At 42.5% G+C, this 51930-nt stretch overlaps 1 protein-coding gene across 2 annotated transcripts; it reads left to right on the top strand.

Moving 5' to 3' along the window:
* Nucleotides 1-244: 244 nt before the first annotated feature.
* ITK (IL2 inducible T cell kinase) lies at nt 245-51249 on the top strand. 2 transcript variants are annotated; one of them, XM_054567896.1, is made up of 17 exons: nt 245-382; nt 18704-18808; nt 20336-20417; nt 22151-22279; nt 25805-25845; nt 28562-28713; nt 30845-30910; nt 33309-33363; nt 40436-40518; nt 42310-42443; nt 42786-42860; nt 44530-44701; nt 45082-45298; nt 46239-46303; nt 46392-46510; nt 48709-48866; nt 51178-51249. In XM_054567896.1, exons 1-17 carry the CDS (start codon nt 245-247, stop codon nt 51247-51249), a joined length of 1863 nt encoding a protein of 620 aa, XP_054423871.1. The 2 variants fall into 2 exon arrangements, with proteins under 2 accessions (XP_054423871.1, XP_054423872.1); XM_054567897.1 differs by having other exon boundaries at nt 25805-25852; nt 28560-28713.
* Nucleotides 51250-51930: the final 681 nt, after the last annotated feature.

Genomic DNA, 51930 nt, shown 5'->3' with positions numbered 1-51930 from the left:
TTTTTTACATATGCCTCTTAGTGTTGTGAATTTCGAAAGGATGTGGTTATGGCCTTTGACATCAGAGAAGCAGCTCAGCGATGTTGACTGAACACTGATAGAAAGATAACGTTGGAGGCAAGGTGTCTTTGAACAACTCTCTCAGGATCAACTGCCTCCCCATCACATTCCTGCTCTGAAGCTGTTTCCTCAGCTTGTGCTGAGAGCTGATGCTCAAGGCACAGCACTTTTCAAGAGCTGGATCATGAACAACTTTATCCTCCTAGAAGAACAGCTCATCAAGAAATCCCAACAAAAGAGAAGAACTTCTCCCTCGAACTTTAAAGTCCGCTTCTTTGTTTTAACCAAAACCAGCCTGGCATACTTTGAGGACCGTCATGGGGTATGTGAGAACTTTGCTTTTTTTGCATTTTTTTAAGACAGTATTTTCTATTTAGATGGGGCTGAATCATGAGGGATATACATGGAATAAAGTAAGGGCAGCGGGACACACACATACTTGTTGTAACGACCTAAAAAGTACAATGAGAGTAATCTGAAGAGAACGTGGAGACAAGTCAAGAGGTGGGGTGTTTGTAGTAGGTGCTTTCAGTTCTAAAAACTATACAAGAGTAAACTTAATATTTACTACCTATTTTGCCCTTCAAGTTTGAGTTTAATGCTTGCATTATAATATTTCACATGGCAAATGTTATGACTGGATAGAATTTAAACTTCATTTGAAATATGTTACATTTTATGGGACATGGATTAATAAAATATCAATCATTGAAACTTGAGTGATGATCTTTCCCAGTTTCCTTAATGTTATACTGGATGAAACCAGTACTTGGGATGGTTACATGATGGGTTCGGTGTCAACAGTCTTGTAAATTTAATTCTATTTGTCTCAATGGTCATCCCTCACCTGATAGCTTGGGATGGTATTCCCTGGGCATTTAATTGCCTAAAATTTGCAAGGCACATTGGTAAACCTTTTTATCCCTTAAAAACTTCTCAGGAGACTAGGGTTATCCTGTACAAAGTGTTATGCCATATCGACCAGCTGTTCTTATCCAGATGATTACAGCTGCCTAGCTAAGTCAGTCTTTTTTTATATCTAAAGACATCCTTATATTCCATAACATCAATAATAACAAGAGCAAGATGAAGGATCAAAACTATGTAGTTTGGTACAAAAAGCACTGGACAGGGGACCAGGAGACCAAGCTCGACTTGCCTCCAGGCGAGTGAGTGTGGCCCGATGACTCCGCCTTCTGTGTCAGGCTCTTTCTGTATTAAATGAAAGGACTGGAAACACCACCTACAAACACTGCAGTCTTTTTAAAAAATCCTTATTTCTGTGAAGTTGCACTTGGTTAGCATTTCTCAGCAATTTTATAAAGCATGTTAGATTACTTACTTTATCATTGTATTATTTTTCTGTCATTAGCAAAGTGGGACATGGGTTTTCATCTATATTTTAATGAAGGGAAATAACATTAGGGGATCAGTTAGAGACAAAGATGCTCCAGGTCCTTGCTGGGAGCAGACTTAGTAGGTGTAGGCATGATTCTGGGTTGTTCTGAAGTGTTCAATGAAATGAAATCCTGTGTTACGGAGTTCCAGGTGAAATAATACTGCCTTTTTTCAAAGGTGAAAACACATGCTTCTTGTCAGCAGATGCATACTAATAACAATCAGCCATCAATCAGAAAGCATATGGAGTTACTTATGTGCAAGTTCCCTTGGGTAGATACTCAGTAAATATTTGTTGATTAAATTAATAGAGAGCCAGTAGGTAAGTTTTTTATTTGGAGGATTCATCATATAGAGCCAATAAAGCATATGCCATTCATCAGTTTCTTCCTGTGCACAGCATATTAGCAATTCTTGTTTCGTATTGAAAGAGTAGTCATTTGCCTTTAAATGTTTTCTTTTAAGCCCATTTTACAGTTTTCACCAATTTGTTTTTCTGACTCAATAGAGCATCATCACACTGAGTTAGCACTAATTATTTCTGAGCAGCGTTGCTGTTTGTGAACTGTTTAGTTGTGAGTTCAAGAAAATATTATTTGCAAATAATCACACCATAAGATGGTCTCTATTCAAAATTGTCTTGGTTGTAATTTGCATGACAACAATGCTGTAAAATCACTCTGCCTTTTCTTTTGAGCATAAAAGTTCCAGGGCAATTAATTCATTCTGGGGAGCCCTGAGCTCAAGTTTCTAACATTTCTATGTGAAATATAGCAGACATATGAGGCACGGTCATCCCAGTTCTTGTTTTCTAGGGTCTATGGCTTATATTCATGCGCTACATGTGTGCCATTGTTTAGGGCCATTAATCTGTACACACGACTACATTGTGCATCACCCATAAATAAGAATAGCACTTACCCTTGTGAGAAGAAACTTTTTGTTTTTGATGATTTTATTTTTTAAATGTTTATTTATTGATTTTGAGAGAGAGAGAAACAGCACTTTGTTGTTCTGCTTCTCTATGCATTCATTGGTTGATTCTTGTATGTGCCCTGACCAGGGATCAAACCCGCAACCTTGGCATATCAGGACAATACTCTAACTAACTAAGCTACCCAGCCAAGCCAAAACTTTTTGTTTTTAAATTAAAGCTTTGTTATTCCCATCTATAAACTTGGTGCGATAATAGTATTCACGTCATGGAATGATGGTAAAGATTAATAAAGAAAATATATTTAGATTAAACTATTTGAAATCACCATTTAGTAGATCAAAAAAGGTCTGATATTAACAATTTCATGTAGTTCAACTTAACATATAAAGTGCTTAGATAAGTCCTGTCACCTGTAAGTGCATAATTAAAAATTAGCTATTTGTGCTATCATCATCTCTCTGAAGAAGCCAACAGGTTGGAATAATACACTTATTTTCAAATGAAGGGAAATGATAAAGGACTCTTTAAAGTCAAGCTTAATATCAGGATTCTGAATTCCTTTGATTCTGTGGCTAAATACAAGTCTGTGGGGGAGAAATATACATGCATCATGAGATGTGTGATGCTGGGCTAATCATCGTCCCTCTCTCTTTTCTCATTTGTAAAATTGTGTTCCTTGAAGCTCTAAAATTCTATATTTATGACATCCTATGAAAAACAGTCCTACCTATTCAGGGACAAATTCTGTAGTTCTGCAAACTAAATATGTTTTTTTCTAACTTTAAATATCCATGCCTATTGTCACTATAATACTGGTTGAGTGTTTCCTTTTAACATGGATTTCGTTCTGGTGTCTGTTTCCTATATTAAGATGTGCGAGTGTTTTAAGCAGGGCCAGAAGGCTCCTTGGTCCTGCTCGAGCAGTGGGCCAGAAAGAAGCATAAGAGTGGGCAGGTGGTGGCTTGCTGGTAGGCATGATTTCAGACGCTTCCCTCTGCTTGCCAATTTCTTTGCTAAGTGGTCCCCGATGCCTGACTTTTTTTTTTTTTAACAGAAGACAATGAAAAATTAGGGCCTAGTGGTGTGTTGGTAAACATTTAACAACCATCGGAGTGGTAGAGACAGTAGAGTATGGCGGAGCCCAATTCAAAGTGTTTGCCGCTTTCTCTCATATAAATACTCCCATCATGGCCAATTTCAAACTGCTGATGTGATATCTACTGGCTCACAAAATTCCTGAAGATTTAACAGTCAGCTCTCATGAGCCAGTACAAGCCATTTCCAGCACACCATCAGCAGCTAAATACAAATAATCTCTGGAGAGGTAACACATCAAGTGAGCAACACGCATAGTTGCACACGACTAACACCAGGTCCTTTTCAGGAGTAAAAGAGAGGGACTCAGGTACTTTGAGTAAGGATGGGCTGGACAGGACAGCATGGATAGAAACAAGCATCACAGCTTGGTGAGGCCAGTGCAGACAACCAGAGCTGTATTCAAATGCTGCCTCTATCACTTTCTCGATATGGGCAAAATATTTAACATTTTAAAGCCTCTGTTTCCTATTTGTAAAGGAAGAGCCCCAATACCCCTTACCTCAAGTGATGTTGAGTATTTCGTGACAAAGTATGTTATAAGCTTGGCACTGTAATAGTACCATCTCAATCTTCTGAAAGGCCCTTGGGAGAACTGGAAAGGCTTCCTGATTTTCACGGCTCTGTACCTTAGGAATCGAGCTTACTGTGCTTACTATGGCATTGAAGCCATTACCATTGATGTGGGACAGGGTGATCACCTTCTAGTCACTGTCTGGATAAGGGTCACCACTCCTCATGGACTTTTCCCTTTAGCTTAGCATGGGTAGCCAACCTTTTGGCGTGTCTGGGCCACACTGGACGAAGAAGAGTTGTTTGGGACCACACATTAAATACATTGTGACATGTAATCACAAAAAAATCTCATAATGTTTTAAGTAGATTTATAGTTTTGTGTTGGGCCGCATTCATAGCCATCCTGGGCCACATACAGCCTGCAGGCCACAGGTTGGACACCCCTGGTACAGTCTGATCTAGCAGCCGAACCAGCTCTTGTAACATGCATCTATCCTAAATTAAAAATGATAGGTAGAGATGACTGCATAGTGGTCAAAACCACTGCTTTTGGTGTTAGACAAATCTGTGTCAACACCAAAGGCCAGTTCCATCACTGAAGAGCTTGTATGTCTTCATGTAAGTTGCTTAAAGCTCTATGGCACTCCAGAAAGCTATTTACATGTTTTAAAATGATTAAACAATCCTACTTGATCTTTACTCTTAATGAGATGGAAGTCACCCATTATTTTAATAATAATAGGAACTAATATTTACCGAGCACTTACCATGTGTCAGACACTGTGCTAAATGTGGGTTATTTCACCTAGTTCTTACAATCACCCTACAAATTAGGTACTATCATTAGTCCAGTTTACAGATCAAGAAACTGAAGCCAAGCAAGTTTAAATAACTTGCGTGAGGTTCTATATGTCTCCAGAGCCTACACAGCCTCCCTGGTTAATGAAGCTTATTAGTATTAGCAGTTGTTACTCGTAGGTCATTGGAGACTCCACTAGGCTATTACAAAGTGGGAAATGCCTTCTTGCTCTGAAGTCCACAAAGTAAGAACACTCCTGGAAGTCAGCAACCCACGCCATGTGGTTCTTCTGCAATGAAGTGTGTCATGAGCGCTATCATTTCCACACAGACTCCAGACCAAATGCTTGTTTTTATTCACTTCAGGGAGCCCTACTATGTGCCCACAAAGAAAGGAGAGCCTTCTAAGTTCCTCTAGAATCCGTCTACTTCTCTCCATTTCCTACAGTCACCTTTCTCATGAAGGCTGCCAGCAACTCTTACCTGGGACAGCGGCCACCTCCTGTCTCCTTGCACACACTTTATACCGCCCCCCACTCCATTCTCCACACAGTAACCAGTGTGAGCATTTAACATAGTGACAGTGATCATGTCCTGATGCCCCTCATCAGCAGCTGACTTGTTCCTGCTGTGGTTCTCTCTTTTGCCCTGAAAGTAAACACCAGCATCTACAACATGGTTTCTTTTAATTCAGCTCATGTCCCTCTTTCTCCTATCTTTCTGGGATCTAACCACACAAGATTTTCTTCAACTTTAAAGCCCCCACTTTAAATGTTGCTTGCCTGGGGACACCTTCCTTGATTTCCCTGGACTAGGTCATCTCCTTTTTTTAGGCTCTGCCACAGTAATGCACACATACTCTTTCTTCAGAGCACATGCCAAAGTTGTAGTTACCCTCTCATTAGTACGATTATTGTATTGTTACCCCACCCCACCCTCTGTTAGATAATAAGCTTTTCGAGGGTTGGCACCCAATTTGCTAAAGATGGCACCACCAATGTCTAGTACAGTGCCTGGCACATATTATTTATTCACTAATTATTTGTGGAAGGAAGAAAAGGAGGGAGGAGGGAAGAAAGGAAGGAAGAAGGGCATTAGGCATAGATACAGTTGAAGAGGTTAGAGCTACACAAACGAACCTTCACAAAACCAAGCTCAAAGACAAAAGAACGGAGAACAAAGCAAGTGATATAGGATTTTACCCAGGAAATCCTTGAGTGTAGGAGTAATAAATAAGACTCCGCCGAGATAGCAGTTCATGGTCTGGCTTTGGACTGAGGAAGAGGAGGATCAGGAGGCTGGAATTTTAAGAGCTGGGTCAGAGACATACATGCAGGGACCAAGAAGTAGGCCAGCCACACCACCCCAACTCTTTCTAACAGAACCAAGCGACTTTGTTCTCTTCTTTCCTCCACTTTGTCTTCCCCTTCCTTCCTTGCCTTTTACAGCTAAACCCTTTGCAGAGAATATTCTTAAAGCTACCTGAGCACTTTTGCTTGCGACTTTCAGCAGTCATGATCTCTCTCCACCTCATTCCTCCATGACGGAGTTGTCTCCTGGCTGGGCTCTCAGTGACACTTGACACTCTGTACGATCCATTATCCATGCAAAACCTGGAATAAACTTTTAGCATGATAAAGCAGATATTTTCCCCTACGTTAAAGCCCTCCATAGCTGTTTAGAGTATTCAAACAAATTTTATCACCTACAAGACTCTTCATCTTGTGGTCCCTAACCGCCTTTCTGATTTTATTTGACATCACATTTCCCTGTATCCATCATGCTCCTATCCCATCCGCCTTCTTTCTGAATCTTGGACACCCCAAGCTAGTGCTCCTCCTAGGGACTTTATACAGGGTCAGGGCTCGGGTGAGCAAGGGAGAAGCACACTTGAGGAGGGTGCTCATTCTCAGGGTCCTGCAAGTGCAGCGTCTTTGCATTAGCCGTTCTCACTGTCAGGAACACCTCAGAGTTTTGCAGGGCTGATTCTTTATTGTTTCCCATATCTTTAAATATTTCCCCCAAAGTCTCTTTCTTTTATTCTTCTAAAGCAATAGATGCTTCAGTGCATCTATTGATGTGCTCCCTTGTTTGTTTTCTGTCTGCACATCCACTGGAAGGTGTGCCCTGAGACCAGGGATCTTGCATGCTCATCACCGCATCATCAACCTGAGATGCAGGGGTAGTCAGTAAATACTCAGTGAGTGAATCGTATAACTCAAATTGAATCCAGAAGAGCATCTGGGAGCTAAGACCATGGGCCTTGTCTAGCCGGGCAAAGAAAAGTAAGAATACAAAGCTGAGTTCTTTGCAATGCAAGCCACTCAAGGCAAAACATGTGCAGTTGCCATGTCTGCCTTAATGGAGTTTCTTTGTGAATAGATACTTGCCTGTGTGATGTGATGTTAATGCTTTATGGAGACAGCCCCAGGCTAGAGAATTTTTGTTTTGGAAGGAAATACTCCTGCATTAAAATTAGGTTTGATTCTTACTGCTCAGGGACTGACTCATCCATTAATGAGTTTCTGCAGGAAAAATAGGCCACAGAACAATACTAAAAATGTGAGGGCTTAGTTCCTGACTCAGTCTGGGAGAAAGGTTTAAATAGAAAGCACAAGTCTCCTGAAGCATGAGGTCCATGGACATCATCATTTCAAACTTAGTAATGGACCCCATGGGAAACCATTTTATAGTTCTTCTTAAATTTTCATCAGCCAAATAGAAAATTCTCATTCTCCCATTTCCTTAACTAACCAGTGATAAATTCTTCCACTCACCCATGAGTTATTAGGCCTGTGGAAGGAAGCTCTTCCAAGACAAAATTAGCATCCAGACATCAGTCTGGGGTTGCCTTCATGACGCTGGGAACCTCACTTAGAGCGACCCAGGGGAGGGAACAGAAGCTCTGAAATGGTTTCCCATGCATGTAAAACTCCTGTTCTAGATCAGATGGCTGCTTGGTTTCTGGAAATTCAGTAAAAATTATCAGTATGTCAATAGAATAAGAACCTGATCCCAAGTCTTATGTTGCCATTGAATCCCCATTAACTTAAAGTTATTTATAAGCAGGTTTCTCACTGTATTTTAATATTTGTCAATTTATAAATATAAATTTATTTGTATTTTTATATGTAAAAAGTCACAGAAATTATATCTACCAGTTAATAAAAATTCAAATAGTACAGTACATTTTTTCCCCCAAAATTACCTATACAGGGTGGGGCAGAAGTAGGTTTACAGTTATTCATATGGAAAATAATATATTAACTAATAAATAGTAATACAAGAATAAACTCTGTGTCCTATACGCACAACTGTAGTCCTACTTTTGCCCTACCCTGTATGGTGCCAAAGCTTTCTTATTTTTATGTATGTACTTATTTTTACTTAACACTGTATCAAAGAAATGTTTCTGTTTTGGTATATTTAGATTTATTCATTTGTTCAGCAAACATTTCATGGGCACCTACTAAGTGCCAGACTCTGTGTTACATGCTAGGATTACAGTGGTTATAATCAAGATAAGGTGTCTGCCCTCACAATCTCACACGCTAGTAGAGGAGACAGACAACACATAGGTATCTAAATACATGGGGCAGATACAGACTGTGGTAGGTTCTGTGGAAAAACTAAGTAGTATGCTGGGGCTGACTGGGAAGAAGGGTGGTCAGAGAAGCAATTTATATCTGACGTCTGTGAGGATGACAGATTATATGAGAAGCATGAGTAGAAGCCAAGAAGCCAGTTGAGGCTACTCTGGTCGTCTGGATCAGCGATTTTCAACCTTTTTTATCTCATGGCACACATGAATTACTGTAATTACTAAAATTCTGTGGCACACCAACAAATATATTTTTTGCCAATTGACAAAGAAAAGGTATAATTTTGATTTATTCACACCGGATGGCTATTGTTGTGTTGGCTGTTGTCATTGTTTTTTTTATTTGAAAAGCTAAGGAAAAAGAGGTCAGTACCCCTGACTAAATAGTCGGGTATTGTGTGTTTTGAAATTCTTGCAGCACGCCGGCTGAAAATCACTGGCTAGGTTGATGAATTCTTCTGATCTATTGTGTCGTATACTATGGGCATCTCTGAGTTGTCCGTCAGTTGCTTTGTGTTTTAATTTTATTACTATATCCCTCTTCCTGGGGGCATGTGGTCCAGAATCATTCTACTCCATGTTTCAGTGGAAGAACACCTGGTATCTAACTTGCCTCAAGACCAACACTGAGCTCAGGCAGTCTATAGCAGCAAGGACCAATATCAAGTAAGAATCAGGTTAAACCCACTTTGATTAATCTGAAAAGACAGAGCAGCGAGCCTTCATATATTGTTTTAAAAAATGAACAAAACTACACACACAAAAAAAATGTTCTCCATAACTCTTATCTGAAAACATCAATTTTAATAATTGAGTTGGTTCATTTCAGAGACAGTTATCAATTTTATGTGTCTGAACAAATTGATGAATTTATTACCTATCGTTTGGCATTTCTGGTTGTTTCCAGGTATAGTGAAAATACTGAAATATAATAGTATACCTAAAACAGGACTGTCTCCTTTTGAAAATCAGCCTCTTACGATAGAGTACCACACATGAGATAACAGTGTCATAGGATAAGAATTTTTACGGCCTCTCCCATTTGTTGCTACATCCTCTTCCAAAGAGACTGAAGCAATACGAGGGCCACCAAAAGTTACCAGAACCATCAGACCATTATGTTTCTAAGAAGGAAATGTGTAATTTTAAAAAAAAAAAAAGAATCCATTGTTGTGGTAAGTTTTTAAGTATACTGTTTTTATAGGTTTTTATTGTTATGGTAAGAGAGAGGGGAAATATATAATTTATACATAGACAAGATGATTTAAGTCAGTCATGTATGCGTAGATGAGCCCACCACCTATACAGTAGGATTTAAGTGGTGTGTAAAAGCCTCCTACTCTGCAAAACGTCAGTCTCCCTGCTTGGTTATCTTAGGGGATCTGAAAGGTTAGATCATCAAGCGTCTTTATTAAGAATCAAATTAAGTACAGAAAGCTATCACATAAGCCATTTTTGACTGCTCCATAGGGGTCAGCTCTAATTTTATTTTTATTTTTTAAGATTTTGTATATTCATATTTAGAGAGAGGGGAAGTGAGGGAAGAAAGAGAGGGAAACAAACCTCAATGTGTGAGAACATTGATCAGTTGCCTCTCGTTCACACACCAACTTGGGACCGAACCCACAACCCAGGCATGTGCTGTGACCAGGAATTGAACCAGTGACCATTCACTTTGCTGGATGATGCCCAACCAACTGAGCCACACCAACTAAGTCACACCAGTCAGGGCTCAGCTCTAAATTTAGATAGGGCCTAAAGAACTGAAAGTCTCAGACACACCATAATTCTGTAATTTTAGAAAAGTGTGATGAAGTGAGGAAGCAACAACATGGCAGTTTAATAGGAAGAAGACCTGGCACTAACTAACCTGGGTGACCTTGGTCAATTCCTTATTCAATCTGGGATTTAGTTTTCTTGTCCATAATTGAATAGATCAGTGGTTTTCGAACTTCCTAAAGCAAGGAACCCTTCCTCAGTACAAAACTACATGGCATTTCCATCCCCACATATGAAACAGACAGAAGTGGAAAGGCTGTGCTTGAAGTGGGCCTGAAGGGGGGCAGGACCCTGCCCTCTATGTCTGCCCCTTGACCTGCAGAAATCCCCAAGGTGCCTTCCAATTCTGACCTCAGTCTCCTCAGAGTGTAAATTGATTAGTAGAAATGAAAAAGATAAGAGCCAAGTTAGAAAGTCGTTTCACCTTGAGGTGAAATATTTAACATAAAAAGTTAGATGTTGATGGAATGATTTCGAAAGATACTTTGAGCTCAAAAAAATGGAAACTATGTGCTTTTATCTCTCTTCAGTGATATCATATATTTACAGATAGACATGGAGATTGGCTAAATATGGATGCCTCTCCATTTCTAGTAAGAGCCTTGTCTCAGTCCCATGAATAAATTTTCTGCTGCACATTTAGTCTTACCTGCCGTTCCCTCAGTCAACCAATTAACAAATATTAATTGAACATCACCTCTGTGCAAGGAGTTATTTCCTAAAATGCAATGAAATTGTTATTATTTACATTCTTTGGCTACCAACTCTCCAGTGCTTCAAAAGTATGTGTAAAAATATGCTCTTTCAAACTCATGAAAAATCTCATATCCTGATATTCTGGAAAGAAAGAGAGCTTTGAAAGAGCATTCAGAGACCAGAGATGCTGAGATACAAAATGTACAGGACATAGTGATGACCTACGTTGTACTGGCATATAGCACTTAGTTCTTGCTCTTAGTTTCTGTCGAAGTCCTTTTCTCCCTGCCCATGATTGTAAGCAGAATTAAACAAGCATGCTTTTTAATGGCTAGGATCACTAATATCTTTATCAAATATGAGGGAGGCTTGGAACTTATTCCTGAATTGTTGCTTCACTTCTAAGATAAATATACCCACATAAAAGCATACAGGGCTGTTTCATTAGAATCTGTGGTGAAAACGGCTATCTCTTAAGAAGAACGTAAGATGGCCTGTCATGAACTTGAACCTCCATGCATACAGAGGAGCAGGTGACAGGTGCTGCCTGGCTGCCGCTTACTGATAATGAGATCTGAGGTTGCGAGGGCAGAGCTGATCACTTTGCATGCCCGGTGTTTGATATGCTCCCCTGACAATTCTCCCCTAGTCACCTGCCACGTTTGTACTACACTGTGGTGTTTTAAAATTTTTCTGACTCCTTTAAAATATTGTTTTAATTTTTCTGCTTAGTAAACTGATAGGCTCACTGTAAAAACTTCAGATATTATAGAAATATGTCACTTACATTGCAAAAGTCTGCCATTCTGCCACCCAGAAGGGAGAGCTGGTGTTAGCAGTATTCCTTCTTGTATTATCTCTTTGAGTTTTGCATAAACTAATATATTTAATTATTTTTTCCAAAAGTGAAATGATGCTTCATCTATTGCTCTAAATCTACTTTTTACTATATATATATATATCCATATACACTAATGTTATATATATACACACACTATATATATAAATATGTATGTGTGTGTGTGTATAGAGATATGTGTGTGTGTGTGTGTATAGAGTATGTGTGTATGTGTGTGTGTGTATCTCCGTATACACTAATGTTATGGCTACAGAGCGCAGAATGGATGGATCCTAATTTAACCACTTGTCTTTGATGGATATTTAAGTTTCTCTCAGTTTTTTTTAGTATAACAAATAATGCCACTATGAACATCCTTTTCTCTACATCTTTATATGTTTTAAACAAATGTTTCCACAGAATGACTCCTCTAAGAGATGCACATTTATATATTTTTATTCACTGTTTTTAAATACAATAAAAGAAATACATATTCATGGTAAAATAGTGAAACAGTACAGAAGGATATGAGAGAAAAAGAAGTCTCTTTCTCCTTTCTACTCCCAAACCTCGGGACAGCTCACATGAGTATCTGACCTTACTGGTTTCTTGTGAAAAAATACATTCATCATTTTATCAGAAGATCTCAAACTGCCCTCTAGACACTATATGAGAGGACAGAACTTCTTTTCTTTTTCTTGTTTCCTTTCTTTTTCATTTTTTCCCTTCCTTTTTTTCTCTTTTTTTTTCTAAAATCCCCCTTTTTTCTTTTGGGTAGTCAGGGTGCTACTACTGACAAGCTGGCCGACTTGAAGAGAAGCCAGGGTGTTTCCCACAGCACAACCACAGTGTGAAAAGCTGACGGAAGGAAAACCAGTTGACCCAGGTTCCTCTGTGACTAAAAGGTCTTGTGGAAGAGAGGAAAGAAAAGAAAGCAGGTGGGATATGGGTCAGAGTCCCCTGGCTTTTGAGCAGCCCAGGAGCCTCCGAATCAGCAGCTTCCTTAGTTCCAGATCTTCTCAGAACTTCGGTTTAGTGGAGGTAGGTTCAGGTGAAGACGGATAAGGAGGGAAGGAGCCAGCAACAGCTAATTACAAATTGAGCTTGTGGTTTAGAAGGTGCTACTTTTTCTATAAAGACCATAATATATATGTAGATGAGCCTACCACCTACATAGTAGGATTTAACATAAATTGGGTATCAAGCAACCTGTTAGGCGACTTCCTATAGCGCCGGTCATAACCCTGAGCTGCAGCCGTCCTACTCCTGAAAAACTAAAAGAACTAAAAAGAGTGCAGAGAACTAAGCTCAGAGAACTGAGACAGCTATGTTACCTGTCATACGAATTCAAACCATGGCTTTTCCTTCTTCTGAATCTCTGCTTTTCTCCCCTGCAGTACAAGGGTTCCCTTTGTCATAAAAGACAGAGGGCTGAGAGAGGAGACTGGGAGGGAATTTGTGGATTGCCTCCAGCATGCATTGCAGAAGGCTTGAAACTAGAATCCGGAAAGACCCCTAAAACTAATTTTAGAACTGATATGCTGCATTCTACTGGAAGCGCGACAAACAACCTCCAAGTCAGCTACTTATGTTTTATCTCACATGACATCAGTTTTAATTTCAATTGTGTCATTGTGGGATTTCAGATTGGTATGATGGCTATGTTACACCCCAGAAGAGGCAATGAGCAAAATATTTGAAATGCCTTGTTAAAATCATCATCGCGAAGATTTCCTGATCTTTAAGAAACTCTGATAAAGGCAACACGTGGCTACATTTACAGTGTGATCCAGGAAAATCTTAAATGCATCATTCCCCTTTGAAAAATCCTCAGCTGTTGCCTGAAATTCCATTATCAAAGTTTCCTCTTGACTTAAGTCCTCTAATACCTGTCCTAATCCAATCTCTTGTAAAACAAGCTAAGCGTTAAGCTCTTAGTTAAGCCTTTGGTGAATGACTATTTGAGAAAGATCTGCATAGGAGAGTGGGAGAGGAAATACAAAGCTCAAGTCCTCACATTGCCACAAAGTTGGGAAGACCAGGAAACAGGCCCCTTTCATTGCTTTGCTCTGTTTTTACAAATAATTGGCAAAGTAAACAAATGACTCTGGAATGTCAAAATCACCAGTACTACCAGTTAAAAATTATTTCCATCTTCTCAAATGGTGGTTCCTGGTTACATATTTGCCCCTCCAAAAAAAATTCCCAAAGAAAATGTGGGCACATAAAGACAAAAGAACAAAGTCTTGTTTTATGGGTAGCATTTGGAGAAGGAAAGCAACACTTGAATAATTGGCTTATCATTTGAATGATTTTATTTAGCTGGTAGGTTTATGCCACTCCTTTATTCCTTTATTTATTTATTTTGGGGAGAGAGAGAGAGAGAGAGAAAGAGTGAGAGAGAGAGAAAGAAAGAAAAATTGATTCATTGTTCCACTTGTTTATGCATTCATTAGTTGCTTCTTGCATGTGCCCTGAACAGGGATAGAACCCACAACCTTGGTATATTGGGACGATGGACTAACCAACAGAGCCACTCAGCCAAGGCCTATGTCATTCTTTTAAGTTCAGTAAATTAAGCCATGACTGAAGGATTGTTATTATTCCTACTTAAAACACAGACACACACACACACACACACACACACACACAGCAACTGAGAAGTTAAGGCACTTGTCTCAGGTTACACAACTTCCTGACCTAAAAGTTCTGTGTCTGTCCCACTCTGCCCCACCAAAGCAGAAAGCTCACATTCTGCTGTTTTTTAAGAAGCGTAGAAATACCCTCTTTCTTGGATATCGGACATGTAACTTCTCACTAATGTATCTGCTGGACTAGCTGAACAGCCAAGAAGCCAATAATATGGAGAAATGAGAACCTACATTATTCTGAGGAACCAGGGGAAAACACTTCTCGTTTGAAATCCAGCATAAGCATGGCACGACCAAATGGGGCAAAAACATATCTCTATTGGCTTGGAGAAACTGGTCACACAATTGATTGTTCAGTGGTGGTTGGAGAAGGAAAGTCTCCTGTGAAGAGTCAGGGCAAGCGCAAAGCCATGAAGCATAGTCGATAAGACTCTGGAGTCATCGAGTTAACTCTTCCACTTACGAAGAGACTCAGCCCCTCTGAACTTCAACTTCCTCACCTTAAACATGAGAATTGGCGATGAAATAAAATGACATATTGAATGCCTGAAGTATAAGTGCTCAAAACATTATCTTTTATTTTGTTTTATTTCCTGCCACTCTCTTTGAAAGTCACAATCCACAATTCTATTTCACACAAATATTATAAGGAGAAAGAAAATATAAAAGACACTTTCACAAGCTTGCCTTTGAACAAATATACGGGCATCAGCTTCCTGTCGGATTATGTTGGACGCGTGTCAGAGGTCCGGGGTGAGGCTTTGGAATATGAGGACAGCTTTGAACATGGCCAAGAAAGGAGACAAGGCCAAGTGAAATTCTGTGACTTTCACCTCGAATGATGCAGACAGAATAACAAAGAAGAATGAAGGCATGTTTTACTTGGTATGTCTCTTTCTCTGGTGGCTTTTGTGTGGCTTCCTTGGAAGGTTTTACCCTGGCATTTTTCAGAAATAGCACAGTTGTTTGGGATGATTACAGGCAATCACTGTCTGCCAGAGAAGGAGCTATGTTTAGCTCGGTGACTGGCTGCTCCCCAGTGCTGGCGGGGGAAAGGTACCACTGGCCTGTTGTTTATCACCTGTCAGATCTTGTGGGATCCAAGAAGAATGGCCTGAGGGCCTTGGGAGAGACTGACCCAGAAGGATGGATTGTGAGGGGTGAGCATTTGGGAATAAGAGAGTTTTGACAGTGGAACATAAAATTCACCCAACAGAAAAGCAAACCTGACAGTAGGCTCACCTGACAGGCAGTTAAGGCACAAATGTCTCTTAAAATCCATGTTTGAAATCAGTGAATATTAGAAAATCAAAGGAGATCATCTGAGTTTAGAGAAGAGTCTCTGGGAAATCCTGGAGCCACACTGTCCGATAAAGTAGCTACCAGACATGTGTGGCTGCTGAGCACTTGGAATGTGGCATGTCCAAGTTGTGAGTGTTGTAAAATACACGATTTCAAAGCTTACTATAAAAATGTAATATATCTTATTAATTTTTTATGGTGATTACATGTGGAAGTGATAATATTTTAGGTATATGTATTAAACAAAATATATTTTTAAAATTAATTTTCCTTGATTCCTTTTGCTTTTTTTGGTGTGGTTAGTAGAAAATTTTCAATACATATTTGGCTCACATTATGTTCCTATTGAACAGTGCTGCTTTAGAATTTCATATAGAATTTTTATCCCTGTTCATGACTCCATTTACTATTTACCTCCACTTTATACCCTGGTTATGATCTCAGGCTGTTGACAACCAGCACTTACCCAAAACTTTTCTACCTCAGAGCTTTTGCTCTTGCTGTTCACTCTACCTAAGATGCTCACTCCCCAGACCTTCTCATGTCTACTCCTTTTTCAACTTTCTGGTCTTTTCTCGAATGCCCTTCCTCTAGCAGGGGTGTCCAACTTGCGGCCCACAGGCTGGGTGTGTCCCAGGGTGGCTGTGAATGCGGCCCAACACAAAGTCATAAACTTACTTAAAACATTATGAGATTTCTTTTGTGGTTATGCATTTCAATGTATTTAATGTGTGGCCCAAGTCAACTCGTCTTCCAGTGTGGCCCAGAGATACCAAACGGTTGGACACCCGTGCACCTGCTCTGACCACAAGTGGATGGCATCAACCTGTTCTTTTGTCTTTATAGTGCTGCTGATGTTGCCTGTCTTCCCAACTAGACTGTGAGCTCCAGGGGAAAGTCTCCTGTGTTTGTCTCTCTGTTTCCTGCTCTCAGAACGTTGCCCCGCTCATAGCTGGCCTGCCATGAGTGCTTTCCAAATGGCTAACTGCATTAACCTTAAGTCTGATTGAGGCTGATCTTTATTCTCAGGGAGCATAGGACTTAGTGGGTTCCGAGGATAAAAATGTCAGCAAATGGAGTCATCCTGTTACTGCTGTGAACCTTTTGTTGCATTTCACTGTGTGTACAACTAAGGAAATAACCCAACAGAGGTCAAAAAACAAGAAAACCTCAAAGCTTAGACTCCCTGTTTACACATAGCAGCAGATGGTTGTTGAAAAGACTGTTCCCTTGTACTCTTCTGTTTTTGAAAACCAGATTAAACATTCCACAGACCGCGATTACGGGCAGAATCAGGACATATATTTCTAGCTGTGGAAGACTGTACATGAAAAGATAGTTTGATTCCAAAATGCACATGTTTTCAGAGGCTTTTAAGGGGAGACTAACCTCTTCATACAATACTAGATTACAAAGTGGTTTTAGACTACTGTGTGGGACAGAGGCTCGTTTTTATTTGTCTATATCCTATAAATGTGTGTGGGAAGGACAACACATTCCAAATGGTTAGCCTCGACTGCTTTGGGGTTGTGGAGAAGGGGAGGGTGAGACAGTATAAATATTTTCTTCATATACGTCCATATTTTTTTTTTGCAATGACCATGGATAGATTTTGTACTTTTAAAAATGAATAAAGTAGATTTTTAGAAAGAAAATTTAAAGAGAAATGTTGGGAAGCTTCCCTGTATTTGATCAGAGGTACTGCTCACATCTTGGCTTTTTTTCATCTCAGTTCTATGCCTCAGTTACTAACACAAAGGCCAACAACCGGTCTTGGTACCAAAAACTGGAAGGTAAAGATTGATCTTACTTCTTAAGAATTTGATAATGCCATGGCTCCTGAATACCAACCAAGTGCACTCATACATCACAACTCTCTTGCCATATGACTTCCTTAACCTCTTTAGTTGAGAGGGTATACTTTATTGAGGGTACCTGTTATAAACAACATAATTACATTTCCCATTTTTTTTCCTAATCAACCCTTAAAAGGTAAACATTACTATTGTCACTTAGCAGATGTGGAAATTGAAGTTCAGGGAGGTCAGATGAATTGTCCAAGGTCACAGAGCTACTTAGAGGCAGAGCACAACTTTGAACCTAGCCTTTTCCAACCTTTTGCCCAATTCACCATGACTTGCTATCTTCTAAGGGGAAAAATGTAATGAAGTGTTTTGCAACTGGTTCCAAGATGAATTAAACTCTATTCTCAATGGAGGCCTAATTCTAGGTGCCTGTGAAAGGCTTCTGATCTCCAAATGCTTTTCCCTAACTAGCCTTCCATGGAGCCTGATAGTCCACTCATAGAATCAGTCCTATTGGGTAACATCCCCTGGGATCCACTCTCCAAGGACAAGGACGCTTAAAAAATGTGTAACATGTAACATCATTATAAATCATGAAGACCATTGTATGAATTAGTTATCAAAGAAACAACATCTAACAAGCTTCCCAATGAAGGAGACATGGAGCCCGGTAAGATTTGATGGAGGTGTGGAGAAGGGATAGTGATAGAGCAGAGTAAGGAATGTGCTACAGGACTGTCATTGTGGGACTATGGATAACTAAGGGACACAGAGAAGCCAGATACAGAAAAGAAAGGGGCCACAAAAGGTATATGTCACCATCCAGGTCAGGCCTGAGCTCAATTACTGAGTTAATAAGGCTGTGGATAGGAACGAAGCAGAGAAAACTGGCATGTGTGTGGCTGTTTCCTGTAGACTGCACTACCCATCCCAGGTCCAAGCTCTGCAAATGCTGCTGTTTGTCGCAAGGTCACTGGGATATAAGATACTATGGTTCAATGAGTAGAAATCAGCCACTCCATCAAGAAAACTTAAAAAGCATGTTCTCATAGGAGTCTGCTCAGAGTGCCCTCCTCAGCCACGGAGGGCAAAGAAATAGCTTCTGGATATTTGGGGGGTTGGTTTATAAAACTAATGGATCTTGTCTAGCGATGGATTTCTGGAAATAACCTGGAAAAAATATTGTCTTCTCTCTTTTTAAATGGGATGCGCATTTTCTTCCCACAGAAAAAGCGCACATTGAAGGGCTCCATTGAACTCTCCAGAATCAAATGTGTTGAGATTGTGAAAAGTGACATAAGCATCCCTTGCCACTATAAATATCCTTTTCAGGTAAGTCCATCGTGCCTGAGGGGACTAGTTCCTCATACCTTCCATGGTGGCTGAAACCCTCAGTCATTGTAAGAGGCGAGACAGGGATGACTCTGGTCCAGGTTTGGAAGTCAGACCAAGACCAAAAGACAGCTGCGGTGTTCTTTCAACTAGTCATTCATTCACTCATTCATTCACTCATTTACTCATTCATTCATTTAACACAGATTAAGCACAAAATCCTGAAAATGTTGTAATTCTTCGTTCCCCTTTCCCTATGTCTTCCCCAGCTCAAGGAAATTCCTAAGACCTCTGTTCCAGGCTGGGGTTGAGAGGAGAAATAAACTACCAAAGGCCCAAAGCCTTTAGGTCTTTAAGTGCAGCTTACTCATGATTTGGGGTGACTGGTTGCAATTCTTGGTTAGAACTTGTTTGGAGGTACTGGGGTTCAAAGGAACCAGATTTTACTATCTGAGAACTATCTGTAATTATGCTGTTCAATACAGTAGCCACCACCCACGTGTGGATGTTTAAATTTAAATGTGAATTCATTTAAATCAAACAGTATTAGAACTTTAGCTTCAAGTCATATTAAGACACATTGAATGAATGAACATTTCACATGTTCAGTAGCCACACATGGCCAGTAGTTACTGTATTGGACAGCACAGATGATAGAATATCACCATCACTGTGGAAAGTTCTATTGGACAGAGCGGGTGAAGGGCATCTTTAGTCTTTAAACTGTGACATTGTCTAAATCTTATTACTACTCTTGGCATTTGTGGCTGTCAAGAAGTGGAAAACTCCTCGCATATCCTGTGGTATCATTCTTGTTTAACGATCTGAGTGTTAAAGAAAAGGTCTTTTTTCCTACTAGGAAGGTAACCTCCATTGGAATGTTTAAGGCTGAAAGTAAAAGGAGTAACATTCATTTTCCTGTCATTAAAATTCCAACTACAAACGAGTGTGTGAAAAAAAACCCTGAAATTTGAAAAACATCTGTAGCCTAGTTAATAGTATTGGACCAGTGCCAATTTCCTCATTTTGAAAATGTGCCGTGGTTATGTAAAAGTTATCACTGGGGAAAGGTGGGTGAAAAGTATCCAGGAACTCGGTGCTATTTTTGGAACTTCTTGGGAGACTTCCATTGTTTCAAAAGTAGAAGATTTTAAAATTCCAATTTTATATTTGTCATCTAATATCTCACTCTTTCATATGCCAGAAAGATTTTATTTTTAAAACAATTAATGTGAGAAATAAAGGTGCTGTCAGGAGAACTGTTTCTTTAGCTGTTTTAACTTAGCGATAGCTCACAGATAACATTGAACCTCAGACAAGCAGCCTAAGCTGTGGTGATTCAAAGTATATCTGCACAGCACCCAAACATCTGGATGAAAAGGACACTGGTCCCCTGATCATCCAGAGTTTGCCTTTCTGACAACAAACACTGAGGTCCCACTCTTGGCCCAGTAAGCCAGATGTGCTTGTTATCAGGCCTCTATCTCTGGGCTCAGTGCTCACCTTGAACTCTGTGTGTACCTCCAGGTTGTGCATGACAACTACCTCCTGTATGTGTTTGCTCCAGACCGCGAGAGCCGGCAGCGCTGGGTGTTGGCCCTTAAAGAAGGTAATCAGCCTCCTGTGTGGCTGAGTCCCCGAGACCCCTGGATCCTCTGGTAGGCTTGGCTTCCACAGTAGAATAAAGGGCAACTGATGGTCAAACATTCCTCCCTTTTGGTGTTGGTAGAAGATACCAACCTTTTATTCTGGGCCCAGGAGGCAACAACCAGTACAGTGCAGGGTCAGCCAAGCCCAGCCCATCACCTGTTTTTGCAAGGCTCTAAGCTAAGGATGGTTTTTATATTTTTAAATGGTTCCATTTTAAAGGGTTATACAAGTACCTATATAATATATCGATTTTGCCTGCTAGGGAGCAACCTAGAATATTTACTCTCAGGCCCTTTAAGAAAAAGTTTGTTGACTTCTGGTATGTGATAAAGAACATAAGCGTGGTCCCTTCGGTTAGATGACCTGAGTTTGAATCCTGCCTCTGCCACTTACTAGGCATGTGTGCTTGGGCAACTTCCTCAATTGTTCTGTGCTTCAGTTTCCCATCTATTTTTAAAAGGGGGTGTAGGAGGGAATAATGATAGTGCCTGGCTCCAAACCTGCTGTGAGTAAAGCCCTTGGAACTAGCCTGGCCCATCATCAGCACCTAGTAAATGTTAACTAGCTTTAAGGGTTTTTTGAGCATCAGTGAGGGTATTTCTTAAGGCTTGCCCTTCTGAGAGTATAATTAGAACCAGCACAGTGTTTAAGTCCCTGGAACGCGGAGCCAGGCTGCTAAGGTGACTATCCCGGCTCTGCCAATGATTAATGTGAATAACTTTGAGCAAGTTCCTTGACCTTTCAGTATCTCCATATCCTGAGCTGTGAATTCTGACTAGTCACACTCATGGGGTGGTTGTGAGGGTTAAATGGGTCAGGATACATCAGACACAGGACAATACCAAAAGGAAGCACTCAATCAGTATTACTATTAATATTATTTAACCTGAAGCTCTGGATTTGCAGGAGAACTGGGTTCAAATACTGATCTGTCTCTAAGTAGCTATGGGGACTCGGGGTAAACAAGCCATTTGAAATCTCAGGAGCCACAATGCCCCTATCTGAAAAATAAGAATAAAAATGCAAGTCTTATCATCTTTCAAATGGCACATGAGCAGGCAAGTGCTGGGTAAACTGGAAAGTGCTCTCAAGTATAACAGTCACGGGGCACAGAACAAACACTGGAGTAAAAGCAATCAAAAGGGCTCCAACTACGATCGTTGGCCATTCTCCCTCTGCGGGGGTGGTGGGGGGGGGGTTCTAACTCGTAGATGTTAAAACTAGAAGCAGCATTGAAGATAATCTGTCCAGTTCTCTGGCTTTTATACTTTTTTCCAGCAAGAGTCGTGTGTGTGTGTGTGTGTGTGTTTCCTACCATAGCCTTACTTTAAAACCACAAACGTAGAAGGGGTAAAAGCAAAGTTGCCATGGCTGGAGGTGGGAGAGAGGGAAAGTGGGATTCCCACCTACTCAGTCTTCCCATTACCCTTAGGCACTGTTGTGGGGCCCACTGATCCAGTCTAACAACCTCATTGCACAGTGGGAAAACTGAGGCGCAGATGAGGGTTTTGCCCAATCCAAGGACAGGCCACTAACCCAAGGCAGAGCCAGACGGGAAACCAGATCCGCTGATGACTAAATCCAACAAGCACTCCTGTGCATATATATGTATAGGCCTGGGGAAGGGGACATACTTCTGACTCAAAAGACTGATCTGGATATAACTCTTCTCCTGGTGCTAACCCCTTTCAGAAACAAGGAATAATAACAGTTTGGTACCCAAGTATCACCCTAATTTCTGGATGGACGGGAGGTGGAGGTGCTGTGCCCAGCTGGAGAAGCTTGCAGTGGGCTGTGCCCAGTACGATCCAACCAAGAATGGTAAGACACTGAAAACTCCCTTTCTTCTTTACAAAAGAAATGACCTCTTTACTAATAAGAAGTAAAAGCTCTCAGCTTCCCATCACCACAGATGTCAGAGATTAAATGCAAAATTCTACATTTTCAGAATTTTCAGAGGGAAATCATCTGCCTCTACCCCCAATCTATTGATTCTTTTTCCATCTCTATACCTCCTTGCTACTCAAAATGTGGTCCTTAGACCAGCGGCATCAACATCACCTGAGAGCTAGTTAGAAATGCAAATTCCCTGGCTCCATCCCAGGTCTTCTGGATCAGAATTTGTATTTTAACAAGATCCCCAGGAGATTGGTACGCATAGCTATGTTTGAGAAGCACTGCTTTAACCTTCAAGTTAGGAAATTCCAATGACATGGCCTACTTAAATCTTAAATTAGAGACAGCCTTACGAGGTACAGAACATTTATTTTTTATGTTGTCATCACATCAGACAAATGTTTAATTACACCAGTTCAACTCTATACACTTGGAGGGGGAAGAAATTAAAAACAAAATAACATATTTTGCTCGGTGGCTTCTCCCCACCTCCCTTTCAAATTTGCCCACAATTTCAGAGAAAAGGAGGCCACAGCTTACCTGCAAAGTGAAAACAAAAGTAATCATTTCTTGGCCTTTGAGGGCAAAGGCCCAGGTCCTGGGGATTGGAATGCAACTCAATTTTATCTTATGCGATAACTTTGGGACCTGAACTCACGATGAAGTGCAGCTCCATTCTAGTGTACTTTTATATGCAGTATTCTCCCATTTCTCTCAACCACCTCAGGCATTTGACATGATGTTAAAGAAAGACAAGAGTTGAGCAGTTTGGTATGTTCAAGCTCACATAACTAGGATGTGCTCTCTGCAAAGCCATTGTTGAACAGGGATAATGGATCCATCATGTAGATTGTTTTGCTCCCATTCTCCTCTCCTCTCAACTTCTCTTACCTTAGTTACCTTTTCTCATCTGTCAGTCTCCATTTTGCACTAAAGCCTAATACCTCTCAGATTGACAACCCGAGGCGGATGTGCTAAATGTAACTCATGGCTGGGTTTTCCGTGGCATCTTGAGTCATAGCCCCTTGTGGTACCACTTTAAAAACCACTACTTCTCACCCTCCACCTTGGAAGAGAAAGTTCAAGATCACCAGTCCCTTGGCCCAGAAGAGTACTATTTATCTAATTTTAGAAGTCAATGGTCCTCTGCATTAGCCATGTTGACCATCCTCACGAAGATGAGTATTGAATGGAAAGGAAATGGAAGGTTTTATATGGGTGGAATCCACCACAATGACAGGGTGGCCTGTGCTGGCCTCAGAGAGTGAAAACCCTTTTTCCAAAGCCAGAAATCTGGTCTCCAAATTCCTGCCAACACCTTGCTCTGGGCCCTCGGATGAGTCTCTTGACCATTAAGGACCCTAACGTCCTTATCTCTGAAATGGTAAGGGAAGTTTTAGTGGGCCTAAGATGAAATATTGACTAACTACCTTTCCAATTTTGAAATTCTTGGAATCTGTGTTTCCATGTGCTGTTTCCACTATGCATGTCATAGCTGTTCCCCTTCATGGTGCGCAGTGTCTCCCTCCACTGAGTGGTGGGCACATGACTGGGTGTGAGGACCACCTGAACAGCTCACCAGGATAACACCTGGGGAAGCTGGGCATGCTGAGCTTCTGCCCACATGAACCCTGGGCCTAACCACTGGACAGCCACTTTGCCCAGTGGTGCTGCTTTTGCATTGTCACCTACGATCATGTCCCCATCTTAGCACGTACTCATTGCAGTCTTTCTGACCCGCTTTAAATAACCTCATGCACCATAGCACTCACGGAATTGACGGCAAAGTATCCAAGAAGCACATTGCACCGTGCACACAGCACATGGTCATTGGCTCTGGGCAAAAGCTTGTAGAATTCTGGTGTTGGGCACACTTACAGAGTAGGGTCCAAGATCACAGATTGTTGGGGTGAAAAACACTTGGGCGTGAGTCCCAGCCCCATGATTTCCTTGCTATGAGACTTCATGCATGTCACTTAACCAAGTCTGAGCCTCCGAGCCCATTTCCCGACCTGTAAAATGGGGACAATGATAATAAGCAGCTCCTTTGTTGGGCTGTGGCAAGCCTTGGGTTCTGCAAAGCTCTTGACACAGCTGCTGGTGCTTACTGAGCCCTCAATAAATGGCAGTTGTATCTATTAGTCTTTCTCGTTTGTGGACAAAAGAATGGGAAGCTGAGATATTGTGGTATGTGTGTGTATGGCTGGGAGGCAGATAAGGTGATTGAGTACAAAAGGACCCTGCTATACCCAACCCACAGCAGCACTTATTTCTGCAACCCAAACTGACCCTGATCTCACCACGTAACAAAGAGGGTGAGGAAGGAAGGGCAGAACAAGGCCAGAGGAAGAAAGGGACCAATCACGGAATGTTCAGGGCCAGAAGGGGCCCAAGGCCTCACAGCTGGTATGTGGTGGAGCTGGGGTTACAAGGCCAGTCTCCTGGCTCCAAGTTCAGTGTTGAATAGGAATCATGCTTCCTATTATGTTGGTTTTCCTTCTATGAATTGCATTCCCAATACCCCACCCTGCCCTTGCTCAAGGAGTTAGCGCAAGGGCTGGGCTCCAGTGTCTGTGTGAACCTTCTCTTACCACATCCCTGACATGGGCCGTCCAACGTCAAGTCAACCTCATGAGAAGATAAGGAACTCACCACTTACTTCTACAGTGCAGTCCTTTCTTATCTCTGATCGTTAAAGAAATCTTTGAGTTGAGCAGAAGCCTGCGCAGCCGTTCCCATACAACACCCAGGCACCCATGCTTGGTCCATTGATCCCAGGCCTAACCTTTCAGTGTCTCAAAGGTAAAGAGGTGATAGGAAGGAGAGACGGAAAAGGAGAGAGGAGAAAAGAGGAAAAAAAGAGCAGAGAGAGGAGAGGTAAAGAGAGGGAGACATGGCAACATGGAAACATAAAGAGGTAAACAGAGAAGGGGTGTTGGGGTGTGGTGTTTGGGGGCGGCAACGGGAACACATGTTCAGAGGTGTTAATGTAACTAAAAGTAGATTTCAGCCTCTCAAAAAGCAGCATGGTGACCTCCCCCTCACCCACCCCCTCTTCAAGCCACAACAGCATCAGGAAGCCAGTGAGTCACGGTCCCCCTGAGTCACCCATTCCCACTCCTGGGCTTAGCAGGTGGCAGGTGCCATCATGGAAGGCTCCAGGCCCTAACCCCCCTGCCACAACCGTGGAGGAAGTCTTTGCCCAGGAATACAGCCGAAGAGGCCCAGAATACTGGCTTCTGGAAGTTCCCAGTGTCGCCTAGAAAGTGGAACTGGAAACCACAGGCTGAGACAGACACAGCAGAGGTTCTGCCAGGGCCGCTCGTTGTTTCTCTGTGTCCCACCGTCTCCTCGGGGCCCCTTGTCTCTGAAAAGCCCCCTTCCTGCTCACCTCCGGTTGGGGCTGTTCAGTTTCAGGCTCATTTTCTTTTTCTGTTTTTCTCGTTTCAGCTTCAAAGAAGCCTCTTCCTCCTACTCCTGAAGACAACAGGGTGAGTGGGAGCGGGGCGCGGGGGCCCGCCGTGCTGCAGGCTGCGTGACGGGCCTGTTCCCGCCTGCATTTGTCCTGCCAGCCCGGATTTCTCAAATCCTTGGCAAATGCAATGAACTGTTGTGATTCAGCTGAACTCAATACATGGGGCCTGAGCGGTCCCATGGCTCTGTCCACATAAAAAGACCCCTCAGCTGCTACATCTTCACCACACTTTATTCACCCAACAACCACTTACTGGTATCAAATTGTGTGTCCAGCCCCCTGACCACTTGGGAGCATATTAGCAGCTCGCATCTATGTACGATTGCATATTTACTCTACATAGAGGCACTGTGGAAGTGTGCATTTGATACTGTATATTTCTCAAAGCACTTGCATACTTTTGCCATCTGTTTCAAAACTCCCTATCAGTTCTAGTTGCTTAAGAGAGTTAGAGTTTTACTCTCTTTTGAAAGCTTGAGAAATCAAGTCCCAAGAGCAGTTTTGGGAACCCCCCGCTGGGCCATTCAGCCACTTAAGTGTCAAACTGGCAGGCTGCTGAGTTTCTGGGGGTGGGGGGTGGTCTCTAATTTGAGGGGTGTTTCTCAAAGTCTGGACCATGGACCAGCAGTGCCAGCATCTCCTGGGAGCTTGTTAGAAATTCAATGCAGATTCTCGGGCCCCACCGTAGAGCTACTGCATCCAAAACTGTGGGGAAGGGGCCCAGCGATCTGCACTTTAACAAGCCTCCAGGTGATTCTGAGGCTCCCTGGAGTTTGAGAAACACAGGCCTAACACACTGTCTTACAAGACAGGTGACATCAAACCAACTCTGGGCAAGCGACTTAGTCAAGAAGACAAAAAATAAATAAATAAATAAATAAGAGAAAAGCTCAGCCCTCCCATTATGGTCATGGCAACACCAAACCGCTTTTTAGTAACTGCCCTCTAATTCCAGAACCTACTGGTTCTGCTTCCTCGGGCTTCATCCTGAAGCATGAGCTCTGCTCTTTTCCCTCCAGCCAATATGCTGACATTTCAAAAACTGGCAGCTTCCCCATGAGAGAAGACCTCAGTATCTCCAAATCTCAGGCTGGGCTTTAAGTTGTCATCAGCCTAATCCCTCACAGCGGAAGAGAAGTAGACTTACCTTGTAGCAGAAAATGAGCTCTTTCCCCTCTCCTTTTGTTGATCTTCTAAAGAACGTTTCACTCTGTTTCTTGAAGACATGGTTCCGAACCTCCCCACCCTCGCATGCAGATGGTTTCCCCTCTCCCCACAGTCTTATCTAAACCCACACCTCTATATGCCTTAAGCCAGGCTGTCCTTGTCTTATTTTACCATCAGTGAAGGTGAAGGCCCAGTACACTGTCCGTCCATCTCTCTTTGGATTCTGCCATTGGGTTCTTGGAGACTCTTAGGGGGGCAGCCTGCCATTTCAGCCCGCTGACCACAGGGCCTTTGCAATCATTGTTCTGGTTTCAACCGCACGTCTCAATCCATTGCAACATTTCTCACCTTGAGCCACTTGAATTTATTTCTCCTTTTCCCTTTGTGCTCTGGCCCCTAATGGGTGACGGCATCTTGAAAGGGGGTCTAGAGATGCTATATTTTTAATCCAGTCTGAGCTAATAGGCCTGATGCTCTGTGTGAGAGAGACGGTGGAATAGTCATATCTCTTCTTTATCTTCAAGTGCCCTTGAACACAACTCCTTCTTCCATTAGCTCTTAGGGTAAAAGCCTCAAGGCCCATCAATTCCTGTTCATTGAAATCAATACACCACTTCACAAGCTCCACAAATACCTAAGCTTCAAATTCCAATCTGGGCTCAGGTAGGATGACGTACTACATCACTATGGAAACTTTTTTACTTTAGCGTTAGTATTTTTATGTTATCAAATAGTTCAAGTACTCAGAGAGCTTTTCACTTTTATAACAACAAACCTCATTCTGCCAGTAATTGCAATCTCTTCCCTTATTTGCTCTCTCACAAAAATCTGCCATCCCATAGCAGGTATGCCCACCCGGAACTTGTTTGCCTTACAGACTCCTATTCTCGTCCTTAATCGCTCATCCTAAGGAAGGTTCTGAGAAGTAGAGATGTAAGCAACAGAACCCACAAGAGGAAGAAGGGAACCCATGTGCTATAGTAGAAAGAGCAATAAGACTAATTCAAGTGCTAAACTGGGCCACGTCCATTTCTCCATCTGGGCCTCAGTTCCCCATTATAAACAAAAGAGTGAATTACATGAGCTCTCAGAGGAGTTCTGGCCTATGATGCTATGGATCCGGACAAACCCACAAATCAAATCAGAAAGGCATGGACTAAATGATTTAGTGTTGATTATATCACCTTCGCCAAGAGTGTGATGCCTCTCGCAGAGAGGGTGCAACCTACGACATGGTACAAATAGAGCAATCAGCAGACTTTTGTGACACGCAGGTGGATGCTGGGAATTCACTTTGTCAGAGTTTACCTCGTAGAATGGGCGGGGTGATGAATTCTAGGTACTGCATGTCACTGTGTTACAGTCAGCACCAAAGCCCTAACACGTGAAGAAAGCCAACTAGAAGAAGGCAGCTGTCTAAGAGAACACCCCTAAGGGTTTCAGGAAAAGGTATTTGACCCAGCACCCATCCGGGAGCAACTTACCGCTCGGGGACTTGCTGACCTCGCCATGGAGACTACCTCCTGTCTGCGCCTTTGCTTGACTTTGTTTTCTCCTCCTTCCAGCGGTCACTTCACGAACATGAAGAAACCCTGGTCATTGCCTTGTATGACTACCAAGCAAACGATCCTCAGGAACTGACGCTACAGCGCAACGAGGAGTACTACCTGCTAGACAGCTCTGAGATTCACTGGTGGAGGGTTCAAGACAAGAACGGGTAAGGCATCTTCGTGGCTGCTGTCCAGGTTTGAGATGAGGTGGGAACAAAGAAAACGCTGGGCTGATTTGTCCTGCTTCGCTCTGCATGACCACTGCACTGAGTTAGGGGCGGGGGGCAGAGGCAGAAGGAAGAAGAAGGCAGAGTTTGTTGCCGGGCGCCTTGCCCCTCCTCAGATGTGGCTGGGAGGCCGTCACTTGCTATGCTTGCTCCTTGCCCCCCATCAAGCATTCTTGGCCCCTAAACTCATCTAAAAATCACCTGGGTTTTTCGACTGCCGTCCACCGTTTGGGAGATTGGCGGTTTGTTCCACAAAGAAGCACTATTGTGCCCGTATAGGGAGGCCATATCAGAAACAGGTTAAGACCGCCTGGCTCCGCAAACACCAGAGGACCTTACTCAGAACCCATCCTTTGAACCAACTGGCATTTACTCGGCACACCTGAGGGGCGAAATTTCTTCCCCTAGGTCTCACTTTCCCAAATGACAGTTTACCCTTTGTTCAGTGGCCTGTGGAAAAGCTCAACTCTGCACTTGAAAGGACTTTGAAGAGGACACCCCAGAGGCCAATTGGCATATGGGAATGCCCCCCCACCCTTTGCTGTGTAATAGTGCCATGTGGTGGAAAGCACACGAGAGGGCAAGATGGAGGAGCTGGACTTCAGTGCCAGCTCCTCTTGCTGCTCCGAGAAGTCCCTTCACCTCTGTGAATGCTTTTCCTTATTTGTAAAATGCAGAAGATTATATCACTTTTGACTGGCCCAGAACGTGGAAAAAAGCAGTGAAATGATGAAAGTGAAAGGGCTTCGTAAATGCTACATCCACACGCGCGTGAAGAGAATGGCCATCATGTGTGCAGCTAACCCAGCTTTGGTTGGCATGTTAAAGCACAGTTACTCTATTTGAAAGCAAAAATAGTATTTGACCTATTAACACAATTGTAAACATATGGTGTGACAAAAATAGATATAATTAAGGGGAATTCTCAAAGAGAGGTATAGAAGAACTAGCAAGTTGCAGAACGAGTTGACTCCCAGCAGCTGGCACTGTGTTAAGGAGGATTCTGAGGCAGGATGTCCAATTGAAAAAAAAAAAGCATGCCATTATTGACTAGCAACGTCAGCCATGGGCACAGGAAATGAGATAGTCATCCCATATTTGACATCCCCATTCTTGCTTTCTTCAAACTTTGAGACAATTCTGTGAAAAAGATTACATGTTCCCCATACACATAATCACTAGATTGAAAAATGGCAAAACACTTTATGGAGTAAACAGCAAGAAACTGTCAGGCATCTTTCGATAGACTGGCAGGGTGTGGAGGGATTTTGTGTGGGATCTCATTTAGGTCCCTCGTTTTACAGGTACAGAGTCAGAGACCAAGAAGAGGGTGAAGGAAACTTCTCACCTTGTGATATTAAATGTGATAGCGAATGTGAAAGTGCTTTGAAAAGTACAAACCTACACACAAACGTGAAGTATTTTGATGTGCTTATTAGTCTCTTAATCTTTGGTTATGCACAATTATTTATTCCTGCTCAAAAGAGACTCCCATTCCCAAATCCAACATGACTTTAACCTTTTTTCTCGTGTTTTACAATTTATGTCTGAAGGAGCTCAATTAACAAAAAATATTAGGGAAGCCATGAATTAGAACTTACAATGCTGACTGGCAGTATCTTTTGGCAGCTGTGGTTGGAAAGTAATTTTTTAAATATCTTAATTATTTGGGTTTCCTGACTATAAAATAGTAACATTAAAGTGGAAAAAAATACTGATTATCACACTCAGAAAAATGTTTCCTTATAGAAAATAGAGACTGCGCACTGATCTTTTTTTTCCGGTAGGGAACTTTCACAGCGAGGACAACAGCAAGCAATGCTTTTTAAGCAAAATAGCCAGGTCTTATTTATTACGGTTCATATTTTAGTAGTGAAGCTATTGTCTCTAGCAGACAGCAAGTTGTTATTTTTAGCAATGCTTTTATTCTGAAACTTTGAAATGTCTTATCAGGAACGGCAAATGATGCAAGGCTCTCTCTTCTATAAGTGACTTCAGTGATTTAAACTTAAGAATGGAGATGTGAAAATGAGTCCTATGTTAGTCTAAACACTGATTTCCCTTTTAACAGGCATGAAGGATATGTACCAAGCAGTTATCTGGTGGAGAAATCTGCAAATAACCTGGAAACCTATGAGTAAGATATTGTATTTATTTTACAAAAATATGGTACCAAGGAGACCTCCTTAGATTAGAAATAAATTACTGGTTGATTATAACATTACCAAGCATATTCCCTTCTCCTCCTACTCTGATCCCTAAATAGCAGTAAAGGACCAGTCCAAATGGGGGAGGGGGTATGTGTACTAACCTGCCCTTTTATGAAGAGGATGCTTCTCAGATACCTATGCAGATTGTAGTAAAGAAAAAGTTTCTCCTGGGAATCCCAGGAACATTGGTCTTAATTGAGAAGGAAAAAAAATACCATGGACACTGGATCACATACAGACTGACTTAAAACATGGTTTAATATGTCTAATACCAAAACAGCAGACAAATAGGTATTAAATATCTGCTTAGTTATTGTTGTTTATTTCAAGCTATTGTTTAGAAGCGTTCACGTGGCTATAATTTTAATGGAACTACTTGAAGTGTAATAACATCGGATTGTAGTGTACAGTGTACTCACCATGTAGAGAGATTGCCTAGTTCGGCTGCTGTAGCACCCAGGAGCAGTAACACCCCAGTAGCAATGTGCACACTCAGATCTTGGTTTCGAAATGACACTTCCCACTATAAAGATCAGGAGTTCTCAGAGAAATGGCATGGGGATTCAGAGGCAGGGCAGGGAAAGAACAAGATGAACTTGGGACATCTTATTGCACCAAAAAGTAAAGAAGTACCCACCAATTTTTTAAAATGATGTGGACATGTCAAACAAGTGCAGAAGTCAGCTTTAAAATGCTCCTTCTGACCAAAACTGGGACAATTCGAGTATTAAAACAAATAATGATCTAATTATTCAATGGACTACAATCCATTGAATAAAATAAGAATCCACAAGAAATAGATAGCTTGATAAGAAAATAATAAGAAGAAAAATAAGTAAACAAGAAGAGAAAGTTCTTTCTTACCATAGGATTTCAACTAAAAAATTGAAGAAATGTCACAATGAACAAATGTAGAAGAAATGATAAAGTTTAAAAAATCAATACTTTGCAACTCAAAGTATCAACTGATTCAGGCAAGAATCATCAATGAATGTCACAAATAGGGGGTGAAAGTTTGATATTTACATTGTCTCAAAGTATCTTCTGACGAATCACTTATTAATATGAAAATGAAAATACCTGGTAGACTGCATCCTAACCCAGTGATCAGTAATGGGACAAACAGACATTGTGTGTCTCCTGGTGTGATACATGGAGAACACAACATCACTTTCATGATATTCCTGCCCAGATTCCTGCATAATCTCAATTTAGTTACGAGGAAATAAGAGACAAATCCAAAGTGAGGGATATTTCATAAAATAATTGGCCTGTGCTCTCAAATATGCAAATATCATGACATATAAGAAAAGCTGAGAAACTGGTCCACATTAAAGGAGACTAAAGAGACATGATAACTAAATGCATGAGTAATCCTGGATTGGATCTTGAATCATTAAAAAAAAAAGTTACAACACACATTATTGGGATAATCGATGAAAATTAAACAAAGTGTTAAAAAAATAATAGTATTGTATCGATGTTAACTTTTCCAATTTGGATAATTGTATTATGGTTATAGAAATGTCTATTTCTTCAAAATACATATTAAAGTACTTAGAAATAAAAGTCTATCTTCAAATGGTTCAGAAAAGAAATATGTTTATCTGTCCAGAGAGACTGGTAAAGCAAATGTAAGCAATTGGTTTATTTGAGTGAAATGTATATGGGGATTCTTTCATAGTATCTTGTAACTTTTCTCTACATTTGAAATTATTTAAAAATAATTTTTTAAGTCCTCACCAAATATGTGATTCCAGGGTTGAAGAATATTAGCTATGAGGACTTCTGTGAACTCATTTGAGCCCTTATTAGTCCAAATATGGTCAAGTTATTTGTTGCTGAAACTTGAATACATTCCACAGTGAAAAGCTATCATTTATTTTCTGAACTGTCTCTCAACTTGAGATTCATTTTGACACAGTGCATGTGAGTAGCCCCACCCTCAGCTAAGAGAGTCAACAGTTCCAAGAATCCTTGAGCTTCAATGAAACGCATGTAAAACATGCTTAAATGGAATTCTTTTTCTTTCTTTTTTTTTTTTTATAGCCAATGCCTTTAGAAAACAATAAGCATTTATTTCAAATGCTCATCAGGCTGGGAAGTTTTGCTTGTTTTTATGTTTCATTAGAATCTTTTCATTTATGAGAGAGGAGACAAACCCAGATTTCTAACCGACTACACACAGTAGGGAGTGGTGGAGCCTGGGACAAATAAAAAATGTATTCCCCTTCCTGAAGGTATTTCTGGCATTATCTTTCATAAGTAAATCATAAAAAAATGTTTAAATGTCATTGACATATGACTTTTTTTTCCTGCTTTCAGGTGGTACAATAAGAGTATCAGCCGAGACAAAGCTGAGAAACTTCTTTTGGACACAGTAAGTCTCTAAATTGCGCTGCTGCTTTTCAGCCACCCCGTGGTTTATGCTAATGCATGAATCAATATATGGGATTAACAGTGAGTTTTGGGTCTGGTAAAAATATTCTGGAGATATACAGGTCAAGCACACAACAGGGTAAGAAATCTGGGGAGGGCCGAAGGCCTTGGCCTTGACAGGAAACCACCACCGCAGGTGTGGCGGTCTCCCAACTGCGATGCTGACACCAGGGATCCAGGTGGCTGTCTTCCCCGCCTGCTTCTCTGGCTCGGTGAGGACAGGCTGTGACTCAGCTTCTGCCTGCTGGAGCTGTGGGCGCAGAGGAAACGCACCACAGTTTGAATTCGTTTTTCATGCGACAGTTCTCGAGAGGCGTGCAGTGTGAGTGGTGGCCCTGATCTTACCAGGGACGTCAAGATGAAGGGACAGAGGGATGAGAAGAGAGAAAGCATGGCGCGGTGGGAAAAGCACAGGGCCTTGGTCGCTGCTCTGTCACTAACTCAGTGCGTGACCTTGGCGACCTCTCATCTTTCTTCTGGGCCTCAGTTTCTCAATGAGAAGGAGATGAACATTGGACTAAGTCAGGGATGACAATTACCTGGCACTCACACTGCTAATCTTTGCTCCTGTCCCATGACGGACACTGTTGATCACAGTCCAGGGCTTTGAGATCCTTTTCAACACAGTGTTCCAGCAGCTGCCTCTGACGAATTGGCACCCAAGGAGAACACTCTCTTCCTAGACCAGAAGAGTATGTGTTATTCTAGGGTACTGCCTCTCCAAATGTCTCTGATGGGTCCCTTTTCGTGGTGGTTTGTTTTTAATTTCCAATTCATTACAAATTTATAGTTTATAAAGTACAATAAAAATGAATTATTAGAGAGCAATTTAAAAGAAGCAAAGACAAAAATGCCAGTCCGGTTTTTAAGTTACTATTAGATTTATTTGACATAAAAATAATCTCTCCGATTGCTATAAAAAGTTTCTAAATACCTACTCTCAGTTCCTCTTTTCATCTGGCAGTGGCCCAGCACCCATTTGCCAATGGCGCCCACCCCCAGACCACACATTGGGAGGCGCTGAGAACTGCGCCTTTATGGCTTTTGCAGAGAAACCAAAGCCATGGAGGCATCAAGAGAAAGCCTCCACAGAGCAATCAATTAATTTGTCAGCATGCATAAAGGAGGAGTGGTTCTCAGGCCAGTCTGCACAATAGCATCACCTGTGACACATTTTAAAAACCGGTGCGCAGGCCAAACCCCAGATTCATTAAGTCGGCCTCTCTAGGACTGGAAGGGTCCAGGCGTTAGTGATTTAGAGAAAAATATCTGCGGCCAAGTCTAATATTCAGACCATGGTGATGACCAGTGCCCAACTTTCATGTCAAGAACATGAAAAGCTGTGATGGGAAGAGGTGACGAATATTGTCAAAGAATAATTTAAAGGGGTAGAGTTCATTATTAATGTCTATTTACTTTTGCACAAGAAAAACTAATAAGAGATTGGTTCATTCTATCAGAAAGAAAAGCATATAATATCTGTAAGAGGAAAATGGGAGGGAGAAGGAAAATCCACAGTCGTATTCAGGAGCAGTAAACTTTATTTTTCTTCTTTGGGGAAGTTGCTATTAGCAGGCAGCTAAGAGGAAAAGGTGAGATGTTCTGCCCTTAGGTACCTTGTCTTCATCAAAGAGGGCAAGCTCAGTCATTTGCGGGTTCTCCAAAAGACCTTGTGCGTTTGTTTACCAGTGACAATGAGATACAGGCAGTCTATTATGTCCCTAATCTCAATTACTGCCCGTCTCAGTTATGGTACATTCGCGCCATTTCCTTTATTAGGGCTTCTCAGTATAAACTCAGGGCACTTACCATTCTGCTGAGCACAGGACTGAAGTACTTAGGGGTGTTTGAGATAGGATCTTTGACCTCAGTAGGCTTTAGACTCGATTGGAAAACAAAACAAACTCTGAAGAAAGACTTAGAGGGTAAGCTAAGGTAAGCTAGGAGCACACGAGGCAGGCTTTCGGGGGTCTGTGAGTTCAGGGAAGATGCTGGCAGAGTTAGACAGGTTTCGTGGAAGAAGAGGAATTGAGCGGAGTCATTCCTGGACGCTGGGTTCCTACTTGGGTCCACATTGACTTAGCATTTCCTCTTTTCCTGTGGTTCCCAATAGAACCACTAGGAAACTTTTAAAAATTCAGATTCCCAGGGCCCACCCAAGACCTACAGATCAGAATCTCCCGCTGAGTTTCTGGGAATCTGCATTATTTCAAGTCAAACTTGTCCTGCATGTGTAGCCAGCTCAGCACCTAGTTCCCTCAGTTTATATGATTGGGTAATATAGTAAAATTTGACCAGTTGAGAAGATTGCAAAATGAATTTAAAAACCTGGATTATACTGAGTTTAAACAAGTGTAGTTTTGTTATTTTCCATTACACCCTGGTTCATGAAGTGCTGCTCATGTGCGCTTATAATGATTAACCAATAATGGATTTATTTCATTTTTATTAACTAACTCTCCTGAGGCACTAACCCATACATATTTTTTCCACTAGCACAGAAACCCTTTATCACATACCTGCTGTACGTAGGAACCCAAAACTGTACCTACGACAAAGTGGTCGCTCAATAATTATTGTTGAATGAATGAATACATCAAATGCTTTATAAGTGGTTTTATTTTTTTAAGATTTTATTTATTTATTTTTAGAGAGAGAGGAAGGGAGGGAGAGAGGGAGAGAAACATTGACATGCAAGAGATACATCAATCGGTCGCCTCTCTCACGCCCCCAACTGGAGACCTGGCCTGCAATCCTGGCATGTGCCCTGACTGAGAATCGAACCAGCAACCTTTCAGTTTGCAGGCCAGCGCTCAATCCACTTAGCCACACCAGCCAGGGCTAATAAGTGGTTTTAAACTAACAGCTGTGCTTAAGGAGAAGCTGGCTGATGATCATGAGCATTATTGGGGGAGCTTTTTAAAAAATACAACTTCCAATACTCCAGCCCTCACCGATCAGAACTCTGGAGGTGGCACTCAGGTGATTCTGGGACCTGCCTAAGCGTGGGAACCACAGAAAAGCATTTCCTATGGTGTCCTATCAAGTCTTCAGATAACACCTCCTCCACGGAGTTGCGCATGCTCTCCCTCGCCCTTTGAACCCTCCCAGGTTTTCCTGACCTTTGAACCCTTATAGTGCAATGCCATTAACTCTCCAGTGGCACTGTTCTCACTCTGCCTTGGACCTCAGCAGGTTCTCTTCTGTCTAAACCCATTTTGCTAGAGGGCAAATTCCTTGCAAGCAGGCCCTCCATACCTTCCAGCATTGCACACTCTGGGTGGCCTGGATTTCGGGCAGGAGCCTTATCTTACACATTGATTTATCTTACTTCCATGCTTCTAAGTTGTCATTAAAGATCCAATATTGACTTATGAATGGGTTTGTTTCAAGAAAAGAAAAGAACCATCCCCAGAATAAGGAGTGCCTATGTGTCAGACCCTCTTAGAGTACAATGTGGCGTGACAGGGCAATGAAGCCTCTGTCTGTTGTTTTTGGCATAACCTGACCTATGTGTCAAGACTGTCTTCTGTAAGATCAGCTTCAAATCATATGGACAGAAAGAGAGAGAGATAATCCTAACCCAGTCAACCTGTCTCATATGAAAGCAGACAGTGGAATGAACACGTCCAACAGAGGGTACCCCACAGCACGTGGTGAGAATGGTAATGGCAGTGCCAATAATTCTTGTTCTGGTATCACATTCCAGGAACCGTTCTAGGCGCCTTTCATTAATCCTCTCCGCAATCCTACAAACATCATTTTACAGCCGGGAAAACTGAAGCTCATACATTTAATCAGGAAACATCTAGAATTCACAGAATTATAGACCATTAGAATAAGAATTCCCTTTAAAAACATCTGTGTTATTCCTTTTGTTTTATAGGCACATACACTGAAGCCAAGTTCAGAGCGTGAATCAGTGGCATAGTCCGGGCTAGGGCAGGGGTGATTCTTATACACACACACGGGTGCACACTTGCACAACACACACATGGTTAATAAGAGGATATAGGAGTTAAGTTCTATTCTCCTATCCCTGTCCCTGTATTTCTTATCCATGTATTTTACCTCCTTGGAATGATTTTCTTTCTCATGTTGCTTGTTGACTAATTTTTTCCAGATAAAGTATAAAAGGTAAATTAAGACTTTGAAAATGTCCCATGGGAGTGAGTTCCACCCCTGCCCCCGCCTGCCCCAGGCTGCATTGCCCGGGTCGGTGCCACCTTATGTGATGGTGGTACAAGCAAAGACCCTTCAGGCCCCCGTGTTGTTGGTGGCTGTGACTTCCTCTGAGCCCTTTTCAGGAAGTAGGTGGTACAGCATGTGCTCAATGCCTCATTTCCTTCAGAACTCAAGGCCACCTCAGCCCCAAACCAGTTTCCTGTCGCGATCACTGACTGTCACCTAGGACAGCTACACGGCAGGGACAGCTCGGAACCTCCTGTGCTCGGAGGAGCCGACTGCGGACCTCACCTATCCTTCGTCTCATGTCTGTGGATCACTCTTGTTAACAATGGAGCCCTGCTCTGATTCCAAATTTTTGTCCAGAGAGTAAATGGCTTCTTAGAGAGAATACCAACAAAAAATGTTCTTAATTAAATACAAGAGGTGTTCACACTCCCCTCTTCACAAGACAGTTGGTAAATCTCTGATCCTTTTATTTTTTGTGTGTGCATGTCTCTTCCCCTTTAGAATAAGTTACATATGCAGATAGTCACCTTTATTGAATTTTTCTTTCTTCCTGCCTTGAGTTTAACCCGTCACATTTCAATGAGGTGAAAGCAAAAGCTTCAGCTTTTGGCAAAAGGAGAGAAATTTTGAAGACAATCTATGCTACATGTGATGCATGGATGAATATCACAAAGATAATGAGAGAAAAAACTGATGTCTAACAATGTATAAGTTTAAGGTGTACGACAGAATGATTTGATAGATGTGTAGATTGTAAACTGATCGCCACTATTAGTTAACACCCATCACCACACAAAATTACAAGGTTTTCTTCTTATAACTTTCAAGATCTACTCTCAACAACTTTCTAATACACCATAGAAACTTTCAAATATACAATTCAGTATCATGAACTGTAGTCACCACACTGTACGTGACATCCTCGTGACTATTTTTCTTATAGTCACGAGTTAGTTCATACCTTTTGACCACCTTCCTCAAATTCCCCCACTCTCCAGCTCCCCCTCCCAAACTTCAAAAGAGACTCTTGAGACCCTCAGCAGAGATAAGAAGAGCTTGGGGAGTTTCACAAAGTTCACGTGGTCAACAATATTTTTGGCAAGAATGAACAATATTGTAAGGGCCAAATTGCCCCAAACCTCCCCCCACTTCCCACTGACACACACTCACATACACATCCTGCAGGTTCAGGGCCACATTAGAGGAAGCAGGTCATGTTCCTGTGCAGGGTAAGCTTTCTACCTATTAGTGCTATCCTGTGAGACAGAGACTCTTCATCAAGACTGTTTTAAAGAAGGGCTGCATGTTTGGCTGAGTCAGTGGTGATCACACTTGAATGGCTGTAAGAATCTCATGGCAAGCGTTTGAAAAGGTCAGGCACCAAGGGCCCTGGCCTTGGAGTCTCTAGTATGTGGTTATGGGGTGGAGCGTGGTCAGCTGTTTGCTGTTGCTGTTTTGTTTTGTCTTGGGTAATTGTGACCACCAACAATGTTCAGGACACCGGGGCTTTAGGTAGGTAGGCCAGGTCAGTCGTTCTCAACCAGAGGTGATTTTGTCCACCAAGGAACACTTGCTAATGCCTGTCATCCAATTGTTAGAGACCAGGGATGGTGCTAAACATCCCGTAAAACAGGAAACCCTCCTACCACACAGAATTACAGACCCAAAATATCAATGGTGCTGAGGTTGGCATAAGCCTGGACTAGATAACCTTTATATGGATCTTTCTAACCCTGAGATTCTAGGATTCAATCAGCATGGCCATCTGTGGATATTATTTTTATGTGTAGACGACCCGCCTTTGGGGTTGGGGGCGGAGGGGCCAGTGTTGTTCTGAATTGTATGTACTTTGCTCCACTTGTCACAAGTGTAGGCCCACCACACAAGGCTCCTGTCTCCGCTGGTCTTCAGGGAACGACTGCACTATGACTAAGTTAAATAAATCAGCTAATAGGTTTTGTAAATATTACCAGCAGAGATTTATAGAGGGGTGGGAAGAGAGCATTACACATGAAGTACTCAAAACAGAGTTAAAATTTTAAAGTTCCCACCAGGAATGAATAAACTTCTATATCCATTTGCTTATACTGATTCTATCAGCACTAGCAAAATTGTCAGGAGGAGTAAAGGGTACATGTTTGGGCCTTAGCCTTTCCTCTACTTCCCTCATGCAACCATGAGCTTCATGTTTTTTCTCCTTTTGCCCTACAGCAAAATAAGCACTTTGAAAAAGACCTAAAAAGTATTTTTTCATTAAGGAACTGATGAAACTTCCAGGACAGAAAGCTTATGCCCTTGTAGGGGAATGGAGAAGTGGCTTCTACCATTTGTGGAATGGAGACATCATGGAGTAGTAGAAAGAGTATGAGCTTTGCTCACAGGCCAAGTTCAAGGTTCAAATTCCAGGTCGGCCACTTAACGGTTATGGGTCATGAGAAAGTCACTTCAGCTCTTTGGCACTCAGTATCCTCATCAGGAAACTGAAGATAGTAACATCTAGATTGCAGTGTCGTGGTGAGAGATGGACAGTATCTGCAACGAATCTGGTACATGGTGAGATCCAAGAGGTCAGAGCTTGGGTCTGTTTGTCTTTGTTACTACTTATATCATCACTAGACTATTCTCTGACCCATGGTAAGAGCTCAAGAGATATCTATTGAATGGATATATAAAATGGTGGCTATGATTGCTGAAAGTCTGCTCTATGCAAGGCTGGCCTACAGAATTCCCCCTGTTCAGGAGCAAGAAAGTTCACAAGCTGATCACATGAGCCTGGTTTTCTAGGATCGCTAAGCTTCCATTCTTTCTAACCATTCCAGGGCAAAGAAGGAGCCTTCATGGTACGAGATTCCAGGACTCCAGGAACGTACACCTTGTCTGTCTTCACCAAAGCCATCGTAAGGTATGGTGCTCACTCACCCATCCGCATGGGGAGAAACAGTCCTGAAGGGGGCAGGGAAGGGACACACACAGCAACGTCAGCAGAGCAAGAGGTCAAGGGGTCACTGGGAACGGTGTGTTTTCTCTGATCCCCCTGAGAGTGTCAAGGCCAGAGAGATTAAGGACATAACTGGCCACTTAGCTGGCAAGTAGACAGAGCAGGGACTGGAGGCCAGGTTCTTTTCCCAATTAGCACCCCTGAGTGCAGAGCTATGAAGAACTAAAATACCTGGCTCTGTATTTGGTGAGTTCATAATTAGTTACATAGAAAAATAAAAAAGATTGTTTTGGCTGGAAGCAAGAAGATATGAATTCTAGTTCTTGCTCTGCTAATACAGCTACCTATCTACCATCTACTGAGTCCTTACTATGTGCCAGAACTTTAGAAACCATTCCAATCCTAATAAGCCCTCAAGGTAGGTGTTTCTGTGCTCCTTTTGCAAAGAAGAAACTGAGGCTCAAAGAGCTGCTGGCACCTCCCGGAGGCAATGGAGATGGAGTGGTCCAGCCCCATCATGCTTCCTCCAGCTGCCAGTGAGACGCTCACTGCATGGACGTCACTGTCAGGACCTCAGCGTCCATCTTCGTAAAATGATGTCAAATCCTCTTCTAATTAGAAAATTAGGAAGAATAAGAAGTTTGGGAATGACCAAAGTGAAGGATGAATTAAGAGAGAGAAAAATAATTATTAAGGGTCTTGGGGAGGATGGAGGATGTGAGCAAGACTCAGCGCGAGATCCAGGGTTCAGACACGAGACAAAGAGGAAGGGTGCTGTCCAGGGATGGAAAAGAATGCTGTGCACCTCACAGTGACGAGAGCGACTTGCCACTCCATGAGACGGGATGGAGAGGAAGTGAGAACTAAAGCTGTACGGGGTCCCCCAGATCGCCCCCAGGTTTGGCGATTCACTGGGAAGACTCACAGGATTCAGCATGCAGTCGTACTCAAGGGTGAGATTTATGACAGCAAAAGGAATCAAGCAAAATCAGCAAAGTGAAAAGGCACAGGGGGCAAAATCCAGCGAAAAGCAAACACGAGCTTCCAAGGGTCCTTTCCCAGCAGAGTCACACAGGACAGGCTGAATTCTTCAGGGCAGAGTGACGTTTACCAGAGAAGTTCATGAGAGACTCAGCGCCCAAGGTTTTCACAGGGGGCTGGCCACCTAGGCAGGCTCTGCTGGACACGGAGCAAAATTCCAGGCTCCCAGAAGAAAAGCAGGCAGTGGGCAGAGCCACCTTGTTTAGACAAACAATGTAGGCACCAGGAACCACCCGCAATCGTTAGAGAATGGTGAGAATCCTCCCCGAATCCAAGCGCCCAGACACCAGCCAAGGGCCAGCCTTGGAAGCAGGCCTTTCTGAGGACAGCAGCCACGGCTGCTCTGTTCACTCTGCTGCACACATCAAATTGGTGCGAAGGAGCCTGAGATGCTTCCTGAGCACATGCTGATAATGAGTTAAATCCACAGAGCAGGAGCAGGGAAGGCAAACATGCAGCCCATAAGAGACCGCTCCCCACTTAGTGGCTGTGGAAGAAACATCACAGCACTGACTCTAACTGGGTCCCCAAGCAGCCTCCGAGTCCTTAGTGCAGTGTCCAGGGCCAATCTGTCAACACCGACACAGGCTGAAATACATCAGTCGTCCTCGTGAGAGGGTGAAAAGCAAAGCTACCAGGAGTCTGACACCAGTCGGTGTTTCTGTGCCTAAACATTTCTTCTTAATCACTGCATTTGTGTTTTATTTGTTTAAGTGAGAACAACCCCTGTATAAAGCACTATCACATCAAAGAAACAAATGACAACCCCAAGCGATACTATGTGGCTGAGAAGTATGTGTTTGATTCCATCCCTCTCCTCATCAACTATCACCAGCACAACGGAGGCGGTGAGTCCTCAAGGACGGGGGGCCCCTCTCACAGGAACTTGGAGAAAAGTGACAGGTGCCCAGCCTGGTTTCTTCATGTCAAACAAGATGACCTTATGTAATAATTAAATATACAAACAGAAAGGGATGCCAAATATTGGTTTATAGTATGTATTTTCCATTAGCAAATTCTGCAGTAGGAAGCGTGGAATTTCACCACCTGCCCACCTGTTCCTGGCTCTTCTCAGAGAGGGTGTGATATCAGTGACTGGGCTTTGGGTTTGATTTCCTCCTGGTGGTTTAACTAGGATGGTGGGTACTGTCAGGCTCTAACCACAGCCTTTTGCTTTTTAATCAACCCAGGCCTGGTCACTCGGCTTCGCTACCCGGTTTGTTCCTGGAGACAGAAGGCCCCCGTCACAGCAGGGCTGAGATACGGTGAGCAGCACCTTCAGGGATGTTAGACGTTTGCACTAAAACTCACATCTCTAAAGGTCTGGGACAAATCCGAATGGACTTTCTGTGAACCTAATTCTTTCCCAGACTTACAATGACCACTAGAACAGGTACACTGTATATGTGTAGAGGGTGTGTACAAATAAACACTTACGTGAGAAAAAGAGTTATCTATAGGAGAACATTTATCTTGGCCAAATCAATGTCTATTGGTTTTAGTTAAGTATTCATCAATGAAGTGATTACTGAATACCTACTTTGTACAGAGCACTCTACTAAATGCTATTAGAAAAATACCAGGTGACAATGCCTTAGTACTGTGTCCCTGCCCTTTTTTCTAGAAATTTGTATTATCTAGTCGGGTTCAGGTCCATTGCAAGGGCTGTAAGCTGACAGCATCCAGAAGGGTTTGTTTGCATTGTGTGAAATATTTTTTTGAAGGCCATTAGCAGGGGCGTGAATCTCCAGTGTCACAGGCCCTACTACCCATTCTTGTCCTGTGGGACTGCTTCACCCACTTGTGATATCTGCCTGGAGCCCAAAGGCAATGACTTTGCATCCCCTTGTCCAAACCGTGCTGGCTGAGAAGGCTGTGTAATTTTCATTCGGTATCTCCCACATCAGTGGTTCTCAAACCTCAGCATGCATTCAAGTCACATGGGGTGCCTATTCAAAATGTTGACTCCTGGACGCCCCCCAACACTTACCAAACAATCCCTGATGGAGGGGTTCTGGAGTCTGCATTTTAAACAAGTGCCCGAGACGATTTTGACCCAGGTGGTTAGATGGTACTGCTTTCCTTACTATGAGCTCCCATTCCTAACAAGCATCATGTCTGATACACAGTAGGTACTCAGGGATGTTTCCTGTCGAGTCTCTGCCTCAGAGGTAGACATCGAGCTGTCTGTGGCACTAGACCAAGTGTCAGGAAAGGAAAGCGCCTTTTAGTCTCCTGAAAATAAAGTTATTCTAATAACTGTAGAATCCCAATGTATCCATGCTGGGTAGGATGTCAGAGATTAATTTATGAACCCAATCATCTTTGCCAGTGTGAAAATTGTGACTCAGATCCCTTTTATTTGTTTATCGAACACTTATTGAGAGCCTACCGGGTGCCAGACACTGTACTGGCTGGCCCCTCTGTCCTGGTCTTTTCAAATCCAATTCCTTAGCTCCCACCCCTGCTGAGGCCTAGCAGAGTGCTGTGTACAGAATGGGTGCTCTTGATGGTTAAATCGAGAGTGAATGAACGATCACCTTAAATGAAATTTGATTAAATGAAATTTCCTCTGTGTGAAAAAAATGACAATAATGATTTTTCAACCACGTATAGAAAATGGTTGGGACCTTACAAGAACCCTTTCATTTGCTTTCTTTAATATCTTGTTTAATGCCATTCTCCTTCCTCTTTCCATGTAATCTCCCCCACATACATTTTTCATGGTTTTAAATGCATATCCTATGTTGTTATTTGGAAAAAAGATCATTTTATCTATCTGTGATAGCTCTAGATCTAGGACTTATAAGATTTGCCATTTTGGGGTTGTATTAATGATAGGCTAACATTCTAGGGAGGGCTATACAATCTTCTGGTAGCCACTACCTCCTATCTATTGCTTACCAACCCTGGGAAACCCCCTGTCTCCTCCAGGGAAATGGGTGATCCATCCCTCGGAGCTCACTTTTGTGCAGGAGATTGGCAGCGGGCAGTTCGGATTGGTGCATCTTGGCTACTGGCTCAACAAGGACAAGGTGGCCATCAAAACCATTCAGGAAGGAGCTATGTCAGAAGAGGACTTCATAGAGGAGGCTGAAGTCATGATGTGAGTGGTCCACACGCGGGCATGCGCGGATGCCTGGGGGGAACGCTCTGCACTGTGTTCTCTAAGTAGCACTCTGATGCCATGCTGTGCCTGCGCTCTGCTCAAACCCAGCAATGGCTCCCTGTGGCCCGGGGAATAAAATCACACTCTCACTGTGGACTGGAAGGTGTGTCATGGCCTGGCCCTTGCCCACTTAGGAGTCTCATCTCCTACCCATCTCTCCTCTGGTTCACAACACGCCATTCATCCTCACGCAAAGCGGCTGACTCCCTGCCATCCTTCCGGTTTAGGCTCAGAGGACATGTCTTTGTTTTTGTTGGGGTGGGGTACATTTTGCAGAGACTGAGTTCGGACCGTCTCACTGTCACCTTTTCCTCCAGGAAACTCTCGCACCCCAAACTGGTCCAGCTGTATGGGGTGTGCCTGGAGCAGGCCCCCATCTGTCTCGTGTTTGAGTTCATGGAGCACGGCTGCCTGTCCGATTACCTGCGCAGCCAGCGGGGGCTCTTCGCTGCGGAGACCCTGCTGGGCATGTGCCTGGACGTGTGCGAGGGCATGGCCTACCTGGAGGAGGCGTGTGTCATCCACAGAGACCTGGTAAGAGGTTGCAGGGCAGCCACCTGCGGGCTCAGGAGGAAGGGCCCTGAACAGTAGAGCTCCCACGACTGGGGATGCGTTAATCTATAGCAAGTCAAGGCTGCCTGCCTTTCCCTCCCAACTTCCTTCTTCCTCTGCCCCCTTTGGGGTGTCCGAGAGGGCAAGTGTTTCATGAGGATTTAGATCTGGGCTCCCGTCCCAGCCCCACCTCTAACTTTAACTCTAGGAGTCTGTCTACATTCCTTGAAAATGAAACCAACAGCCTCTCTTCACCTCCCTGGGGCCTCCTGGCAAAATGAGGGAAGTTTTCAAACAAGCAGTTTTTCTTGAAGTGTTATCCCTGGAGCTGCTAGAATCACATTGGGGCGACCCTAAAGCTATCCGCAGCAGCTCTGGGGGCCGGGGCTCGGGAATGTTTATTTTAACATGTCCTGCCATGGGACTGTAGGCACGTGAAAATTTGAGACTCTGGAGTCTTTTATCACTAAGGGCTCTTCCAATGCAACGTTCTGTGATAGTAACTGGGGACGAGGTACTCTCCCGATTGAGAAAGAGTTGTAAGAGGATTAGCAACCTCAGAATATTCCTATTTTAGTCAAATGGGCGACAGCCTCTTCCCATCAGCCCTAACGTGAACATTTCTTATCGCATCAGGTTGCATTAGATTAGAGCATATCACCCATTAAACAACACTGCGGATTTCTCTTCTAATTAGGATTCCAGAAATGAAGATAAAAGACCAAATTTACTCATCCTGATAAAGGATCTTACACTCCACTTTCTAGCTGACTTCCAGCAGGTGCTTATGAAGCCTAATTAACATTTGTAAAGCACCTCAGCGCCCCTGTACCACAGCACAGAGGAAAATAAAGGACCACAGTTGTGGGCGACTCCTTAATTACTGATTATCTGCCCTTTTGTCGTTCTATCTCTTCTCCAGGCTGCCCGAAATTGTTTAGTGGGAGAAAACCAAGTCATCAAGGTGTCGGACTTCGGGATGACAAGGTAAAATGGGGATGGGGTGTCCCCCAACCAAGCCTCAAGGATGGGGCTCAGGCCCTCTGATCATTCGACATTCTCCACTCTCTCCCAGGTTTGTCCTTGATGATCAATACACCAGCTCCACAGGCACCAAGTTCCCGGTGAAGTGGGCATCCCCGGAAGTCTTCTCCTTCAGTCGCTATAGTAGCAAGTCGGATGTGTGGTCCTTTGGTGAGTGTCATCCTGGCCCCATACCCACATGATCTCGGTCTACCGGCCCTTGAACTCCGGGTGGTGAGGGAGTGCCACTGGTAGTCTGCATGAAGGGGTCCTCATTATTGTATTTGTTCTTAAAGATCTTTGAAATGGGGGAGGGTAAAAACGAGAGTGGAGACGGGATTCTGGTGACAGCTGCTGTGAGATCAAAAGCTGGAGGAGTCAGGAGATCAGAATATGAGTTCCTTGAGGGCCAGGACCAATTTTGTCCATTATTATATTCCCACACTTAATCCTCAATACCTATTTACTTATTCATTCAACAACACTCTATAGACCATTTGCTATATGCCAGGGCCTAATCTTGGTGCTCACAATACAGTGGTGGATAGGATAGGAAAGATTCCTCTCCTAGCTAAATTTTAGGAGGATACAGATTATGTAAACAAGCTAATCAACATGTCTATAAGATAAAGTCAGATAGTGATAAGCAAGTGCTATGAATAAAACAAAGTAATGGGAGAGGGGGTGATTGGGACGGAGAGGGAGTCTGTTTTAAATTACGTGATCTGGGATGGCCTCTCTGAGGAAGTGACTCTTGGGCAGAAATCTGAATGATGAGAGGGAGCTGTTTCCATTGGAAGATTCAGGAAACAGCGTCCCTGACAGAGGAACCAGCGAGTTCAAAGGCTTGGCTCAAAGAGAACGGGTCGAACAGGAGGCAATGACGTTGGCAGGCAATGATTGGAAATTAGAATTTCTAATAAGTGAAAATGGCCACAAATAAGAGGCAGAGTGAATGATGTTGGTATGGTAGGACGTATTAAATATTCTTGCTGGAGTTGTCGCGACACCCTAAGCTAAAGCATGATGCACAAAAATATACCAGACAACCTCTTTGCTTTGAATTACAAGAAGGATCATACTTTAGGTAGGAACAAGTTGGAGTCTGATGTTGCCTTTCTCTATAAAGGGAAGGTTTGCCAAGAATATTGACTAGTACTAAAAACCAGGAAGAAGCTGACTAATGAAATCTCTTAGGAGAATAACTAGTTTTAAAGTCTTCTCTAGCCTTTTAGAATATCTACTTTCAACAACAAAATGGTTTGTTAGTTCTGAGTCCTTCTGGACCGTTCCTTAAAATGGTTCCCCTATTCAACAGGCCTAGCTATGGCTTTGTTAGCCAAATTTAAGTTACAGAATGAACTTCGAAGAAATAAAATTGCACTAGGACAATCTCAGAAGATTCTCCCTCCTCCAGTGTAACTAGAAAGGGCAGGGCTGGTGTGCACCCCACTGTATGGGGGGTGCAGCTCATCACGCTTGCACCCTGCCGGATGTCCCACCAAGAGATGTTTGCAGCCGTGGCCACTTAGGCACATTCTCCTTCTGACTCTGAAAGGGGTTTATTCTGCCACAGACTGTCAGCCTGGGAATTTACTGCTGCATCTTATAATGAGAGGGTTCAGCTAAAGTCCATCCCTGCCTGGGATGTGTCATGCGGAGTGTCCAAAGATGACATTAGCTGACAGAAGCGGAGTAGAAAGGGTGACAAGACTTGGGGTGGGGGGAGGGAACGGTAAGCCTTAGAAACAGCTGCCTGGGCGGTCTGAGAGCTCAATGCCTGCAGTCAGGCCATTGCACTTTGTCATGCATTCTAAGGTTTGGGCGTGACCTGTATACTTTGGGTGGAAGAAGAAAAGGGATTAAATCAGGTTATCAGAAATGGACAACCTGAAGATGTGTTTTGCTTGATCTATACAGTATTTTTTTTAGAATCAAATTCAGTTTATATTTCAAAACTCTCAAGATATGACTTCTTTCGAAAAAGCAGAAAATGTGGTCATCCTGAGCCCTCGTTCCCAGGTGGCCTACCCTGCTGGAGCTAAATCGCAGCTGTGCCATTAGGACAGAAGTTTTGATCTCCAGTTTGCCACAGATCTCGCTAGTCCCTATTATACCTCATTCATGTCACTTATTTACATCATCTGTAGCATTTGAGTTAGAGATAACAAAGGGCTGAGTTTGGCATTCTTCCCCACTAAGAAGGTGGGGAATCTCTGTTCTTTAGAAATAGGAGAGGCCTAATAAGCCTCAGGTCATGGGGACTTGGATCTTAATGTCAAGGAGTCTGTGATTTCCAGGTGTACATTTGTTTGTTTGCTATTTGTGAACATTATCATTAGCTGTGCTGCGCTCCCCATTTCTTGTAGGTGTGCTGATGTGGGAAGTCTTCAGTGAAGGCAAAATCCCATATGAAAACCGAAGCAACTCAGAGGTGGTGGAAGACATCACTACTGGATTTCGTTTATACAAGCCCCGGCTGGCCTCCTCGCATATCTACCAGATCATGAATCATTGCTGGAAAGAGGTCAGTAAAGGAAGTGGTTTCCCACTGCATTATAACCTACAGCTTCAGAGTCTTCCCCCTTCCTTAGAGAAAGGAACCCTTTAGAGGATGAGTAAGCAGAGACAAATAAAATAGAGTAGTAGGAAAGTGACTTTGAGTGTCTATTAACTCGAGAGGCTCCCCACCCCTAAAAGACCTGGCAGTGACCTTAAATATCATTTGATTTGCTACGTAATGTCACAAGCCATCGATATACTGTGAGAGAAAAAGAGTGGGTGAAGCTATGTCAATGTTTTTAGAGAAATAAAATCATTTGTGTAACATCGTAAAACCACTGAATGTAGATAAAGCTAGTCGTATAAATTGGGGATCAGAAGTTCACTTGTGCTGTGAAATATTAAAATGACTTAGAGTTCATTTTATTCGTTCAACAATTCAGAAAGGGAATCCAATGCCTCTGCCCTGTCCCAGGCGTCTCAGTCATCCCACGCCTGGGTTGCAGGCTCTGCCTTGAACCACACTGGCACAAGCCTTAGATGTCCTTTGGTGAGTTAGGAAAATGTAAATTTCAACCAAAGTTGAAAGTTGCTGAAACAAGGAGTTAATACAAATTCAGATCATTGAAGGGCAACAAGGTAGAATTGAAAAACTATAGAGTACTTGGGTTTTGTCTCAGCTTTGCCTTGTCTTAGTCATTAATCTTAGATAATTCTCTAAACCTCCTCTTTCTTACTGGTAGAGAATGAAATAATGCTTGATTTGTAAGTCCATAGACCTACGTTCATAGGTCTTTTATAACCAGAAACAAAGAAACAAACAAACCAGGGCACAAAACAAATCTAGTCCACTTCACAAGGGTAATTATAATAGTTGACATTAACACATTTTTTTTTTTACTTAGCAAACTTTTCTATTTAGAAGTTTTAGATGTACAGAAAAATTGAGCAAATAGTATAGAATTCTCTCATATCCTCCTCCCCTATTGATAATATTTTGCACTAGTGTAGTATATTGTACAGTTCTATGAGTTTTGACAGATGTATAATAGGTTTCTACCACTATATAGTATCCACTATATAGTATCATACAGAATAGTTTTACTGCCCTAAATCCACCATGCTTCACCTACATTTATTTATTCTTTCTCCCCTTCTCCCAAACCCCTGGCAACTATTGATCTTTTTATTTTCCGAGCTTTACCTTTTCTATAATATTATATAGTTGGAATCATATAGTGTGGAGCCTTTTCAGATTGAATTCTTTCACTTAACAATACGTGTTTAAGATTCCTCCATATATTTTTGTGGCTCGATTGCTTGTTTCTTTTTATCTCTGAATACTATCCCATTGTATGGATACACCACAGTTTGTTTACTCATTTATCTACTGGAGGACATCTTAATTGCTTCCAATTTTTGGCAATCACAAATAAAGCTGTCATAAACATTTGCAGGTTTTTGTATGAACATAAGTTTCAGCTCAAACTGGGTAAATATCCAGAAGTGCAATTCCTGGATCATGTGGATAACACTATGTGTAGCTGCTTAAGAAACTACCAGATTGTCTTCCAAAGTGGTTGTACCATTTCGCATTCTCACCAGCAGGGAGAGCTCTTGTAGCTCCACGTCCTCACCAGCAATGGCATCATCAGTGTTTTGGGTTTTAGCCATTCTAACAGGTGTATAGTGACATCTCTAAAACAAATGGTAGCTTGTTTTAATTTGCAATTCCGTACTAACATAGGATGTTACGCATATTTTCATCATACTTGCCATTTGTATATCTTCTTTAAGGAGGTGTTTATTTAGATCTTTTGTCCATTTTTAAATCAGGCTTTTGTTTTCTTGCTTTTCTTGCTTTTAAGTTTTAAGAGTTCTTTGTACATTTTGGATATAAGTCCTTTATTAGACATATATTTTGAAAATATTTTATCACAGCCAATGGCTTGTCTTTTCATTCTCTTAACAATATCTGTTACAGAGTAGAAGTTTTTAATAATAACAAAGTTCAACATCAGTTGTTTTTCCCTTTATGAATCATACTTTTGGTGTTGTACCTAAAAACTCATTGCAAGGCCTAGATTATCTTCTCGAATTTTTATCAGTTTTTCATTTTACATTTAGGTCTGTGATCCTTTTGAGTTAATTTTCATGATGGGTATAAAGTCTATGTCTAAAATCGTTGTATTGCCTATAGATGTCCAATTGGCCTAGCACCATATTTTAATATTTGAAAGCAGCAGAGGGTACTGCTCTTGAATTCTAGTTTTCTTTTGGAATTAGCTATGACACACAAATACAAGGAACTCAGAGTTCTGTTCTTCCCTCTCTAGAAACCAGAAGACCGGCCGCCTTTCTCCAGACTCTTGAGTCAACTGGGTGAACTTGCAGAATCAGGACTTTAGCAGAGACGCAGCTGCAGATCCTGAGCAGGGGAAGAAACCTTCCCTCCATAGAGCATTAAAAGCCGCCACCAGCCCAGGACTCCCCAGAGGCAGCTGGCCTGCGGTGCCAGTCCCTGGGCTGCCACAGAGGCTGGCACTCAGCCACAGGCCCGAGCCTCAGCCAATGAACTGAGAGCAGGTCCAGAGTGGCGGCCGTCCCTCTACCTTCCCTCCAGCCTCTTATCTCGGGCGGTGCACAAACCTCAATCTGACAGCTTTCAGGCAACATTTCTTGCACTTCTTCTTAGAGAAAGAGAGAGACAGAAGAGGGCCCTGGATTGTTATTTTTATTGTTATTTTAAACATGGGTCTAGGGTTAATGGTCAAGGGACTTTTCATTTGACCTGGCAACATAAAATCCCAAGGGATGGAACAAGAAGACTGAGGAGCATGACTCCCTATTGAGCAGAAGTGCGCATTAATTAAGGTCTGAAAGAGTAAGCTCCTCCATCGTGATGCTGTTGGCCACAGCTTCCGGCCACAGACGACGACGGAGCAGCTGCTCACCTCAGAGGCCGGATATCCGGCGTTGTGAGTCTTCACTCAGAGCACACTGCCACCTTTCTCCTTGAAGGGAGCTTAATGGACTCGGGTGAACAGTTTCGGTCCCACAGTTGGAGCCCTGGATAACTGGTCTGGGCA

The sequence above is a fragment of the Pteronotus mesoamericanus genome, unplaced genomic scaffold (assembly GCF_021234165.1).
Source record: "Pteronotus mesoamericanus isolate MK-2021 breed Mesoamerican mustached bat unplaced genomic scaffold, CSHL_Meso_final contig_2, whole genome shotgun sequence".
In the NCBI taxonomy this organism is placed as follows: domain Eukaryota; kingdom Metazoa; phylum Chordata; class Mammalia; order Chiroptera; family Mormoopidae; genus Pteronotus; species Pteronotus mesoamericanus.
Note: the sequence above shows the minus strand (reverse complement) of the source record. Positions and strands in the feature narration are given on the sequence as shown.

Excerpts from the sequence above, each read along its gene's own strand:
- ITK (XM_054567897.1), top strand. The coding sequence starts at position 245 with ATGAACAACTTTATCCTCCTAGAAGAACAGCTCATCAAGAAATCCCAA. Across the intron at positions 20,418-22,150 it reads GGTGTTGGCCCTTAAAGAAG|AAACAAGGAATAATAACAGT; the intron begins GTAATCAGCCTC and ends AACCCCTTTCAG. Across the intron at positions 44,702-45,081 it reads GAGGAGGCTGAAGTCATGAT|GAAACTCTCGCACCCCAAAC; the intron begins GTGAGTGGTCCA and ends CTTTTCCTCCAG.